This window comes from Peromyscus californicus, unplaced genomic scaffold (genome assembly GCF_007827085.1).
Source record: "Peromyscus californicus insignis strain IS unplaced genomic scaffold, ASM782708v3 Scaffold_9__1_contigs__length_137607984, whole genome shotgun sequence".
NCBI classification, from domain to species: Eukaryota; Metazoa; Chordata; class Mammalia; order Rodentia; family Cricetidae; genus Peromyscus; species Peromyscus californicus.
Window position 1 is genome coordinate 73591691 of NW_026294617.1, and position 69536 is coordinate 73661226.

Genomic DNA, 69536 nt, shown 5'->3' on the forward strand with positions numbered 1-69536 from the left:
AGGACAGCCGGGGCTTTGTAGAGAGACCCTGTCTCAAAATAAACACAAAACAAACAAACAAAGTCCCTCTCTTACCATGAGAGGCAGTAAGGACAGACCAAGGAAACTGCCTTAGATTGAGAAGTTACATGGAGATATAGATGTATACATCTTTTTCTTTCTTTTTGAGAGGATGTGTCACCGTACCCAGCAAGATTTTTGTTTTGTTTTGTTGTTGTTGAGATAGGATCTCACTCTGAAGCCCTGGCAAGCCTCAGACTCACAAAGATCCACCTGCCCTGTCTCCCAAGTACTAGGATTAAAGGTGCAAGCCACCATGCAGGGCTCCTGCAAGGTATGTTAATGAAGGTCTAAGCTTGAAGGTTAAGAGAGGAAGAAAGGCACCAGAAAAAAGTGAGGCACAAATGTAGGCTCCCCTGAGGAGCAAACACCAGTTTTCTGGCACGTCTTCCTCGACTCGGGGACCACGCACTTGCCCTAGCCTTATTTAGGTCCTTGGCCACACTTAAGCAATTCAAGCTGTGTAGTCATAGGAAGACAGGAAACAGATGGTTGCTATAGAAACTTGTCTAAATACACACTGAAACATGCACCAGGCTGAAGAGCAGTTTTGGTTTTTGCTTGGACTTAATTTTTTCCCCTCTTAATTTGCTATTTTTCTGTCTTGTCTCACTTTTTTTGTTGTTGTTTTGGGTTTTTTTGTTTTGTTTTGTTTTGTTTTTTGAGACAGTTTCTCTATTTAGCCCTGGCTGTCCTGGATCTTGCTCTGTAGCCCAGGCTGGCCTCTGCCGGGATTAGAGGTGTGCTTCGCCACCACCGCCCGGCTTTTATTCACATTTTAATGTTTTGCAGTCCTGCTTCCCAGTGCTGGTTCCCAACTTGCTAGCTCTGATCTGAAGCACCTCTTTTCCTTTGGGAATTCATAGTTTCAGCAGAATTACTGGGGGTCGGGGGAGCGAGATGAGGGACAGTGAAGCATAATGAAATACATCTGTGGAAACAACAAATCCATTACTTTGCATGCTAATTAAAAAACAACATTTGTCCCAGCACTCGGGAGGCAGAGCCAGGCGGATCTCTGTGAGTTCGAGGCCAGCCTGGGCTACCAAGTGAGTTCCAGGAAAAGGCGCAAAGCTACACAGAGAAACCCTGTCTCGAAAAACCAAAAAAAAAAAAAACAACATTTGGAAGCTGGGGTGGTGGCACACACCTTTCATCCTAGCACTTGAGAGGCAGAAGCAGGTGGATGGATCTCTGCGAGTTCTAGGACAATCAGAGCTATAGAGAGAGGCTCTGTCTCAAAAAACCTTGGGCTGGCTATGGCGGCACCTTTAATCCCAGCACCACAGAGGCAGGTCTGCATAGCAAGCCTCAGGGCAGCCAAGACTATACAGTGAACCCTGTTTTGTTTTGTCTTATTAAAAACAAAAACATTAATTAGCCAATAGTTGTGGTGCACACTTTTAATCTCAGCACTCCAGAGGCAGAGGCAGGAGGATCTCTGTGAGTTGGAGACCACAAAGGGAGTTCCAGTCCAGCCAGGGCTACACAGTGAGGCCCTGACTCACAAAGCAACCGTTAGGGAAGTAAGAAGCCTTCCCTGACAGTGGTTTTGACTTTGGAAGCCTCTGACGAATGTAATTCACAGCCATCTCTGGGAATCCAGATGGGACTGGCCAGTGTCCATCATCCTGGCCACTATTTACTAAAGTCTGCTTCAGCTTTGGCTAAAAAATAAAAACATCAGTTACCTGGACATGGTGGCTTATCCCCGCAGTCCCAACCCTCAGAGGTAGAGGCAAAGGATCATAAATTCAAGGTCCAGGCAGCGAGATCTCTCAGCACGCAGAGGCACTTGCTGCCAAGCCTGAGGATGTGAGTTCAATCCCCAGGACCCACAGGATGGAATGAGGACTCCCAGATGGCATCGTCTGAGCACACACACTCAGTGGTGCACTCACTCACTCCTGCACACACACATAAATAGAAGAGACTAATATGGGGACATCCTGAGCTACATAGTGAATTCAAGGCTAGTTCGGGCTAAATGATCTTGTCTGAAAATAGTCATAATATCATATCATACTTGCCTGCCTGTGGAAGAGGACGAAGGGAGCAGCATTCTGCTGGGTTCTGGCCTTTGCACTGCATAAACCCTATCAGGAGGCCGGCTGCGTGCACAGCATGCAGGATCTGTGTGACTTCTACGGAAGGGTTTAGAAAGTCAAACACTTTTGTAGTTTGTTTCTTTGCTGGGTGGGTTGAGCAGGGATGTTTGTCCATGTTTGACAGGGTCCCACGTAGGCCAAGCTGGTCACAAACTGGATGTACTGGAGCTTCTGAGTCTCGTGTCTCCATCTCACCAGTCCTGGGATTACAGGCATAAGCTTCCATACCTCACCTATGGAATACTACAGGTCAAACCCAGGGCTTCCTGGATGCTAAGTGAGCACGCCACCTGGTGAACTGCACCTCAGCCCAGCCCTTGTAGTTCATAATCCCAGGTGACAGTCTTTTTATTTATTTATTTTTATTTTATGTGCATTGATGTTTTTGCTTGCATGTGTGTCTGTGTGAGGGTGTTGGGATCCCCTGCAACTGGAGTTACAGACAGCTGTGTGAGCCATCATGTGGTTGCTGGGAATTGAACCCAGGTCCTCTGGAAGAGCAGCCAGTGCTCTTAACCGCTGAGCCAGCTCTCCAGCACAACCCCCACCCCCAGATGACAGTCTTAACCAACCCAGAAGTAGGTAAGATTTTCTCTTCTTCAATTTGATGCCCAGTGTATGACTTGGCCTGTAAAGCATATGGACACCAGACAGGGAACAGGGAAGGAACAGGGAAGGATGGGAGGTAGACTTGATAAGGGAGACTATGTTTTACATGTAAAGTGTTCACCAGGAGCCAGTGGGGTGGCTTAGCATGTACAAGCACTTGCTGCCAAGACTAACAACCTGGGTTTGAGCCCTGGGACCCACATGGCAGACATGGAGAACCAGGGTCCGCAAGTTCTCCTCTGCGCACAGCCCCCATACATTTATACATGGTGTAATAAGCTTTTAAAAGTTAAACTGGCTGTTTCAGCTGTGGTACCAAGACATGCAGATAGGCATTCCAGTGGGAAACACTAACAGCAATGAAGATTTTTTAAGACATTGTCAAGGACTAGTTTCATGAGGCTGGAGAGATGGCTCAGCGGTTAAGAGCACTGGCTGCTTTTCCAGAGGTCCTGCGTTCAATTCCCAGCACCTATATGGTGGCTCACAACCATCTCTAGTGGGATCTGATGCTCTTCTCTGGCATAAAGGCATACATACAGATAGAGCACTCATACACATAAAAGAAATAAATAAATCTTAAAAAAAAAAAAAAAAAGAACTAGTTCCATAACTCCTGAGCCCTTTCATCCATTTCAGGGGTAGAAAAAGTAACTTCCTTTTTGTTTTTTCTCTGAGACAACATCTCATTCTGCGTCCAGGCTGGCTTGGAACTCACAGTGTAGCCCAGGCTGGCCTTGAACGTTCGTTCCATGATCCTCTTGCTCCAGCCTGCTGAGTGCTGAGATTACAGACAAGCCACCAAGCTTGGGTCTTGTGCTATAAGCCTGTAACGCTGACTCTTGTGAGACCAAGGCAAAGGATTCAGGGCCAGCCTGAGCTACACAACAGCCAGACCCTAACTGAAAACAAAACAAAACAGAGCTTAGAGGTAGAGCTCTTGCCTAGCATGTTTAAATCTTTGGGCTCCACCTCCATCATACACACACACACACACACACACACACACACACACACACTCACACACAAGCTCCCTTCAGAGACAACAAGAACTGCGAGCATTCTGGGAGTCATATCTAATCCCTAGAAGCACAGAATAATGCCTGAGACTTTCTAGAAGTCTAATGGTATGAGAAATTCAAAAGGCTGAATAGCACCCGAGCTTTGGGTAACAAAAATGAGAGTCTGGGACTGCACCTCACTTGGTAGAGTGTTTGCCAAGTAAGCACGAGCCTAAGGGAATCTGGAAGTCAAAAGCCATCCTCGGCTGCAGAGGGAGTGCAGTGTCAACCCTACCACAAGGCCGGGTGAAAAGGTGGAGGGCCTGTGTCACAGCGTACACGTCTGAGGAGAGAGTCCTCTGCCACCAGGATGAAGTCCACAGAGCTGGGGGACAACGCTAGAGCTTGATTCCTAGGGTATCACTGCATCAGCCCTTAGAGCATTCCTAGTTAGTCAGAGCCTTGAAGGACATCTGCTCGGAGCCCCCTCCTCAGTCAGACTCTTTCCCCCGAGGAAGACAGCTTTATGAGGAGATTTCTAGCTGACCAGCATCCCCACAGTTTTTCCTGGACTGTCTGTCCTTTGTATTTGCTTCCCATGAAATTGAGATTATTCCTTTTACTTAACAGTATGCCAAGGGACCTATTGGTTAATACCTGCCCCCAAAATACAACAGCTCAAAAGACAGGCATTTTAGGGAGTTAGGACTTGTCAAACATGCCTAAAGCCTAGGGAACTGAAAACAGACTCCTACTGAATAGTGACATCATTTACCCGAGGCAGCTCACTTCGTCTGGAGGCTTCCACTGGCATGCCCAGGTCTGCACGATGTTCTGTGCGACATCCATGGAAGAAACAGTGAAGTAATGTGCCTTTCTTCAAGGATGTCAGCAAGCTTGCTGAAGAGCTCTTCAGGAACGTTCTGGAATGTTCTAGCTCTTTTAGAAAAAAATTCTATTTACTCAGTATGCTTAACAAGTCCTGCTTGAAAATAGCCTTATCAATGGCCCTGAGCTTTCCATTGCCAGGAGAGCTGGAGGACACAGTCCACGGCAGCCTGGAAGTCATGAATGCTGTGGATCTCAGTGAATCTTCCCACAGCATCCATGTCAGGTGACCATTTCCTCACACCACCACCAGCATCTTAACTACTCACTCCCCCTTCAGGGGTTGAAGGACCGCTTCTCTCAACTCCATAAAGCTCTCCCTGCAGCTACTCCAGACCAAGTGGAAACATGGCGTCACTTTCACTCACCTCTAGACACTCAAGCGTGTCGATGTGCCTGATGTGCCTGCCAAGTGTGGTCCAGCCGTGACCTGAGCAGGCCAAGTGACGCTGTCCATCACTGTCTTGTAAGGACATGTACCTCCACTCAGACCTTTTAGACCAGGCTGGCCTTGAACTTACTGGTAACCACCTGCCCCTGCCTCCTGAGTGGCTCATCTTTTTTTTTTTTTAAACAGGCTGACTTTAAATTTGCTATGTAGCTGAAGATGACCTTAGACTCCCAATCCCCCTGCCTCCACCTCCCAAGAACTGGGATTACAAGTGTGTTCTGCTGTGCCTGGTTACACACTTAAAGTTTTAACACATTAAAAACGCCCTAATGTGCTTTCTACCCCGGCCCATCTTGTTTGAATTCTGTGGGAGCCAGGCCTGGGTGCTACAGGCCTGTGAGCCCAACTACTATAGAGCTGAGACAAGATGATGGCAAGTTCAAGGTTTCCTTCATCTGTAATGTGGATTCAAGACCAGTCTAGGCATTTTATGAGACCTTGTCTCAAAAACCCAAACAAGAAAGCTGGACAGGACTATCTGGAGTCAGGTAAAGGGGACCAGCAAAAGTAGCACATTAGGAATGGGGGAGGGGTAAGTATAATAATGGGCTGTTGAGATGGCTTGGGTGGTTAAGAACACTGTCTGCTCTTCCAGAGGACCTGAGTTCCATTCCCAGTACCCACGTGGAAGCTCACACCAGTTCCAGGGGATCTGTTGTCCTCTTCTGGCCTCCATGGGCACCAGACATCGACATAGTACACATACACGCATATAGACAGAACATCCGTACACATAAAATAATAAAATGTTTTAAAAAGAAGAAATATAATACATATATGTGTGGAAGTGTCACAGTGGAGACCATTTCTTTGTATGTTGTCCAAAAAGTTAATCTTCCTTTCTCTTTCTTTCTTTCTTCCTTTCCTCCCTCCCTCCCCTCTTTTTCTTTTTTCTTCCTTCCTTCCTTCCTTCCTTCCTTCCTTCCTTCCTTCCTTCCTTCCTTCCTTCCTTCTTTCTTTCTTTCTTTCTTTCTTTCTTTCTTTCTTTCTTTCTCTCTCTCTCTCAAGACAGGGTTTCTCTATGTAATTCTAGCTGTCCTTGAACTCACTCTGTAGACCAGGCTGGTTTCAAACTAAGAGATCCACCTGGCTCTGCCTTCCAAGTGCTGCAATTAAAGGTGTGCACCACCACTACCTGCCTCAAAAAGTTAATTTTTAAAAAGTGAGAATCCATAAAAAATAAAATAAAGCCAGCTGTGGTGGCGCACACCTTTAATCCCAGCACTCAGGAGGCAGAGGTAGGTGGATCTTCGTGAATTTGAGGCCCGCCTGGTCTACAAAGCAAGTTCCGGGACAGCCAGGACTGTTACACAGAGAAACCCTGTCTTGAAAAACCAAAATAAAACATGCCAGGCACAGTAGTCCACATCTGTAATCCACAGTATTTCTTTCCTGTGGGAGCTATATGACATGGTACCCTGTGAAGGCCAGAGAACAGCCTGAGGGACTCAGTCCTCTCCTTGTCCCAGGCGTCCCTAGGGTCAAACTCACATCCTCAAGCCTGTTGGCAGCAAGCACTTTGACCCCAAACCATCTTTCAGTGTTTCTGAATGTATCTTTCCACATCTTCCTCTCATTAGAGGTTCCTGCCCTTTCTCTTTCTTTCTGATTTTGTTCGGTTTTTAACTTGTACAGTTATTTTGGTGTTTGAGACAGGATCTCATGTAGCCCAGGCTGGCCTCAGAGTCATTATGTAATAAGAAGATGACCTTTGACTCCTGATCTTCCTGTCTCGCCTGTTAAGTGCTGGGATTACAGGTATAAGTCACCCCTCCTAACACATGCATTTGTTTTTGTTTTGTTTTGGTTTCTGAGAGACAGCCTTTCTATGTATCTTAGGCTCGATTTAGATTCAGAATCCTGTCTTAAGAATGCTGGCTTACAGGTGTGTGCCACTACAGCCCTCCAGAACATTATTATTTGACTACTGTATTGCAGCGGAATCCTCATTTATTCCTTTGCCTCTGGTCCCTTCTGCCCATTCATCTCAACCCCACAATTAAGTAATGAAACTGAATTAGAGCATACACTAACTATGGTATCTAGTGTCATATTTCCCAGCTGCCTACAAGTCCTGTGGTGCAGCCTTAGAGGCAGAAGCAGGAGGATTAATTAGCTCAAGGTTATCCTCAGCTACAAGGCAAGTTTGAGGCCAGCCTAGGCTACATGTGACCCTGTCTCAAAAAACTTTAAAGGGGGGCTGTTGAGATGACTTAGGAGTTAAGCCAGCATACTGTTCTTCTAGGGGACCCAGGTTCAGTTCCCAGCACCCAAGTTTGATGGCTCACAAACCCCTGTAATAGCTCACTTCCAAATGCACCCGCACACATTAAAAATAATAAATATATATTAAGTTCAGGCTGAGTGTGGCAGCTCATATCATCCCAGAGTGTAGCAGACTGAGGCAGGGAGATGGCCTCCACTTGAAGGCCAACCTGGGCAAACTCTCTTCCATAAGGCTTTCCTTCAGGTCACCTAGCCCAAATGAATGTCTCTAACTCCATCACTGAAATTAAAGGTGTGCAGCCACTTTACAGAGTTTTGAACCCAGGGTTTAATGTTAGACAAGCACTCCACCAATTAAGTCATATTCCCAGCCTGCGATTTTTGGTTTTTGTTTATTTGTTTGAGACAGGGTCTCACAATGTAACTCTGGCTGGCTTGGAACTTGCTATGTAGATCAGGTGTCCTAGGGTTTCTATTGCTGTGACTGAAACACCATGATCAAAAAGCAGCTTGGGGAGGGAACGGTTTATTTGTCTACATCAGTGTTTATTGAACACACCAGGAGCCTGGAGGCAGAAGCTGATGCAGAGACCTTAGAGAGGCCCTGCTTTCTGGCTTGCTCCGCCTACTTTCTTATAGAACCCAGGACCACCAGCCTAGGGATGGCGCCACCCACAATGGGCTGAGCCCTCCCCCCATTAATCACTAATTAAGAAAATGCCTTACAGCTGGATCTTATGGCCGCATTTGCTCAATTGAGGTTCCCTCCTTCTAGATAACTCTAGCTGGTGTCAAGCTGACATTAAGCACACCAGGTTTGCCTCACACGGGGATCCCCACCTTTTTATGAGGTGCTGGGGATCAACCCAGGACTTCCACACGGGTAGGCAAGCTCTCTACCAACTGAGCTCTACCCTTGGCCATCATAAATGGCTGTCTTTAGACTGCAGGTTCATTATGTAGCCGAGGATGATCTTCTGGGTTTCCTGCCTCTACCTCCCCAGGGCCGGGCAAGCACTCTACCAACTGAGCTACAGGCCCAGCCACCATAAACGACATTTTTAGACTTTATCATTTGGGGGAGCGGGGAGTGAGGAGCTGGGCTCTTGTGGCAGCCATTGGACAACTGAGAAGCTGGCTCGGTCCTTCCACCCTTAGGTGGGTTCCAGGTACCGAACTCAGGTCTTCAGGTTTGGGTTTCAGTGGCAGAAGCCTTTCGCCAGTTGAACCTTTTCACAGGCTCCACAGAAATAACTAATAGTGGCCTATGAAGCGTCCTCATTTTAAAACATAGAAAAATGACCCGGGCCTCCAACAGTGTGCTCCGATTTACTCTTGTTTTGTAAACCCTCCCCCCCTTTCCTTAATTTCTAAGTGAATCAATGGTTACGAGTGGTGTACAGGGGCTGGAGAGACGCCTGGGCGGTTAAGAGCCCCGGCTGCTTTTCCAGAGGCCTCGGGTTCGACTCCCAGCACCCACATGGAGGAACACAACCCCCCCCCCCCACACACACACGGAGGACTCGGGTTCGACTCCCAGCACCCACATGGAGGAACACAACCCCCCCACACACACGGAGGACTCGGGTTCGACTCCCAGCACCCACATGGAGGAACACAACTACACACACACGGAGGACTCGGGTTCGACTCCCTGCACCCACATGGAGGAACACAACCCCACACACACACGGAGGACTCGGGTTCGACTCCCAGCACCCACATGGAGGAACACAACCCCCCCACACACACGGAGGACTCGGGTTCGACTCCCTGCACCCACATGGAGGAACACAACCCCACACACACACACACACACACACACACACACGGAGGACTCGGGTTCGACTCCCTGCACCCACATGGAGGAACACAACCCCACACACACACACACACACACACACACACGGAGGACTCGGGTTCGACTCCCTGCACCCACATGGAGGAACACAACCCCACACACACACACACACACACACACACACGGAGGACTCGGGTTCGACTCCCAGCACCCACATGGAGGAACACAACCCCACACACACACACACACACACACACGGAGGACTCGGGTTCGACTCCCTGCACCCACATGGAGGAACACAACCCCACACACACACACACACAGAGGACTCGGGTTCGACTCCCAGCACCCACATGGAGGAACACAACCCCCCCCACACACGGAGGACTCGGGTTCGACTCCCTGCACCCACATGGAGGAACACAACCCCACACACACACACACACACGGAGGACTCGGGTTCGACTCCCAGCACCCACATGGAGGAACACAACCCCCCCCACACACGGAGGACTCGGGTTCGACTCCCTGCACCCACATGGAGGAACACAACCCCACACACACACACGGAGGACTCGGGTTCGACTCCCAGCACCCACATGGAGGAACACAACCCCCCCCCCACACACACACACAAATTTTAAGTGGTATGGTATAACAACGAGGCGGGTAGGGCAAGCCTGTCGTGCCAGCACGAGAGAGGCTAAGGCAGGACTACCTAATGTTAGGGCCAGCCTGAGCTCCACAGGGAGTTCCGGGACAGCCCGGGCCTCGAGAATTGTCACAAAGCTGGCGCCCCCGAGCAGGGAGGCCAAGCGTTCGGCCGGGGGTGGGGTGGGGGGGGAGGTGTCCCGGCCGTAAAGGCCCGCGCGCCGCCCGCCCTGTCGTTATGTAACCGGCGGCGGAAGAGCCGCCGCGGCGTGCGGCGCCGCGCTCCGGAAGTCACGCCCCTTTCCCTTGTACGGGAAGTCCCTGCTTGCGTCAGAGCGGCCCTAAGGCGGCGGCCGGTTACCGCCTGTCCCACTCCTGACTTCCGCCTGCCTCGAGTCGGGAGTCGCGGCCTTCCAGGCGCTCGATCGCTCAGCCTGCGGCGTCCGACCATGTTTGGCCTGCGGAGAAACGCGGTGATCGGCCTGAACCTGTACTGCGGCGGCGCCAGCCTCGGCGCGGGCGGCGGCTCCCCGGCGGGGGCGCGCCTGACGGCCGAGGAGGCCAAGGCCCGGCGCGAGGGGGGAGGGGAGGCCGCCCTGCTGCCCGGCGCGCGGGGGGTGGCGCGGCCGCCGCCCGTGGGCGCCGAGGACCCCGACGTGCCCGCGCCGGCCGAGAGGCGGCTGCTGCGCTCGCCGGGCCTCCTGGCCGTGCCGCCCGACGAGATGGCCGCGCCGGCCGCCGCCGCCGCCGCCGCCATCATGTCTCCCGAGGAGGAGCTGGACGGCTGCGAGCCGGAGGCGCTCGGCAAGCGCCCGGCCGTGCTGCCCCTGCTGGAGCGCGTGAGCGAGGCGGCCAAGAGCTCGGGCGCCGACGGCTCGCTGCCCTCCACGCCGCCGCCGGCCGAGGAGGACGACGACGACGACGACGAGCTGTACCGCCAGTCGCTGGAGATCATCACGCGCTACCTGCGGGAGCAGGCGGCCGGCGCCAAGGACACGAAGCCGCTGGGCGAGGCGGGCGCGGCGGGCCGGAGGGCGCTGGAGACCCTGCGGCGCGTGGGCGACGGGGTGCAGCGCAACCACGAGACGGCCTTCCAGGGTAAGCGGCGCCCGGGGCGGGGCGGGCCGTGCGGGGAGAGCCAGCCAGCCAGCCAGCCTGGCTCGGCGACCAGAATGTTCTGGCCGTGAGTCATTGTTTCCGCCCATCTGGCAGTTGGGTTCAAAAGCCGGAAAGGGTGGGATGTCAAGTGGCGGCGTGGGGTCCGCCTGCATGCCCCGCAGCCGGGAGAAGCCAAGGCCCCTCGCCGTGGGTGGGCGAGGGGGTCGTGCCCCCCCCCACCCCCCGCTGCAGACAAAGGAAAAAAAAGGCCATGAGGTTGCATGCTTTTCTTCTTCTCAGGCATGCTTCGGAAACTGGACATTAAAAACGAAGACGATGTGAAATCTTTTTCTCGCGTGATGGTCCATGTTTTCAAAGATGGCGTAACAAACTGGGGCAGGATTGTGACTCTTATTTCTTTTGGTGCCTATGTGGCCAAACACTTGAAGAGCATAAACCAGGAGAGCTGCATCGAACCGTTAGCGGAAAGTATCACAGATGTTCTTGTAAGGACCAAACGGGACTGGCTTGTCAAACAAAGAGGCTGGGTAAGTGTGCCTTGTGGTTTAAAGGGGCCGTGGAGTGGAAGGGGGGTGCAGGATTTTGTGAAGGTGGACACAGCTAAAGGTTTTTACAAAGTGCCCCCCGGCTCCAGATCTAATTTATGTATCTCTGGTTGCTTGATGTTGGACGTTGTAAGTGATAGGTCCAGAGAAAAAGTGATATGACGGTCTTGAATTGTACCAAAAGGTCTTGTATTCTGTAGGTTGTTCTTCTAATTCAGTTGGATAATCTTCAGAGCAGTGGATTCAAACCGTGAAGAAGTAAGAGTCACCTGTGATGACTGAATTTCATTCCCAGTGGGCCCCTCATTTTAATCAAATGGACACGGGGTAGAGCCCGAATTTCAGAAGTTTAGTACCCAAAGAGCTCTGGGTGTGAGGTGTACTGGACCTCATTAAAAAACGCTGACCCACGGGAGAATGCTACAGAGGGATCTGAAGAGTGGTTAGGATTTCTTTCTGTCTTCTGCCATGTTATGGGGGCCCTCAAAATTCTTTTGTTCGGATTGGAGCGCAGTTGCTGTGAGTTAAACTATTGTGAGTGGTTACTCACCGAAAGATCTCCAGAAATGTCTCTTGCATCCCAGGAGTATATAATAATTGGTTCACCATTGTTTTGGGGGATATTTTAATTCACCCTTTCTCTATATTTAGTGTTACAACGGCAGAAACCCATACTTGAAAAATGTGTTTCTTTTTGTTTTCTAGGATGGGTTTGTGGAGTTCTTCCACGTACAGGACCTAGAAGGCGGCATCAGAAATGTGCTGCTGGCCTTTGCGGGTGTTGCTGGAGTAGGGGCTGGTCTGGCATACCTAATAAGATAGCCTTGTGAGTGCAGTAGGTGACTCTTAACTCCAGCCACCAGACTACACGCTTCTGTGAAAACAAGTGTATTTATGAAGTTGGACTTGAAGCTGCCCGCTTTAACAATCCAGGAGTTCCACTCTAGCAACATAGCCAGAAAGCAAGCAGGTGGCTGCAGGATTGTGACTGACAAGAATAAATACATGGGAAAGTGCTCCCTGTGGAAGAGTGCTGTCTGAAAGAAGCAGTTTCACTCAGCAGACTTTGGAGGCCATGGAGGAGGACTTGTAGATTGAACGAAAGTGGGTAGATGGACAGACTCTTGATCCCTTGTCTAGAAGAGTGGCCAGTCAGGCTAGTCATAGAGCTCAATAAATGTGCAGAATCCACCACTCCCCTGTAGTGTTGAAAGAGAAGCACTAACAATGGCGGTGACCTGTGTGAAACGGATTTAAGCTACAAGTGACCAGCTGTGACTAGAAGCCACAGTACTGTAGGAGGATGTGAAGGGAGCCGCTCAGGGGAGCTTCCCCAGGTGCACTCCTTGACGGCCCAAGTGCTCAGGACACGAGGCCTGTCTGCTCGGGCTTGGTTTGGATGACTAAGTTTATCAGCCTAGTTACGGCCAAAAGTACTTGACTCAAGGTTCGCTAATTAGTTACAAGACTGAGAAGCCTCAATTTTTAAGAAAAACAACTTATAAAAAATGTATTTGTCTGTAAAAATTGTATATATTTTTACAGAAAGTCTATTTCTTTGAATATAAAAAGAGGGAAGTCTTGGATTTAGTTTTTCCATACCCTTTTGAAATTTGCAACTTGTCTAGTTAGAAATCTATTTCTTACAGCTTTTTAAAACTTTGTCATGCTCAGTTCTAGAGTGTATCCAGAACCAGTTGTGTGTGGACTGGTTGTAGTGAAACAAATCAGATTCATAACTGTGCAGGCTTCGTTCTCCAGTCTGATTTTGTAGCACAGATAGAGGTAAGACATTTGACCCCCATTTGACGTGCTAAAATTGTAAAGTGGTTTGGGAACACAGGCTAGACTCATAACCATGGTGCTATTCACGGGGTTTACTTGTTTAACACAAGTTTAAGCCTGGTGGTGTCAATAAAACAAGTATGTATTTCTTTTCTACTAATGATTGCCAAGCCTTGTTTTGAATTTCTGTATTGGTCTGTCTGATGTCCCACCTGTTAATGAGTTAATCTGTACTTCCTTTCCTTTCTTCACATACGGGCTTGTTATGCTCTCCCTGGGCCCTTTACAGATATAATCGAAGTCTCCATTGCCTCCCTGAACCCCCACCCTCACCCCCCAACTAGGAACCTAAGTGATCTCCCTCCTGTCAGAGTCGGCAGAACTTTGTCTCCTTAGGGTAGTGACTTCCTGTGACAGCGGTGACCGCTATGGGGGTGAAACCTCCTTTTCTTGGATTGGCGTCTTCTCCGTTGTTGCTTCTGTTGTCGAGAAAAGCGTCCAAAGTCATAGCTTTAGCTGCAGTTTGCTCCTGGTGTGAATCTGCTCACTGAAATGTAGAGAAAGGTGGTTCTGTTAAGCCTCGGTTACCTAGAAGCCACTGGTAAGCTGAAGGTGTTTGTTTGAGCTAGGGTCATTTGGAAGCTTCAGTCCCAGAATGTGACCTTTAGTCAGGACTGCAGATAAAAATAGGCATGAATCAGATGACTAAGAATGTAATGGGGAAGAAGTAAGTGCCCTGCCGCCCATCTCAGCCATAGGTCATCTTGCTGGAGCTGTTTGTACCTGTGTATTTATCCTTGGTTATAAATTGCTTATTTATGTTTATGTCTTGGACTTATAAGCACTTTATGTAGTTTAATTAACCCTACAGGTTAAGGTGACTAAAAGACTAGCCCCCCATATTCAGTCGTGGAAGTTTGTGTTTATGCAGACAGGATCTTAGTAGGTATTTTAGCTCCAGGGCCCTGAAGACTTGGAGAGCTCAAGTGGTTGAGAAAAGGGATTTCTTGAGAGGGAGAAGAGAGGCACGAGGTCTGAGTGCTGACTAGCTGAAGAGTTGAGACACATCCTCCAAAGGGAAGAGGGAGGGGCTGCTTGGATAGATGGCTCTCAGCAAATTCTGTTTGTCTTACACTTCTCTCAGGGAAAAAAAACCGTAACAGTCTTCAAGCATCCATGTACAATCTACCTGGGGTGGTGAACACCTTCATTCTGGTAGAAGCAGCATTTCCAGCATCTGTTCCCGAAAGGGTTAGGACCAACTGCAAGTTAATGTGGCTTGTAAAAAATGTGTTTCCCTAAACTTCTGTTTCTTCTCCTGAGGAAAAAAAAAAAAATAAACCTTTTTTTTTTTCTTCTCCAAAGTAAGGTGTGGTATGGGTCTTTTCTTATCGCCTTCCTTCCCCCTTACGCAAGTCTCTTTAGGGAAGTCAGCTGAGCAAACACATGTAAGTGAACTAAAAGCAAAAGTTAATAGCGAAGGAATAGAGTACTTGGAATGTAAATTTGAAGACTTGTGTTTAATGTATTACTGCTTAAACTAGTTCTGCACTTCTTTGCGTGGTGGAGGAGAATGCTTTGTAATTTCCTTTGAGACAGTCTCAAAATAGCCCAGGCTGGACTGTCTTAAACTCTGATCTCTTAGCACCACACCTGGCTTTCTTGTTGACAGGTTTCTTGTTTTAAATTCACTAGCTGAGGTTGACCTTGAACTTCCAGGTTCCTGCTTCCACCTCTGATTGCCCTCTGCTTTAGCTGAGATGATGGGTGTATGCCTTCCTTGAGGTGTGTTATTCCAACCTGCCCCTGCAGGAAGTGTACTTGGACAAAGGAGCTTTCCTCTCCCCAACTCCCCAAGTTCTGGGAGTCAAACCCAGGACCTGTGTGTAGTAGGCTGGCGCTTCACTGAGCCACACACATACACAGGGGTCTTAGTTATGCAGCTCTGGGCCCAGTCTGAGTCTTGCTGGAAGAGTTGAGCAGTTGAGCCCAGGACCTGGTGCATGTTACACAGACCCTCTTCCAGCTGAGCTGCAGGCATTGCCCACTAGTCCTTGTTAATGCACAAATCAGAAACTCGCTTACCTTGTGAGTTACCACATATCGGTGTACATGAAAACAATTTTATCTGAGGTCAGTTCAACTTGGAAGTCAAGGTTGTTCTACTGGGAGCTGGGGATCAAACTGGGCTTGGCTAAGGGCAAGTGCCCTTAACACTGAGCTGTCTCACCAGCCCTGTTTGATCGGGTGTTGTGTTCATTTGTTTTTAATGTGAAAGGGTTCACAAAGGACTCTACCACACACACACCCTTTTGAGATGAACAAGATTAATCACCTGAGGTTTTAGTAGTTCTTCGCATCTGTCAGTGCCCCTCCTTCCAAGAAGGAGGTGAGAATCAGCCAGTTTGAAGAACTTATCCTACCTTTGTTATCAAATACCTTGAAAGGAGCCGAATCACCATGGAAATGTGCAAATTTGAGGTTTGCACAACTGGGTTCCAGCCACCAACACCAAGCGCTAATCATGCAAACAGCATCCTGCACCTTCCCCCCAGTGTTGTCTGTCTAAACATCTGCTCCATCTTCCATGGTTTCCTTACCAGATGACAGTAACCACTGCCTGGTCTGGTCTCCCGCACACCTGCCCACCACCACCGCTGCTGCCTGGCAGTAACTATTATAAAACTGCTTTGTGCCTGGCATAGTGGCTCATGCCTGTAGCCCAGCCTGTCACTTGGCAGTACTGCTGGAATTCAAGGCCAACATAGGCTGCATAGTAAAATACTCTCTAAAGGGGGCAGTGGCGGGGCTGCAGAGGTGGCTCTGAAATTTGGGAGCACTAACTGATCTTCGAGAGGGCCGAAGTTCAATTCCCAGCTTCCATGTAAGGCAACTCCAAAGTCACCTAAGTAACTTCAGCTCCTGGAAATCTGATACCCTCTCCTACCTTGAGTCCTGTTCACACACACTTCACAGATACAAAAGGGAGAGAAAAGTACCATTTGTTGGAAATGTGTTCGATTGCTGTCTGTACACACACAAGGTCCTGAGTTTGATTCCTAGCACCGAAAGCTGAGCTGTGTACAGAGGGGCATGTTGGTTCAATGGCACCCAAGAAAGGGTAAGACTAGCATGCTAAATCTTGCTTGACACTAGTGATCCCAGCAGGATTACATCAGGTCCAAGGCAAGCCTGTGCTATATACTCCCCCCCCCTTTTTTTTTTTTTTTTTTTTTGGTTTTTCGAGACAGGGTTTCTCTGTGTATCTTTGGTGCCTGTCCTGGATCTCACTCTGTAGACCAGGCTGGCCTCGAACTCACAGAGATCTGCCTAGCTCTGCCTCCCAAGTACTGGGATTAAAGGCATAGGCCACCACTGCCCGGCCAGACCCCCCAAATCTTGACGTGGGTTAAGTTTTGCTTAGTACTGTTCTTTTTGTTGGTTTTTAGTTATTTTTTAAACAAGACCTAGGCTTACGTTGAACTCTGGATACGTCTGCCTTGGCCTTCTCTGCCACCATGATGGGCCATTGATGCTTTATGACATGAAGCTATTCCTGTGCACTGTCCTTTTACCTTAAACTTGAATCAAGCCAGCTTGTGTAAGGCAATCTTGTAATCCCAGCCCAGGGGAGACTGAGGCAGTGCTGTGTGCTGGAGGTCAGTCAGGGTCATATCACTAGGTTCTATTTCCAAGAAAAAGATCTTAGCTGTAAGGCCGGGAGTGGTGGTACACACTTGGGACACCTGAGACTGAAGAGGCGGTCTGAGAACCCGGTACTAAAGGTCAGCTTTTGCTACTGGATTTTGAAGCCGGTTTAGGCTGCCTGAGAACTTGTTTGGGGTAAACAGTAAAAAGTGGGTGTGGTGGCACATATCTTAATTTCTCTGCCACTTGGGAGGAGTTTAAGGCCAACCAGGACTCTAATTCAAAGAGTAAGCTAGAGGACTCGGTAAGGAGACATACACCCCACCCCACCCCGGTTTTGACACAACTAACGCAAAGTTCTCTTTTTTTTCCCTGGCTGTGGAGACCCAAGTTCTGGCCCCCTGCCTCAGCCTCTCCTGTGCCAAACAGGTGTGTGCCCACAGCAGCTTCAGAACCCAGGGCTTCTGAGTCCTAGGCAAGCGTCAGCCAGCCGCCCAGCCCTTTCATTTTCTGTTCTTGTTTGTGATTTTCCGTTTTTTCTGAGTTGTGCTGGTAAAGGGTGCTGGAGTGGAGACCAAAGCCGCCTCCTATATCTTTGAGCTGCCGCTGAGCCGCACCAGCTGGCCCTGGTCAGTACTTGAGAACTGTCATTCTGTTGCTTGAGAATTTTCTTGCCAAGGTGGGGGTGCCACTCATTTCTTAGGGTGTATATTTAACCTTTGCAAGGTCCTGAGTCCAGTCCCCTGCATCCCCACTGCCACCCAGCTCTCCTCTTTTCTTGAAACTTGGTGGCACTCTAGCCCAGGCTGGGATCAAACTTGAGATAATAGTCTTGTCTTAGCCTCTCAAGTTCTGGCCTGAGGTGGCCCATAAGGCCACCCTAAAAACTTTTTCTGAAACCAGTTTTAGTAAATAGAGGATTTTACAAAAATTAGAGTGAAAACAGTACCATTAGCATATAGCATGGCTACAACCAGACACCCAAAGCACCAGCAGTTCCTGAGGCTGAAGACTGCAGCGTGTTCTCTCTCGTGCCTCCAGGCTTCTCTTGGTCAGTGATTTCAGAATTCTGCCTTCATGGAGCCGACTCTCCACCCCCCACTTAGTGACTTCTCTGGAGATTTGAAAACTTGGTTCTGTCTCAGTTCACAGTAGTTACAGTGTTAGTTTAGCTTATCTCAGTTATGTGAAGCATCTGGGAGGGGGAGGAGCATCCGCCAGGAGGCTGATGAGTCAAACAACTCTCGAGAATTGAGTGGGGTTTTTTCCTTGGGGGGAGTTTCAAGACAGTGTTTCTCTGTGTAACAGAGGCCTGGCTGCCCTGGAACTCGCTCTATAGACCAGGCTGGCCTCAAACTCCGAGATCAGCCTGCCTCTGCCTCCCGAGTTAGAGTGTTGGGACTAAAAGCTTGAGTCACCACACACCCAGCTTTTTTGTTCTGTTTTGAGACCAAGAGTCACTGTGTTGTCCAGGTGAAACCTGGACTCCAGTGCCTCTCTTACCTGGACAGGAGAAGGGACTGGCCAGGTCTGTCATTCTTTACTAATGATTTGAGATGGGCTCATGTACCCTAGGCTAGCCTTGAACTTCTGATCTTCCTGGCTTCACCTCTCGGGTGCTGAGATTATAGGCCTGTGTTACTACACACTAATAGTTCTAATGGAAGAGAACTAGTTGACTTTTTCTGAAGTCTTTCCAAAGCCCTGACGGGCTTGCAAATCTGTGTGTAGACTGGATTGGCCTCAAACTTGCCTTATCTTCCTACCTCTGCCTCCCACGTGTGGTAGCTTTGTGTTTCCTCAAAATCATAATAGTTCCTGACACCTGGAAATGTGTTGGAGCCCTTTCTGTGTCCCCTCGATCCTCACGTTACCACAACCAACTTTACAGTGCTTTGAAAACTGAAGTGTTTGGTTGGTTGGTTGGTTTGGTTTGGTTTGCTTCTAAGTTTGTTTGGGAGTGTTTTTTGTTTGTTTTGTTCTTAAGATTCTAATTTATTTCAGTTTTTGAGACAGGGCCTCACTATGTAGCTCTGGCTGGTCCGGAACTTGCTATATAGACCAGGCTAGCCTCAAACTCAGAGATCCCCCTGCACCTGCCTCCCAGGTGCTGGGATTTGTATGTGTCACCACACCCTGCTCTATTTTTGAAATGGGGCCTCACTATATAGCCTTAGCTGGCTTGGAACTTGCTATAGAGACCAGTAGACCATTGGCCTCAAACTCCCAGAGATCTGTCTCCCAAGAGTTGTGATTAAAGGTTCATAGCCCAGCCTGATTTTATTTCTTTTTAGCTACCTGTATATGGGAGGGGGTTATGTAGATGTGAGTGAGTTGGATCCATTAAATCTGGAATTACAGGCATTTGCAAACCACCTGTTACAAATTCTGGGCATGAAGCTCTGGATTTCTACAAGAACTCTTAACAGCTGAGTCCTCACCAGCCCAAAAGAGTAGTCTGCAATTTTACTTTTTCTTCTGGGGAAGTCATACAAAATGCTACATATCCTGGCGATTGGGGACATCAGCTTCTGCCTAGCTCCCAGTCATCTGCACTTCAGGAGGGGAAAACCTGATACGACCCCCACGGGCTACCCAGTGTACTGTGGGGGTGCAGTCTTACAGAGACCAGCTGTATTAAGTGCCTTGTCTTGCTTGAGACATTCTTTGTGATGGGCTCCGTCTTCCCAGCGTTGGCATTATTGCCATGTCCTTACCTAAACTTACTCAGGAATAACCTATTATGCTAGAGCTCACACCTTACAGCTACCTGGTCCTTCACCTTCCAGACTCTCACAACCAGGGAAAACAAATCTGGTTTTGCACACAGGACCAAGAGCTACACTCTGCAGAACAAAATTTAGTAGGAACAACCTTTGAAAGTTTAAATGCATGGTGTCTCCTAATCTTGTTCCCGTGGGAGACTCAATTACTGCTCTTCCCATCCTGATTCAGAAAACCAGTTTGTTCTGGCTGCCCAGACTTCCCCACAGACTGCATTTTTCTTGCCCATGAGCTCATTGTTTTGGCTTCTTTGCTGGTATAAATCCACCAAGCCTGTTGGAGATCTCAGCTTCTGGTCCCCTAACTGGCTGGGGCTGCATTCCATTCAGAATTTCACCACCCCCACTTGATGTGGTCACATGCGTGTGTTTGTTTATTCAAGTTAGCCTGGGACAAGGTGTGCTGGGAAAGAGACCAAGAAAATGGTCACGGAAAAAAGCTTAACTGTTAGTATTACCCTGGGTCGGAGAGGTTTGCAGCGTTTTTGAAGAGCATGGTTTGCCGTGTGTACTAGGTAGGACTCAAACTTGTAGCAGTCTCCTGCCATAGCCACCACTGCGTGCTAGAATTATAAGCATGGACCACCACCATGCCTGGCGTTCCTATGCACATGTTATTCCTGAATCTTCTCTACCTAGACCTGTCATGGATTCTTTGCTCAGCTCACATCTCCATTCCTTAGTGTGCCTGGAGCAATCTCTGCCTTGGAAATGGGGCCGGGGTGGGGGACAGCTGGGCTGCAGCAGAGAAGCAGCTGTTAGGTTTGTTGTTCACATTTCCTGAGGATGATAGTCTTGTTTATTTCCTTTTGACCCTGAGAACCCAGATCTGAGAAGTGCAGTGCAGCCTGCCTGCAGGTGAAGCTGTCGGGAGCAGCTTGCTTCTCCGGGTGGGTAACGGTGGGTAACGTAGTGCCCTGCCGGATTAATAGGAGAAGCCTGAGGCATGTCCTCTTGCCCTCCCTCTGCCATCTTTTCATTAAAAACAAAGCCGTAAGTGATGCCAATAATTCCAGTTCAGCACCTGAGAGACAGACACAGAAGGATGGCCTTGAGTTCAGGGCCACCCTGGGCTACAGAAAGACCCTCGACCAAGAAAAATAAGAAAACAAACCTGCAGACAGCGGCTGTGGGAAGTGAGGTTTTGTCATTTCTCAGAAATCCCTCATGAGGCAGGGAAACAGAAACCGGGAAACAGCTGTGTTGAAACAGTGAGGAGGTGTGTGTGTGTGTGTGTGTAGATGATAGGGCTTATTTTTAATTGTGTGTGTGTGTGTGTACTTGCTGGAGATCCACTTGGGCCCTTGGACATACTAAACACAAACTCTCACCAAGGTGCGCCCCAGCCCTGATCCATCATCGCTGCGGGAACAGCCGCTCTGCAGAGCACCTTGGGGATGCTGGGTGCAGGGAGCCCTTGTTGCCCCTCCCCCAGTCTCACTTTGGTGGTTAAAGTCTGGTCTGAGATAGAATGGATGTCTCCCTTTCTGTTTCGTCAACTATAAAGAACATAGCAGTGAAGTCAGGTATGTCGGTGAAAACCTGCATAAGAGAATTAATTAAGCCAGGAGTGGTGGCACACACATTTAATTCTCAGCACTGGGGAGGCAGAGGCAAGTGGAACTCTGGGAGGCCAGCCTGGTCTACATAGTGAGACCCTGTCTTTTTTTTTTTTTTTGGTTTTTCGAGACAGGGTTCCTCTGTGTAGCTTTGCGCCTCTCCTGGAACTCACTTGGTAGCCCAGGCTGGCCTCGAACTCACAGAGATCCGCCTGGCTCTGCCTCCCGAGTGCTGGGATTAAAGGCGTGCGCCACCACCGCCCGGCGAGACCCTGTCTTAAAAAAGACAAGGATTGGGGTTTGGGAGCTGGAGAGGTACCAGTTAAGAGTGTTAGCTGCTCAGTTCGCAGTGCGGAGCGGCTCACGATTGCCTGTAGGTCCAGCTTCAGGGGATGCAATGCTCTTCTGGCCTCTGCAATTGCCGTTGTACACACACACACACACACACACACGCACACGCACACGCACACGCACACGCACACGACAAACAAATTTGAAAAAAGAAAGAAACTGGCTAAGAGAATTAAAGGAAGAATTCATCAATACCGAGTGAAATAAAAACTTGTCGCATAAGAATTTGACAAACAGCCGGGTGGTGGTGGGCACGCCTTTAATCCCAGCACTCGGGAGGCAGAGGCAGGCGGATCTCTGTGAGTTCGAGGCCAGACTGGTCTACCAAGTGAGTCCCAGGAAAGGCGCAAAGCTACACAGAGAAACCCTGTCTCGAAAAACAAAAATAAATAAATAAATAAATAAATAAATAAATAAATAAATAAATAAATTAAAAAAAATAAGAATTTGACAAACAGTCCCAGATAAAGGTTATTTTCAGAAGAAATACCATTCTATTGCTTTTAAAAACAGCATACTGAAGTAACTCATAGCAGTGAATTTGTAGGAAAAAAAATTGGATTCCATATTTTTGTTTGTTTTTCAAGACAAGGTTCAGCTCTGGCTGTCCTGAACTCCCTTTGTAGACGAGGAGGCTGGCCTCTAACTTACAGAGGTCCACCTGCCTCTGCCTCCTGAGTGCTAGGATTAAAGGCATGTGCCACCACTACATGACTGGATTCCATAATTCTTACTGCTTACAATAATAATAACCTTGAATTCTGATCTTTAGCCTGCCCTTATCTCCCAAATCCTGAGACTACAAGCATGTACCACCATCACCTGGCTTGCATTTTTAAACCTCATTACATTAAACAGTTATTACGTTTATTTTGTGTGTATCATGGAAACACCTATGTGCCACCTTACACAGGTGGAAGTCGGAAGTCAGTTCTCTCCTACTCTGTGGGACCCAGGAATCAAACTCCAGGGTCATGCCTGGCAACAAGCACCTTCACTCACTGAAGAGGAGGTAGGAGAGAGGCGCAGGTGTGGAGGTCAAAAGATAACCTGTAGATGTTGGCCCCAGGAACCCATCTCGGCATCATCTTGGTGGCAAGTGCTGTGACTTACACAGCCAACTTGATAGCCTGGCGTGCGTTTTTAAATGGTTAATAAAAGTCTGAGAAGTATTTTGTGAGGTGTTGAAATATTACGAAATCGGAAGTTCCAGTGTCCTAAATTTAGTGGGTGCACAGCTTTGCTCGTTTGTTACTGTCCATCACCTTTGTACTGCAACATGCAGAGGTGCATGGTTGCAGCAGAGACGATGCAGCCTGCAAAACCCAACAGTGGCCATCCAGCTGGATAGAGAAAAGCTTGCTCACCCCTGGACTGCACTGCAAACAAGTCTCATTTTGTGAGACAGGCTAAGCATGGTGGTACATGTCTGTCATCCCAGCACTGGGGAGGTGGAGGCAGGAGCCGGAGATCTGCAGGTGAGTGCTGCCTCAGCTACAAGAAACCCTGTCTCAAAACAACTGGGGCACACCTTTAATCCCAGCACTCGGGAGGCAGAGGCAGGGGCATCTCTATGAGTTTAAGGACAGCCAGATCTATAAAGCAAGTTCCAGGACAGCCAGGGCTACACAGAGAAACCCTGTCTTGAAAAACCAAAAAAAATAAAAAATAAAAAACGGGCCGAGGGAAATGGCTCAGGGGTTAAGAGCACTAGCTGCTCTCCCAGAGTTCAATTCCCAGCACCCACATGGCAGCTCACAACTGTCTGTAACTCCTATTCCAGGGGATCCGACACCCTCACATAGATTTACATGCAGACAACACACCAATGCACATAAAATAAAAACAAAAAAGAGGTGAACAGCCAGTGGTCAGTCCTGGGGAGGGCAGGGCAGCCAGATGTAGGAGAAAAGGTGACTAATTCAGGGGCAGATGGACTCCGCACCAGCACCTCCCTTGATTGGGACCTCATGCACCTTTCCCTTAGCGTAAGGAAGGACTCAGACAAAGCCTGGAATAGCCTAACATGGAGCCAGCAATATGGCTCAGCTGCCAAGTGTGATGACTTGAGTTCGTATCCCTGGGTCCACGCGGCGGAAGAAACCTGACAGTTGTCCCCGACTTCAGCAGTGGCACTTGAATGCTCTGCATGCTCCTTCCACACACAAACTAAACGGGTGGGGGGGGGGGGCGGTACTGGGTGGATCCTCCACAGCTGAACCAACAGGTTTTGGTTCTCACACAGGGAATGAATGCCATGGTCTGTTTCACTTTTGTGGGAGTGGAGTGAAGGGGAGGGTCTCACTGTAGCCCAGGGTGGCCTCGAACTGATAATCCTCAGCTTCAAGTGTTGGGGCAGCAGCGTTGTGCAGAATGCCCAGCTCTCTGCTCCTACACCACGTTAAGCAGACAGAGTGGATGTTCTCTGCCATCATGCTGTATCTCCAATCCTATCCACCTTCCAGCCTCAGCCCTGAAACACCTGCCTTTGAAGTTTCCCCCAAGCTCCAGGTGTAAGAGCCCAAACTCAGACTGGTGATGGGTGCTAATGACGCTGAGGTTAGCCCAAACTGTTTCTCTCTTGTCAGACTTAGGTCCTTTCCTAAGACTTTCCACTTCCTGTACAGAGAAGGTGCTTTGCACCTCTCCACCTGCCTGCAACAAGTAACCCTCTACCAAGACCCCCCACTCAGCCCAGAGATGGTGCGTTTGAAGGGTGTTGGGTGGAAAGGAGACTCCTGTTTCCACTCAGATCTCCACAGACCACAGGTCACTCTCGCAGGGGGCTCTTTGGCTTCAAGAGAAGCACCCGTGATTCAGTTCACTGGTAAGAGAGGGGAAAGCAAAGTCTGTAAAACGTTGAGTTTGGTGTGGTGGCACATGCCCAGCACTTCAGAGCCACGGGCAAGGAAGATCGCCACAAACTTGAGGCCAGCCAGAGCTGCAGAGGGGGCAGACAAGAAAAAGAAGAGGACCAGCTGGAGAAAATCCAGAAGGCTGATCGTTAATGACCACTGGGTCCTCAGCTCTAGCCCGAGGAGCGGTTTCTTCACTCGGGCACTGGGCAGCAGCCTAGTATTTTATTTTGTGCTCTGCTTCCCTCCTGACCAGAGAGTGGAGTCTCCAGGAGTGGACGTGGAGGGAGCGTTGGAACTCATCAGGGCCACCTTTGCAGCTGTGCACACCTGCTCACAGGGTGGCCTAGCAGGGTGGGGGAGGGAGTCTGGACGCTAAATTTAGTAGAAGGGTTGCTGCTTCAATGGAGTGGGTATTTACCCCAGGAAGTTGAAGTCAGGGGGAGGGGAATCCCTACCTACTGGAGCTTTTAAAAAATAATGCATGACCTAGGGCTTCATGCATGCAGAGTAAACTCTCACCCAGCTACCCCAGCACAGCTGAGCTGAGACGGGAGTTCTCTGGAGACTAGAACCAGCTCCTCCCCCCAGCAGACACGCAGAGGAGCCTGTGGTCTTGTGCTGGCTTCTGCATGCTTGAGCTCTCTGTGCATGTCATTTGCTCCTGTCACCACCACCCCCAGCTCAAGTCTCAGGTCCAGTTCCTCTTAGGTCCTTCCCTAAATTCCCCCTCCTGCATCAAAACCAGGGGCTTCACCACGCCGAGCTGCCCTTTGGGTCTTAACTTCCTTACTCAGACCCTCCAAGAGCCCCAGAGGTCAGCAAAGCAGTGTCTGGCCACACTGCTCCTTCTAGGGCGCCAGGGGAATGGTTGCTATAAGTCAGGTTTCCTTCCCTAGGGATGTCTACTGCTCTCAGTGACAGAGGACAAGCCTTAGTTTATAATGAGGAAGGACCTCCCCTCCCCAGAGTAACAGGCTGAAGGCTGGAAGCTCAGGGGCTATCAGAAAAAGAAAGGAGGTGTTCATGATGTGGGGGGAACCCTAGAGGGCTGTGGCTTCATTCTCCACCTGTGATTGGCTCTCAGGCCTAGACCAAACTCTGAACCTGCCCAGCAACAGCCCTAAGAGGCTTGAAAAGGGAGGGGGAAGTCAGCTGAGCTGTGGCCTCCACCCCAGCCTGGCTTCCAGGAACTGATGGGAGGGCCTGAGACCGAAGCCACCCCTCCCTTGCCCTGGGACTCTGCCCTCTCTGCCTGTCTCTGTTTCTCTGAGCCCTGCATCTTGGACTTGCCTTCCAGGCTCACCAGAGAAAGAAACACATCAGACATCTATCTCTTCAGAGGCAGGGCATTCTTTTTTCTTTTTTCTCTCTTTTTTTGGGGTGGTGGTGGTGGTAGTTTCGAGACAGGGTTTCCTTGTGTAGCCCTGGCTGTCCTGGAACTCGCTCTATAGACCAGGCTGACTTTGAACTCACAGAGATCCACCTGCCTCTGCCTCCCAAGTGTTGGAATTAAAGCTGTGCGCCACCACTGCCTGGCAGAGGCAGTGCATTCTTGTAGCCTCCTTGCCTAAGCCCTGCCATGAACCAAAGTCATTTTTTTTTCCTGGTGTTTTTTGAGACAGAGTCTCACAGTATAGCCCAGGCTGGCCTTGTGGTCCTCCTGCCTCAGCCTCTTGAGTGCAGGGGGTGGGGTGGGGGGGTGTCGCCCTATGGCTTCATGTCCTTCCCCACCCACTTCTCTCCCACTCTGCTGCCTTCTTTCTGCTCAGCCACATCCAACCCAAGGACAGCCTGAGCTCCAAGGCAGCTAAAGGGCTCTGCTACAGAAGAAGGTCCCATTTCTAGGGAGCCTAGACATGCTCAGAAAACAGTGGTCAGCGGGGGAAACTGTGTCTGCAGGCCTTTGCTAGTGGCCAAACTCAGCTTGTTGGAGAGGCAGGGACAGGTTAGAGCTTCCTCCAGAAGCAAGACCACAGACCTCAGGACTGTAGGGGGTCGGGGAACAGTTTGTACTGTTGAAAAAGCTGCCCCTTCACATCACCTTTAGCAAGTTATTTACTTTGAAAGAAACACAGGGGGCGGGAGGAGGGAGGAGGCCTGCTGAGACATCTCTGAGGAATGTGTCTCTGGCAGGACATCCGTTACCGCCTCGGCCCCTCCTCCCTCCTCCTGCAGTCCCAGAGAACCAGGCCCGGCTCCTCTGATTCTGCTGAGCAAGGGGAGGGGGCCAAGTCACCGCCACGTGCGCCCACGGGAAGCAGTAAGGCAAGCCTTTAACAGGGAAGTGGGTAAAAGAACAGCTGGGGCCATGGCGAGAGGACCTGGTTGAAAAGTCCTGCCGGATTCCTAGAGACCACAGAAGAGCCTGCCCCAAAGTCCACCACAGGCGCTCTGCGAGGATCCAAGCACCCACCACGGCTCCTAAACCGGGAGAGGGAGTGGCCTCTAGTGGCCAGAGAGCCACCTGCAGTTCTGGGGCCGAACAGGGTCCCCAGCCTCTGAGCCCTTGGGGACTGCCCTGCCTCCCATCCCTGAGGGCTGTGCCCTCCCCACACCGTATCTGGCCCCACCCTGCTCAGATGGCGGGGTCCTCATGAGGATAATGAAGAGCGCTATTTGTCACAATCAACTTTAATAAAAAATAAATTAGTTCTGGGATGGCCATCACTTTCGGTGTGACGTGGGGGCTGGGGCCAGGGTGTCTCATGCTGGCGGCTCACTCTTTTATCATCTTCACAACTGGTCCCTGCTCTGGAGAGGTGTGGTCCTGCCTGGGCCAGGTAAGGTAGCAGGGGTCCCCTAGCTAATGGGGAGGTAGGGATGCAGAGGCTAGATAAGGGAAGGGAGGGAACACAGGGCAGCGCAGGGGTGAGGCCTGACCTGGAATCGAGGATTGGGACACAAAATTGGAACTTATGGGGGCACATTCTAAGTAGCTCAGACTAATCTGGAAATGGAGCCTTGTTCCTCCTCAGCCCAGAAAGCATCCGGGAAACAAGTGTTGTCCACTTCCCACTCTCCCTCCGTCTGCTTCTGAGGAAGTGACACATACACAGGACATACACCCAGGGAGGCCAGGCACACACCTCGGGGCGTCACGCTGTAGTACAAACCCAACAGCAGGTCAGCAGTCACCTTATCCTCCCACACCGGAGGACATCTCCGGCGACACAGACCAGGTGAGAAGTCAGAGGATACAGAGTGGGCTAGTCAGTGGCTGACCAGTGGTGGCTGAAGAAAGCCATGAAGAAAGGATCTCTTGGACCCATTTCAAGCAGGCTCCAGCTGGGACCGCTCCAGGACGTGGGCACAAGAGCGGCAGCAGGTGGCTGTGTAGTAGGGGTAGACGCAGAGCCGGGCCTGTACCACCAGGGGGCAATGTGGAGAGCTGTCCTTGCATTGGTCATCTGAAGACAGAGGTCAGTGGCACAGGACAGGGGTGACATCACCCCTCAGGAGGGTGTTCCCATTCCCCCCAGCCCTTCCCACATCTGCCCGGATTCTACTGGGAGTGGGCAGGGGAGCGCTTTACCAGGGCGCTGGTTGCAGGGTTGGCTGTTACAGGACCGCTTCCTGGAAGGTCGCAGGTGAGGAGGGCATCGGCTGCTGAGAGTCTGGTTGGCACTCAGGCACTGGACTTCCCTTGTCTGCATGCCTCCTTGGCAGGAGCGAGAACACTGGGGGACCATAGCCACCAGATCAGCTCTCTAAAGTTCCCAGGGCTGCTCCTCAGGCCGCCCCTCCCTCTCTGAAAGATGGTGGTCGGGGGCTGGAGAGATGGCCCAGTGGTTAAGAGCACTGGCTGTTCTTCCAGAGGACTCGGGTTCAATTCCCAGCAACAACATAATGGCTCACAATCATCTCTAATGAGATCTGGCCTGCATGCAAGTAGAACACTGAATACATAGTAAATACATAAATCTTTATAAAAAAAAAAAAAGCTAATGAGGGACTGTTATCCAGGGACATTATAAAATCCCAAATGGAGAGGGTCCACCAGGCTTCCAAGTCTACAGGAGTGGGGCAACTTGAGAGCTCAGCTGGGCTGTCCTGGCCTGAGAGGGGCTTGCCTGGGTGCAGTGGGAAAAGCTCTCTTTGCTAGAGGCCCAGGGCAAGGGCGCCAAGCACTCACCGCACTCCAGAGAGTAGAAAACCATCGGTCTTCACAGGCCTGCCCCTGACAGGGCTGCAGGGCCGGGGGCCTGGGGAGGTGGGAGCAATTACTGGGAAAAGTCACACTGAACTCAGCTCCTAGTTTGGACACACAGATGATGTCTCTGTGCTGTGTGCCAGACCCACACTCTGAGGAACACTGTAAGGGAGGGGCAGAGAGATCGCCCTTCAGTTCCCGACCTGGGACTCACCAGGACAGGCTTCCCTCCTGTGCCCTCAGCTGACCTCACTCCAGGGCCCCGTGTACCAGCGCCATGTCCTCTCGCAGGGCCCTAAGCTGCAGGCACGCATGTCGGGTGGACGGCTTCTGAGAGGGCAGCCCTGCTCCAGGCTTCCTGCTTCTGCTTCCTGGTCCCCCTGGAGGGTCTCCCCACTCCTAAGGCAGACCACAGAGCGTCTCTGGATTCCTGTCCCGCACTCGGCTGAGCACTGTTGAGAGGAGAGTGGCCTGTGTGAAGGGAGGCTGCTGGTGCCCGGAACTGAGATGTGGAGGACCCACATCCAGGGCATTCAGGGATGCCCTGGGGTACCAGCCTGTAAGAGGAGACAGACAGCTGGGGTTCCAGACTGGCCTCGAACTTGGTATGAAGCTGAGAGAACCTTGAATTTCTGATCCTCCTGGGTGCTGGGATTACAGGTGTGTGCCATTACACCTGGTTTATGTGATACCGGGGATCAAAAGTAGGCCTCGTACAGGCTAGACAAGCACACTACCCACCTCAGTTTTCTGTAAAACTGTATTATGTAATCATTGCTTTTTTTAAGATTTATTTGTTATGTGTACAATGAGTGTTCTGCCTGCAGGTCAGAAGAGGGCACCAGATCTCATTGTAGAGGGTTGTGTTAGCTCATGTGGTTGCTGGGAATTGAACTCAGGACCTCTGGAAGAGCAGCCAGTGCTCTTAACCTCTGAGCCATCTCTCCAGCCCGCTGTAATTATTGTTTTTATTATTACTATTATTTTAATAATCAGGGTCTCTTATGTAGCCCTGGCTGTCCTGGAGCTCTCTGTGCAGGCCAGGCTGTCCTCAAACTCACAAAGATCCTCTTGCCTTTGCCTTCTGAGTGGTGGAATTCAAGGCGTGGGCACCCAGCCAGTGTGTAATGTGTGAGTGCAGGGGCACACGAGTCGCCCTCTCCTCCACTGTAGGATCCGGGGACCTTGCTCAGGTAATCAGGCTTGCCCAGCCAGTCCTCTTCACCTACTGAGCCATCCGGCCAGTCCCTCTGACGTCTGTTACTTTGTTATTTAATGTGTGTGTTTGTGTACGTCACACATGCTCACAGAGGCCAGAAGAGGGTGCCAGATCTGGCGCTGGAGTTACTGGTGGTTATGAGCTGCTTGACGTGGGTGCTGAAAACTGAACCCAGGTCCTCCAGAACTACTGAGCTCCCTCTCTACCCCATTTTTCTCTTTTCTTCCTTTCTGATTTCTTTCTCTCTTTCTTTCTCTCTTTCTTTCTTTCTTTCTTTCTTTCTCTTTCTTTCTGTTTAGTTTTTTTGTTGGTGGTTTTTTTTGAGGTAGGATCTCACTCTGTAGACCAGACTTGGCCTCAGACTCACAGAGATCCACTGCCTTAGCTGGGATTAAAGGTGTGCACTGCCTTACCCAGCCTGCTTTTGTGTTTTAAAGAAGGTTCTGCTATAGCTCACGTGGCCTGAAACTTACTATGTAGTCCAGGCTGGCCTTGGACTCAGCCAGTCCTCTCAAATCGGCCTCCCAAGTACTAAAATGGCAGGTGTGAATGTAAGTTTTTCCCACTTATCTCTGAGGTCCTAGGTCAAGAAAAATAAAAGTTTATCAAGCTGTGGTGAACAGGCTGTGACAGGGAAGCCTGGGACATGGTCACCAGGGAAGCCTGACTTGTCCAAAGAAGTGCGGGGACCCACCTTGGAACTCCAGTCGCTGTAGAACCAGGCTGTGGTACAGGGCCCCATGTCACAGGCCTCTCTGCTGGGGGGTGGGGGGGGCCCTGAAGCACACTCCTGCCTGCTCACTTCATCACCATTGTCCCCAACACACCGAACTTGCCGGCTCCTCTGACCACGGCCACAACGCACAGAGCACTGAAGGGTGAGAAAGCCAAGGCCGGGTATCAGCCACCATCCTCCAGCCCTCCCACAGAACCAGGGCTTTACAGACTGAGAGAGCTGAGCACAGGGCTCCAGGCGGCCCGGCCCAGTGCATCTAGCTGACTAATATTGGGGTTCCATATAGGTCCTGTTTGTAAAGTTTCTGATGACAAAGAAAATGGGGAAAAAAACAAAAACCACTGCCCTAGCTCTTTGGAGCCCACTTCTCAAGGGTCCTCCGCCTCCCCACCCACTCACCTGGCTCCAGGCGGAGCTAATCTCCCAGTGGCCACAGAGGTGCAGTTGACAAGGCTGAGTGGTGTTGGGCCGGGGGAGATGTCCACAACGCTCTGGGGGCACAGAGGAGCCACCGCCTCCAAATTCTTGTCTGCAGAGCAGCTGACGGTGCTGGGTGCCAGGGCCGCAGGATCGGCTGCAAGACGTCCACTCACCAGCCTCCCAGCTGTGGGCGTGGGTGGGGCAGAGGGGGAAATGGGTGGGAAGGTGTGGGGATGCCAGGCTGGGACCCTCAGAGGAGAAGAGGCATATTTCACACTTGGAGTCTGCGTTTCTGGCTGGGAACGAGGCTGCCAGTGTTTCCTTGCAGTCTAAGGGGTGCCAACCTTTCTAATCTACTGGCTCCTGTAGCCAGGAGCTATGAAGTTGCTACAGAATCCAGGTGAGAACCTGAGGGCAGGGAGCAAGTCCAGGGCCATTGTGTTTTAAGTATCCTAACCTTCCCTGTGGACCATACTCACTATGGGGGACACGGGGGCCCATGGCAGGGTTCAGGGGAAGCTGGGGGTCTGGCACCCAGGGCACAGCTCTGTTCATCCAGCTCCTCTCCTGACTCACGGGAAATGCAGAGGAAAAGGGGGCGCCAGACACCTGAAGGAGAACAAGAGGGCAGCCAGGGGAGGCAGGAGCTCAGAGCCCAGTTCCAGGGACGTTCCAGACCCACGATCCAGGACACACAGAACGGGGGATTTGGGCTGAGGGGCCTGAAGACAGCCCTGGAGTCCCACCTTTGCCGCAGGATGCTGAACATTCCGAGTGCCCCACTTGCTTCCAGTATCCGGCTGCAGACCCCAGGGATGTCCTGGCATGAGTCAGAGCAGGCACTTGGGGAATTCGAACCTGACGCTGGAGGGTGCCCGGTGCCCGAACTGGGCGGGGAGCTGAAGCAAGTAGGGGCTCCCCCCTCAGCATCTCTGCAGGGGAGTCCAGGAGCCAGATCAGATGCCTCCCTGCAACCCCGGAGCCCCGTCACAGCCTCGCCCTCCTCTTCTGGGTCTGGGGATCCTTGTTTTACCCGGCTGAAGTTGAAGGGCTGGAGGCTTCGTGGAGGGACTCTCTAGGACCGCAGGAGGGGAAGCGATGATGTACTGGTAAAAAACACCGGGGTTGTCCTCTTGAAAGATCATCTGAGGAGAGAAGATACAAATAAACGTTTGGGGTGAGGAGAGGGGCGTAGGCGACGCCACATCTCTCCCCGACGTGACCCCCGCTGCTCTACCCTCAGGGGCCTCCCCCCTACAGTCCAGTGCCCCACCGCCCGCCTGAGGCTCACATAGACATCCACAGGCTCGGTGGTGGGGCCCTCGGCTGACATGCTCTCCCCCTTGCCTTCCTCCCGAGGAGGACGGCTATACTGGAAGACAGTCCCGATGGCCGAATAGGACCCTGGGGGATCCACTGCCCAGTTTCCGTTGATAATGGAGCGGCCCCCAGGCCCTCGAAGTGCTGCAAGACAGAAACCTGAGCTCAGTGACCGTGGTATAGTTTCCTAGGCCTTTGTGCATGCCACCTGCCCAGAACCGAGGGACCTCGGCCATCCACCTTCTCCCCTCCCCAGCAGCCTCTTCCTGTTTGGCCTCGGGCTGTCGAAGGCAGACCAAAGAAACAGGATGGACTGGGACTTAGAACTGCGGTCCAGTTTCTCACCCAGGTAATTGGAACTGGGTCGGAGCTGGGAAATCTGAAGACGGGAGGCTCCCGCAGGGATCCACAGTATCTTCTGATAGCCCAAGGGGCCCCCTCGCTCCGTGAGGTTTCCCGAAACGAGCCTACAGGTGGAGCCGTCACCGCCACAGACCCCACAGCCATCCGGACGCCTGCCAGAGCCAAGGATCCCATCACAGCCGGGGCTCTGGGGAAAGTGAGGTGAGGCAGGGGCCACACAAAAGCCAGGCACACCTCATACCTGGCCCTACCCCGCTCCTCGGGGCCCCCAGCTCACCCCCTGCCCCGCTCTGTGTGCTCCTCCATCCCCAGCCAGGTCTGGTGGGATCCTGTCCACCACACACCCCTTGCTGGCCACCTCAGTCTGGTGTTTTCACTGTTATATAATAACGAATTAAAGGAGGGGGTGTGTGCATGTGTGTGTGTGCGTGCATATGTGCGCATGCACTCATATGTAAACAACACCCTGCCCTCCCCCGCCCACGCCTGCCCTCCCTTACCAGGCAGCGTCCTGCCACACAAATGTCTAGGGATCCAGGCTGACACAGGGTCCCATCCTGGACCTTTTCGGTGTGACGGACATAGAACCGGAAGCCACGGGGGCGGCAGTTCAGCTCACAGCGCTGGGAACCCTGAACTAAGGGATGAGATATAAGATAGCCGGGGTCCCTAAAGGAGGAGGCCCCTCAGAGCCCTGGCAGCCATCTGCCTTATTACATGGGGGGGGGGGGGGGGCGCATCTGAAGCTGCTGTGGAAGAAGGAGGGGCAATTTCCCAGGCTGAGGGTTTTTATGTTTCTTGTTTTTGTTATGCTATCTGGCCTCAAGGTTATGAATTTTGCTGATTCTCCTACCTCATTCTCCTAAAAAGGGGGAAGTTCTGCACCTGACCATCAAAAAGGATTTTTTGTTGTTTGGTTTTAAGTGTGTATGGGAGTGGGATGCTCATGTGGGAGTCAGGACAATCTGTAGGAGTGGGTTCTCTGCTTCCATCATGGGTCTGGAGACCAAACTCAGGTCATCAGGCTTGAGGCAAGCTCCTTTACCCACTGAGCCATCCTACCTTTCCTCAAAAGGGTTTTTGACACCTGTGATTATGAGTTCATAGCCCATGAAGGTTTGTCTTGGTGTCAAGCTGACATAGGCCCACATCCGAGTGGACAGTAACTTGGGAGCAACTGATATGATACCATGAATACCCTGCTGGAACCAGTAAACTGATCACATTCGCATCCCCTCCCGGATCACAGCCAACAGGCATCTCTACAACTCCCCCTCCCAGCCCGCCTCCTGTCCTGACCACCCACCCATGACTATCTAAAAGCTCCTCCCTTCTCTAGGCTATTGCTGAGTCTCTGATGTGACCTGAGAATTAAGACACAGGAGGAAGAGGGGGGCCACCCCAACCTGAGTCAGCCCAGCCAGGGGGACTAGAAACTGCACCTTCAGTGAAGGGTTCCCACTGGTACAGCTGGCCCATGAATTCCTGGGAGTCAAAGGCGGCACACTGCAGGGCCCTGGGGTCTGGCTGCTCAGGGGGGCAAGGCTGAGGAGGCAGAGACACAGGCATCAGGCAGGGCTGGAGAGGAAACCTGGGGTGCGGGCCAGGACTGGACTAGGGGTTGGGAACTGGTGGGTCAGCTCCACAGAACACCACCCTTATGTCCCAGTCCACAAGCTGAGGACTCGGGTCAGGGGACATCCTTGGAAGCCCAGGGCAGGAGACCCAGAGAAGAACTCACCTCTTGGCTGCAGGCTCTCATCTGTTCACTTTCCCCAGAACACTTTGGAACAGGGCTACTAGGAGCAAAAAGGCTCCAGAGGGGGCTGGAGTCTCTTGTCAGGGGCAGCCAGCCATCTGGGGACCTGTGAGAACTCCCTCGGGGTCTCCAGTGCCCCCTGCTCTGCTGGCCTCCACTCCGAGGGACAGACGGTAAAGGATGAGGATGTCGCCCTGCTCCCTGGGGACTGTTCCAACTGCGGGAGGTTGGCATTCGTGGCCCAGGAGATCCCTGGTAAGACCTACTGTCTCCAAAGGAGGATGTGGCTGAGGGGATCTCTGTGTCAGAGGGAGCAGGACTGCTTCTGGGGGACACCTCAGTCTGAGCACTTCCAGGCCTTGGGGTTTCAGCGGGGGGAGAGTGGGAGTCGGTATGCAGTTCAGGAAGCTGCGTGTGAGGGCTGTGGTTTGCAGAGGCCGGCTCTGTGCTTGGAGGCCGGGATGGAAGGGTCTCATCCCCTGTAGAAGAGTTCTTGGGTTGCTCGGGTCTATGGGGGTGCCTACGGCTCCGGTGCAGTGGCAAGGCAAAAGGCACTCTCCCATAACCAAACATCCCTGGCTTGATCGGGTCTCGAACCCGGGACCTGAGAGGATGATGCAGACTTAGAGTCATCTCTTAGCCTGTCTCCCCAATCCCTGTCCTGAAAGATCAGCCTGCCGAGGTGAAGCCCCCTTGCCCCTTTCTGTTAACCCCACCCCTCCCTGTTCTGCTCTGCCCTCCTCGGGGCCTTACCTCTGGGCCCCTTGAGTCCCTTGGGGCTTCTCTCTCCCCAGCTGGGAAGCAGGACCTTGAAGAGGGCCACCCCTTCCCCGAGGCTGTGGCCTGTACAGGGACTGGGCGTCCTGGGGAGTCTGGGGTCTGGGCCGGAGGGCTTCTGGATGTCTTGGGGGTCGGGGAGGGAGGGATAGGCTTGGGTGCAGTTCACAAGTTCGGCTCCTTTGCTGCACCCCCACCCCACAAGGCTGGGAGCAGGGGGCCCACCGGCCCCAATGTCCCCAGAGGCCCTCAGGGGCCTGGCCCTCCTCTGATGGTGTCTGAAGAGAAGGTCCAAACAGCTACATAGGGGGAAAGGTCAGAATTAGTGTCAAGGTTCAAAGGTTGTTAGTTGTCCAAGGTCACATGTACTGGTAGGGTCGGACTCCAGCCTTTTCTGTGTTATTTAACTAAAAGAGGGCATTGGCAGGGAGACTGGGTGGGCCAAGCCACGGGGCTCAAGTCTCCCAGTGGGGATAGGGGAGGCCAGGGCAGAGCAGAGGGACCCTGCGCAGGGTGGCAGTGGCTTCCTTGGTGAGGGCTCACCTCCTGATGCTGGCCGAGCTGAAGAAGAGGCAGCAGCGGCATCACACACAGCCAGAGCCTGCACAGCAAGGGGTGGAGACATCAGACGGAGCCAGAAAAGTTACGCCATTACCCACCCCCACCCAGGCTCCCCACGGCCTGGGTCGCCAACTTCTCAGGAAGCACCAGTTCCTTGTCACTTTCCAGGCCCCTTCCAACAACCCCTTGCCCTCTCTTTTTCTCTTCTTTTGGTTTTTCAAGACAGGGTTTCTCCGTGTAGCTCTGGCTGTCCTGGAACTCTCTCTGTAGGCCAGGCTAGCCTCACACTCAAAGAGGTCCACCTGCCTCTGCCCCTGGAGTTTAAGGCATGTGCCACCACTGCCCAGCCCGTTGTTCCCTGCTTACTGTTAGAGACAGAGCTGTCCCTCTGCACCGTGGCCCTTGCTCTTACCTGCCCAGCCAGGTCTCCATTGCTCTTCCCTTGACTGTCCCCGGGCTAGGGGGCAGGAGACAGGATAGCTACTCTGGCATCTGGGCATGGAGGGTACTCTGAGGAGGAAGAAGCATTGTGGTTACCCCTCCAGATAGCCGGGAGACTGAAGGGCTGTCTCAGCACAGCGCCAGCAGAGTGGAGGAGAAGACTGGTCCACCCCTTTAGGACCTAAGGGTGGGAGCAATAAGGAACGCTGTCTTTGCCATCTGCTGAGGCGAGGGGTGGGGGTGGGGGTGGGGGTCTGACCTCAGCCTTCGAGTTCAATTTAGTCCCTCCCTGCGGCCCAAGACAGGCTTAGCTCCTCTGGAGGCCTGAGGAGGGGCAGTGCACAGCCAGCTTGAACCAGGAGGGTCTTTCTCCCAGAGCTACTGGACCTAGAGGAGGCAGGCTATGCCAGGCGCCCCCGTGAGCGGCCAGCCAGAGGACCCTTGGCACCAGGTGTGGGGGCAAAAGCCTTAATCCCACCCTTTGGGATGGGGAGCAAGAGGATCAGGAGTTCAAGGCCAGCCTGGCTGACAGGAGATCCCTACCTCAAAAAACAAAACAAAACCAACCTCCCCCTCCCCTGCGCCCCCCAAAATAATAAAACAAAACAAAAAACCCGAGGATTTGTTTCCTACCTCTCCCAGGCCTTCCTTCCCCTCTTAGCTAAAGCTCCTTATGAAGGAACAGTCAGGCGCATCTGGTCTACCACAGGCACTTTTTTGTCCAAGGGATAAACTAAGTGGGCTAATGGCTTCATCTCTAGAGAAAAGCCTCCCTGTGGGTGCCAGCATCCACCAGGCATTGGCTCATGGCGACTTAGTTCATGTACAGCTAGTTTTCTTCTCTTTATTTTTTCTTCCGATGCTCAGCCAAAATGGCTGGGCCCCTCGGAAGGAGAGACGCAGCCATAGCTGCTCAGACTTCCCAGCCACCAGCTTCTCCTTCTGGTCTACCCGGGAAGTCCACCCCGAAGTCTAACCTTGAACACTGGGTAGAGAGGGGCTTCCATACCCTGTCCTCAAAGTCTGTCTCTCCCCACGCCCTGCCCTCCAGCCCCTTCTGCTCTCTGAGGCCCTTCCCACCCACACCCATCATCCCATCTCAGTTCTGCTTTCCAGGAAAAACACTGTTTCTGTTGGATCTGAATGGCAGGCACCACCGGAGGAATCCAAGGATCGCTGGCCAAGGTAGGCCAGCTCAGGGCAGGCAAAGGACGAGGGAACTAAAGCTAGGTCCTGCTCCCTCCCACTCCCCAGGACCCCAGGACCTGGGAATTTGAAGAAGGAAACAAAGTGACTGAGCCCTCCCCTTCCCCTTGCTGGGCCAGCCACTGAGGTCCACAACAGCCCTGATGGAACAGGCGCCATGTTCAAGCCACCCATCAGCCGTCTACCTGCCTGCCTTAGGCTGGAAGGGGTGATGGGCACAACCTGTCTCTTCTCCGATGCTGGTCCTCTTTGCACCTCCCTCTGCGTCTCTCTGCTCCCCCAGGTCTGTCCCTGCTGCCTCTCCGTGGTCTACCCAGTACACATAATCCTGTCCTGAGCTGGCTTTGGCAGCTCTCTGGAGAAGTGAGGGGTGGGGGGTGACGAGAGCTCCTGGGGCCAGGGCCAGGCCTGGCTCCCTCTCTGGAAAAGTCCACCCCACCCTCCCCTGCATAGGGGAGCAGGCGCCATGTATGCTTGTTGTCCCTTTTCACACCCAGGGTGAGGAAGACAGAAGTTGGAGGTGGGCACCCCCGAAGTCAAGGTGGACCCTGGTAAGGACCAGCCTGGGCTGCTTCTGGTCACACCCCACACTGGGCCCTTTGACATCAAGGAAAGTGACCTGCACAGAGCTGACCCCTTCACCCTCGGGCTCACCTCGGGCAAATGAGCCCTTGCTGGCTGGGGGAAATGAACACTAGTAAGGGCTGGGCTGGCAGAGGAGAGTCGCTGTCCTGTCAGAACTCCGTCCCAACAGGTGTCTTTTCTTTTCCCTCAGCCTCTCCCAACAGGCTGAGCTGTGCGAGGAGCACTCACCCGCATCCCTCCCAGACACCCTGTCCCCGCGGTCCCGGAGTGCAGGCGTCGGGGCGCATCCTCCCGAAGCCCCGCGGGCGGGGAGAAGCGGGCGGCGCTGGCGTGCAGGGAGGTCCCGTATGTTTTCCAACTTCACTATGTGACTTAACAGGAATCTTGGCTCAAGCCCTCGCCGGGGGGATGGGACCAGACCCCCTCCCCAGGAATTCGCCCCAGGGCCCGCTGTTCCGTGACCGTCAGAGCCCAGGCGGGGGTCGGGGAGGCTCTACCTTCTCTGCGCCCGCTCTCTCCAGCTGCCCTCCGCGGCGGCCCCCGCGGCGGCCGGGAGCCCGGGGACAGCACCGCCCGCTGCAGGCTCCGCCCCGCGCCGCCCGCGCCCCGCCCGCCACGCGCCCGCCCGCCCGCCGCAGCCACCCACCCCGGGCGCCCCCGACGGCCAGAGGCCAGGCCGCCACGCCGCGGGCACCGGTCCTGCGCCCACCCCGGGGCTTGGGACCCCACCGACCCCGGCAGAGCGGCCTGTGGGTGGAACATGTACCCCCCCCCCCCCGAACACCGGCTAGCCGCGGACCAGGACGGGGATTTGCACACTGGACCCCGGTGGCCCTGCGCCAGCTCAGATCCACCCAAGCCGAGGCCCTCTCCTCCACGCAACCCATGCCATCCCCTCCGCTTTTCCCATGCTGGGCAGTGAACCGTGTGGCTCGGATGGCCCAGGACGTCTGTGAGCCTCGGTTTCTTCATCCATAAAATTTTACACCCCGGAGCTTAGCGGAAGGAATGCACGTTGAATTATGAGTCAGACGAATTTGGATTTGAATTTCAGCTCGAGCACTTGCCAGCTCCATGGTCTTTCACCAGCCCTTCAGCTTCAGTGCGGCAGTGTCGTCTGTAGAATGGGAGAATCTGGTGTGTGTGTTAGGCTAGAAGCGTTTGCCCATCTCCACGTGGAAGAATGACTCAGAGAAGGGTGCCGGGTGAAGAAGGCTTTTACTTTTTGTGCTTTTTATTCTATTTGTATTCTGTTTGTATGCCTTTTTTAGATATTTATTTGGTTGCTTATTTTTGAGGCAGGGTAGTACTATGAAGTCCTGGCCGGCCTGGACCTCATTGTGTAGACCAGGCTAGCCCCCAATTCACAGAGATCCACCTGTTTCTGTTTCTGGAAGTGTTGGGATTAAACTCATGCACTGTCACACCTGTGCAACCTTGTAAAATTTTTGAAAAACAGAAACACATAGGGCATGGTAATGCGTGCATCTAATCTCAGCACTTGGGGGACTGAGGTAGGGGGACCGATGCACATTCAAGACCAGCGTGGGAAACCCAGTAAGTTCTAGGGCAGACTGGGCCACAGAATGAGACCATCCCAGTCTCAAGAACAATAAAAACACCCAAACAAGGTTACAGAGATGGTTCAGGGGGCTGGAGAGATGGCTCCGAGGTTAGGAGCACGGGCTGTTCTTCCAGAGGACCTGGGTTCAATTCCCAGCACCCACATGATAGTTCACAACTGTCTGTAACTCCAGTTCCAGGGGATCTGGCATCCTCACATAGACATATATGTAAGCTAAGCATCAGGGCATATAAAATAAATAAATTTTAAGAGATGACTCAGGCCGGGCGGTGGTGGCGCACGCCTTTCATCCCAGCACTCAGGAGGCAGAGCCAAGCAGATCTCTGTGAGTTCGAGGCCATCCTGGGCTACAGAGCGAGCCCCCTGTCTTGAAAAAAACAAAACAAACAAACGAGACAGAGAGAGACAGAGACAGAGAGAGAGGGCTCAGCCATTAAAGACCAGGCTCAGAACCAAAATGTCAAAACACTCAAATATAGAAGTACTAGCAACATTGTCTACAGAGACCCTTGGGTGCCCCACCTAACATTTCTTGGATAGCTTTTTTTTTTTTTTTCTTTTTGAGACAGGGTTTCTCTGTGTAGCTTTGAAGCCTGTCCTGGAACTCCCTCTGTAGACCAGCTGACCTTGAACTCACAGAGATCCGCCTGCCTCTGCCTCCCGAGTGCTGGGATTAAAGGCGTGCGCCGCCACCAACCGGCTTCTTGGGTAGCTCTTGCTGAGGGCACGGAAGTTAGTCTCTGTCCTCAAGGTGCTCAGTCTAGTGAGAACAGCCCCTGCGAGTGATCACTGACCACTGGAGTCAGCATGGGCTCTGTAGAAGGAAGCAGGAGCTGTCTCAAAGATGGTGGTTGTGTATCTGAAACAGTCCTAGGGCTGGGGGTGTAACTCAGTGAGCTTTGCACACAGGAAACCCGGTTTCCATCCCAGCCCTGAAAAGGGCTGAACGCTATTGTTTGTTATTGAGACAGGGCCCAGACTTGAATACCTCTGGCTTCAGCCACCTGAGTCTGGGATTCCAGTCCTGGGATAAACCAGAATTTTAACCTTATTTGAAATTTAACATGCATATTTTGTTTTCTCAGCAAATCCCCACATTCTTTCAAGACAAGCACTGCTTACACACTTTGATTTTTCATGTTCTGTATTCGTGGTTTGGAGAGTTACAAGAAATATGTGAATCGGTGGTAATAAGTGTGACCCTAGCATTAAGGAGGCTGGGGCCTGCAGGAGGATTGTGAGTTCAAAGCCACCCCAGAGGGAGAGGCTCAAGAGATGACTCAGAATTTGGAGTACTTGCAAGGACCTTGGGTTCCATTCCCAGCATCCACGTGGTGGCTTACAACTGAACTCCAGTTCCAGGAGATCGAGTGCCCTCTTCTGACCTCCTCGGGGCAACCAGGCATGCACGTGGTACATGCACATATGTACAGGCAAAGCACTGATACACATAAAAACATTTTTGAAAAGGAGATGGAAAAAAGAAAGCTTGGCTTTAAAAGGGTGGGTGAGGAAGAAGAGGAGCACTAAGGGAAGAAATAGGGCCATTTGAACTGGTCAGGGAGCCCGAGGCATGGCTCACGGTTAAAAGACATGTTGCTCCTGCAGAGAACCCAAGTTCCAGTCCTAGAACTCAAGTCTAGGGCTTTGTAACCCAGCTCCACAGGATCTGACCACTCCTCCTGTGGGCATTGGATTGAAGTGCAAATACCTCCCCCACACACCTGTAAACATAATTTAAAAATTGCTGGTTATTGTGGCACACACCTGTTTCACTTTATGTTTTAAAGACTTGTTTTTATTAGCTGGCATGGTGGCGCATGCCTTTAATCCCAGCACTCTAGATGTAAAAGCAGGTGGATCTCTGTAAGTTCCAGGCTAGCCTGGTCTACATAGTAAGTTCTAGGACAACCAGAACTTCATAGAGAGACCCTGTCTCAACACCCCCCAATGTATTTATTTTATGTGTATGAGTATTTTGCTTGAATGCATGGGTACTCTGTGCATGCCCGGTGCCTGCAGAGGCCAGAAGAGGCCTTTGGGTCCCCTAGAATTAATGTTCCAGGTGGTCACTGGGAAATAAACCTGGGTCCTCTGCAAGAGCAGAAAAGCACTCTTAACCTCTGAGCCACCTCTCCAGCTCTATTTTTTTTAAAGATAGATAAATAAATTGAAATTAGCATATTTTTAAATTTAATTAAAAAAAATTTTTTTTCATTGGCCGGGTGGTGGTGGTGGTGGTGGTGGTGGTGGTGGCGGCGGTGGCGGCGGCGCATGCCTTTAAATCTCAGCACTTGGGAGACAGAGGCAGGTGGATCTCTGTGAGTTCGAGGCCAGCCTGGTCTACAGAAAGAGATCCAGGACAGGCATCAAAGCTAAACAGAGAAACCCTGTCTCAGCAAAGCAAAGCAAAACAAAACAAAATTTCATTGGTGTTTTGTCATGGATGTGGTGTCCCCTGGAACTGGAGTTACAAACAGTTGTGAGCTGCCATGTGGGTGCTGGGAATTGTAGAGCAGCCTGTGCTCTTAACCTCTGAGTCATCTCTCCGGTCCCCAAATTAGTATATTTTTAAAGAATCAACTCGAGCTAATTTAAAACATTTTTATTTTAGATTTTTTTTAGTTTAGTTTAGTGGGTGCGCACACATGTATGAAGGCCAGAAGAGGGTGTCAGATCTCTTGGAATTGGAATTACAGGTAGTTGTGAGTTGCCTGACCTGAGAGGTGGGAACTGAACTCAGGTCCTCTGCAAGAGCACCAAGCACTCTTACCCGCTAGCTGTCCTTCCAGCCACGCCCCACCCTAATTCTTTTGTCTGAGTAATAAAGTACTCTAATTTAGAATTTTTGACAAGTCACTAAAAATACCCAAAACAAATTTTAAAATCACAAAGTGTGTTGGACGGTGGTGGTGCATGTCTTTAATCCCAGAAGTTGGAAGGCGAAGGCAGTGGCAGGCAGATCTCTGTGAATTGGAGGCCAGCCTGGTCTACAGAGCTAGTTCCAGAATAACCAGGGCTACACAGAGAAATCCTGTCTCAAAAAAAAAAAAAAAAAAAAAAAAAAAAACAAGGCAAAACAATACCCGAAACCAAAAACCAAAAAACAACAACAAAAAACCCCACCCAAAAAAAACAAAACAAAAAAACCACGAAGGTATCACAAAACATGACAGCAACTTCCTCTGGGGCCTCTCCTTACCTCTGCTCAGATCCTGGGTTCCTTCCTGAAGAGCTCTGGAAGGTAATGGGTTAATGCCCCTCTCTGGAGGTGTGGCTTCTCTAAGGACTGCTGTGGACACACAGTCCTAACCTAGAGGTGTATTTATAGAGCTGTTTGCTCAGGGAAAGCCCCTTTGCCCAAGCCAGGGAGTGCCAGGGCAGAGGATCAAAGGCAGTCTGCTTCACGGGGGTGGGAAAAGGCTTTTAGGCCAGGCAGCTTTCGGTGCTGACCCTGGCTGTCCGAACACACACACACACACACACACACACACATACACACACACACACACACACACACACACACACACACACACACACACATACACACACACACACACACACACACACACACACACACACACACCTATGAGGACACACACACACACCTATGAGGACACCAACGGCAGGACTGGCAGGCAGGCTTACTGCCTGAAGGGGAGCAGCTGGAGGGAAGGTCTGCCTTTGACATTTGGAACTGCTGGGAGCTGATGGTCACAAACAGTCCTTTCCATTAAGAGACGGCTGTGCACCAAAGCACTCCAGAGCTGTCACCTCCCTGGACTTGGTGGTCTAGGGAACTTTCTGACAACTCAGAAACTTATGAAGGCTAAGATTAAATCTGTGGATCCTGTCTTGAACATTACAATTTTTTTCTTTGTTTGATTTTTTTAAAGATTATATAAGGGCTGGACCTAAACCAGACATGGTAGTGCATGCCTTTAATCCCAGCACTCAGGAGGCAGAGGCAGGTGGATGGATCTCTGTAAGTTTGAGGCCAGCCTGGTCTACAAAGCGAGTTCCAGGACAGCTAGGGTTACACAAAGAAACCCTGTGTTGAAAAACCAAAAAAGAAAAGAAAAGAGCTGGGCCTAGTGTTCATGCCTGCTATCCCAGTATTTGGGAGGCTGAGAGAAGAGGACTGCTCCGAGGCCAGCCTAGACTACAGAGGAGTTCCAGGCCAGCCTGGGTTAGAGTTGAGACCCTGTCTTTAAAGAACAAGCTAAGAAAACTATTCAAGAGGGCTGGAGAGATGGCTCAGTGGTTAAGAGCACTGCTTGTTCTTCAAGAGGTCCTGAGTTCAATTCCCAGCAACCACAGGGTGGCTCACAACCATCTGTAATGAGATCTGGCGCCCTCCTCTGGTCTGCAGGTGTACATGCAGACAGAACACTGAACATTAATAAGTAAATAAATAATTAAAAAGTAGGTGTTCACTCTGGGGAAGGGGCAAACAGAGACAGAGACAAAGAGTGGACCAAGCTGGACGTGGTACTGCGTGCCTGTAATCTCAGCACTTGGACATTGGAGTCAGGAGGATCCGAATATGGAATATAGCCAGGGTAGCCAAGGCTATCTTATACCATAAGGTCCAAACAGACAACAAAAGCATGCTGGTCAGTCTTTGTGTTCTAAACAGAACATCCCCTCTCTCTCTCTCTCTCTCCCTCTCTCCCTCTCTCTCTCTTTTTATTCTTCAAAAATACGGAACATTTCATGAATTTACCTGTCACCCGTGCACAGGGGCCATGATGATCCTCTCTGTATTGTTCCAGTTTTAGTATGTGGCCACCTAAGCGAGCACAGAACGTCCTCTCTCTGCTGGCTAGCTTTCAGAAAGTGCCTGCAGGCTTCTGGGACAGAGACAACATCAGTGGGCCTGGTGCTGCATGCGTGCCCTGCATGCTACAATCCCAACATGCCAGGCAAGCCCTGCCTACAGGTGCACAAGCAGGGTAAACAGCAGCTTCCTGTGGAAAGCCCATGCGGCCAGGAGGCCACAGGCCCCGGAGTGGAGCCTGCTCTTGTTATTCTGCTAAGTGGTCACGCTGTCAAGTTGCCCTCTGGAGGTGTATGTTGATGCCCAGACCTGGGCTGATCTCAGCCTTGGTCAGAGAGCCTCGCTTCTGCCGTGGGCAGTCAGTGCAGAGATAAGAACTAGTGGAAGTACCGGAATAGGAGACTGAGTGAGTGCTCAGCACCACATGGGGTCATCTTTCTTAAGCCATCCCTCCAACCTGGGCTCAGGAGGATGAGGAGCAGTGTGGTGAAATGCTGTCTCCTAGGTGTGACAAGGCTAAAGGTCATGACGTCAAAGCATGGCAGCCTACACAAGAGCATGCCACCACCCAAAACGCTGGTGTAGATGATGTGGGGTGTGGTGTGTGTGTGTGTGTGTGTGTGTGTGTGTGTGTGTGTGTGTACACACGTGTGCATGCTTGCTTTCCAGACCCCATTCCTTACAGAGGCATTATATGCAGGGTTATATATTAAAAAAAAAAAAAAAAAAAAAAAGCCAAGTGTGGTGGCGTACGCTTCTAGTCCCTACACTTGGGAGGCAAAGGCAGGCAGATCTCTTGAGTCTGAGACCAGCCTGATCAGTGGAGTGAGTTCCAGGACAGCCAGGGCTACACAAGGAAATCCTATCTCAAACCCCATCCCACCCACACCTGCAAAAAAAAAAGTACATACTGCTCTTGCAGAGGACTTGAATTCAATTGCCAGCACCACATCAGGCAGCTCCCAATCTCCTGTAATTTTAAGGAATCCAACACCCTGTTCTGGATTCTGTGGGCACCTGTTCTCACACATGCCCAACCCCACATGCACACACAGACACACTATACACATAATTAAAAAGAAAATAAATCTGAAGGAGAAGAAATGAAGTTGGAGGGAGGGAACATGTCTCAGGGACGTCGAGGGAGGGAGTGGAAGGTGAATAGGACCCTGTTTCATTGTACATATGGATGAAATTCTCAAGAACAGAGAAATTGGTTTTGTTTTTGTTTTTTGAGACACGGTTTCTTTGTGTGTAGCCTTGACTGTTCTGGATCTCGCTCTGTAGACCAGGCTGGCCTCGAACTTGTAAAGATCCACCTGCCTCTGCCTCTTGAATGCTGGGATTAAAAGCATGTGCCACCACCCTGGCTAAGAAAAATAATTTTTTTTTAGATTATACAAAGAAATTCATTTGTTTGTTTTTCTTTCTTTTTTTATTTTTTAAAGAAATCTCTTTTTTTAAGATTTATTTATTTATTATGTATATTATGTATACAGCATATATGACTACAGGCCAGAAGAAGGCGCCAGATCTCATTACCGATGGTTGTGAGCCATCATGTGGTTGCTGGGAATTGAACGCAGGACCTCTGGAAGAGCAGTCAGTGCTCTTAACCTCTGAGCCATCTCTACATCCCTTTTTTTTTTTTGTTTTTCAAGACAGGGTTTCTCCGTATAGTTTTGGTGCCTGTCCAGGCTGGCCTTGAACTCACAGAGATCCGCCTGGCTCTGCTTCCCAAGAGTGCTGGGATTAAAGGCGTGCACCACCACTGCCTGACAAAGAAATTTATTAACAGAAAACAATTTGATAAGTCCTGTTCACAGACGGCGACCACGAGGACCCCCCTTCCTTCGGGTGCTGTCAGAGGGGATGGGGGCGACATCGGAGTTTGATACCCAGGGCAGTGATGCCCGGCTCCTTGCACCTCTGGGCCATGTCCTGGGCAGCCAACATGGCTGCCTGTGGAGAGGACTCAGCTCTGTCAGCCCTCACCTTCACTCCACCAGTCACCTGGCGATGGTTTCCTTCCCAGAAAGATCGGTACCATGGACAAAGGCGTCACTGAAGGATGCGAGGATGTGGCAGACACCTAATACATTCTCTCCTTCAGCCACTTGAGGCCCAAGCCTGGTGGCCTGTTCTTCCTTCTTTTCCTTCCCCTGCGAGCTGCCATTTCTGAACCATCATCTCCAGACTCGTCTACCGGAAAGAGAAAAATAATTTTTAAAAATCCAGAGCATAGGCCGGGCGGCGGTGGCGCACGCCTCTGATCCCAGCACTCGGGAGGCAGAGGCAGGAGGATCTCTGGGAGTTCGAGGCCAGCCTGGGCTACAGAGTGAGTTCCAGGACAGGCACCAAAACTACACGGAGAAACCCTGTCTCGAAACACAAAACAAAACAAACCCCAGAGCATGCTGGCTTAATAATAAGGAGTTTCAGAGATGGCCGGACAGTGAAGAGCACTGGCTACCTCCTGCTGTGGGATGTTCTGTATGGCAAATGTGTTGCTGATTAGTCAATAAATAAAACACTGATTGGCCATTGGCTAGGCAGGAAGTGTAGGCGGGACAAGGAGGAGAATAAAGCTGGGAAGTGGAAGGCTGAGTCAGAGAGACACTGCCAGCCGCCACGATGAGAAACAGCATGTGAAGATGCCGGTAAGCCACGAGCCATGTGGCAAGGTATAGATTAATGGAAATGGATTAATTTAAGTTGTAAGAACAGTTAGCAAGAAGCCTGCCACGGCCATACAGTTTGTAAGCAATATAAGTCTCTGTGTTTACTTGGTCGGGTCTGAGAGGCTGTGGGACTGGCAGGTGAGAGAGATTTGTCCTGACTGTGGGCCAGGCAGGAAAACTCAAGCTACACAGGGTCAGTCCCAATGGTGAGTCACAACTGTCTGCAACTCCAGTTGTAGGAGATCCCACATCTGCTTCTGGCCTTTTTGGGCACGGGCACCAGGCACACAAATGATGAACCTACATCCATACAGGGAAACACTCACTAAAATAAAAATAAATAAATCTTAATAACAAAACAGCATCCTCTCAGGGTTTAGCTCAGTGGCCAAGCTGAGTGGTAGAGCTTAGCATGAACCATCAAAGCCCTGGGTTTGACCCCAGCATCAAAACAATAATTTAGTGACAGACGTGGATGTAGCCTTTACTCTGCCCGGGGCCGCTGTGAGGGTTTTGTACACATTATGTCATTCTGTCCTTGCTGGAGTCCAGTCTGATGGGGACTGTTAGTCTATTTATAGACAGGCAAACAGGGTCCTAACGCCAGCTGTGGTGGCCTGCGTGTGCCCACACCTCGGAGGCTCTTCATGGCTTCATCACTTGAGCTCAGAAGTTTCAGAACACCCTGAAAAACTTGAGACTCTGCTTTAGGAAAAAGAAAATGGAAGAAAAGACAAATAAACCCAGTAGATTTCCCTCAAATCTTACAACTACAAAGGGAACCAGTGTGCCCCCCAGGCCGCCTTGGTTTTCTTTCTCTTAAGATTTGCTTCCTTTTGTTTTATGTGAGTGGGTGTTTGGTCTGCATGTACGATGTCTATGCCTGGTGCCCGTGGAAGCCAGAGGAGGAGGACAGAACCCCTGGGACTGAAGTAACAAGAGAGCTGCCATGTGGATGTGGGAATCAAACCCGGGTCCTCTGGAAGAGCAGCCGGTTCTCTTAAGATGGAACCATCTCCTCAGACCCTCTCCTGGCATTTCTAATCCGGCACTGTTACCTGTGTTTGTCTCCGGCCTCAGATTTGCTGTGTAGAGAAGAATCACCCCAAACTCCTGAGGCCCTTGCCTTTACCTGCTCAGCACCGGGCTTCCAGGTGTGGGCCATCTGTCAGCATGTTGCCCATGTATCTTGTGTACAAGGAAACCTTTTGAGAAATTCTGATAAATTTACTCAGAAGCTTCTTTCTTGCCCAGAGTATCTGTAATCCCAGCACTGACTGGGGCAGGAGGATTGAGAGTCCCAACCTGCCTGGGCTACGCAGTGAGGTTAATCTGGCTGGGTATTGAATTAAAGAACATGTTAAACTGAGTTATCCTGTGAGATGTTATCCTTAAAGGAAGTGCAGAACCCAGGAAGGAATCTGAAACTCTGTCTCTGGTGTGTGGCCATGACAACCGTTTCCGGAAAGTCTGGCCCCTCTCAGATTCATGGTTTACTCATCCCTACCCTTCCACAGGCAGTGTTCCATTCACAACTGTTACATGCCTGGCTGGTCTTCAGCCATGGCTTCCTGGTCTCGTCACACTGTCCCACACTGTCCTCTCTCATTGATGATGCCCTTCTGACCTTTAACCTTTGGCTGGGCTCAGCTCCCTCCCACACTGTTCCTGAGGGAGCTGCCACCTCCTGTTCTCATCCCAGGTGCCCGGAAGGTGGACCCTCTACCACGTGTCCTGTGTCTACCCACCTTCCCTTGCACACAGTAGGTGTTTATTACATGCTGTGGGGTGAGCCCATAAGCAAGACGTGGTCAGCACCACCTAAGCAGCTCTGGCTACATTCCAGCACTTTCTGGCTGCTGTTGTCTCATGCCATCGTGGGTGAGCTGGCTCTTGGGTATTGAGACAATGAAGAAACAGGACATGACCCGTTGGGTAAGATGAGGACTGAGGTGTGGCTGGGCACTCTGGACTCCCAGACAACTGTGCTGTGACTCCAAACCTAGTCAGAATCTCCAAAACCAGAATCCTTCCTGATCTGATGTCTATGTTTTCATCTACTAGTGACTCCCAGCCAGGCCCAGGGGTCCCCAGCTGAGTGTGTCTGCTTGCTGTTCCGGGTTCTCAGAACAGGAAATACATACCTATGGGATTGGAATGATCAGACATGACCTTGACAGGCATTAGGGTTACACAGTCATCAATACTATGACAATTATGTTAATTGTGTTTGAATGTCTATAAATCTCCCTACATCTCTGCTTGGGAAACAAGGCCACTAACTAGAGCTTCTGGATCAGGTTTCTAGAATGTTCTCTGCTGATTAGAAAGGTTTCTCAGATGATAGTCTTTGGTATTGTCTTGACATAACCATTTTACAGATTTTTGAAAATGTTTGTATTTATTGTATGTATGAGTGTTTTGCCTGCATGGGTGTGTACCCGGGCAGTTCGGAGGAGGAACCCTCTGGAATTGGAGTTGGCCACCACATAGGTGTTGGGAACTGAACTCAGGTCCTCTGTAAGAGGAATAAGTGCTCTCAGGTGCTGAACCATCTCTCCAGCCCCCATTTTACACATTTGATCAAATAGTAGCTGTTATGAGGGAGGAAAATGAGTAGTTAGGGACCCCCCGGGACCCCCCCACCCTCTGACACAATGGGCTCCCTCCCTCCATCATGGAGCCCTGTCCCTAGGGTCTTAAGGAACAGAGTAGCCACACAAGTGCTTATCTGGCTGGGAAGCCCAGAGTAGTTAGTACCCAAGACTGCTGCTGCTGTTGCCGGCTGGACGGTGGGTCTGGAGATACAGGGAAAGGGCAGGAGAGGCAGCTTGCCCTCTGAGAGGCATGTGACCTGGAGCACAGTGAGCTTCGGCTCTCCCCTGTGAAGTCTGAACTAATAACAGAACCCAGATTATCTATTCATAGGTCGTCTTAAAAACTGAACAAGAAAGCACGTGTGTCAAAACTGTAGTCACACACCAAAATAGCACAGTGTTATTGTTAATGATGCTATAAGGGAGAAGTTATTTTTAGCTGGTGTGCCACTCAGAGTTATCTGTATTGACGCCTGTGGTTTTCGGCTGGGGATGCTTTGACTCCAGCACCCCGTAGGACCCTGTTAGCCTTCACTCCTGACAGTAGAGTCACGTTTTCAGGCTGGGTGACCAGCATCATCAGTAATAGCCAAGGGACTCTAGGAAATTGTGTGTGGCTATCTGGGTGAAACCCCTCTTCTGTTTTTTTTTTTTTTTTTCTTGTTGTTGTTTTGTTTTGTTTGTTTGTTTGTTTTGGTTTTGGTTTTGGTTTTGTTGTTGGTGTTGTTTTCTGAGACAGAGTGTCACTGTACAGACTAGTTTGACCTTAAACCCTTCCAGCCTCTGCCTCCTGAGGGCCAGGATGAGGGGCATCGAGCTAGGACCTCAACCAATGTGGCACCAGGGCTGAGCTCTGTGACTTCTTCTCAACTTAGCAGGTTTCTTGTGCCATGAGGCTCCTGGCCTGGAAGCTGAGGTGGCCCTGGACTGAGGAGTCTCCTTGGTTTTTGAGGGCAGATGCTCTGAGACAGAGGCGGGACCACAGAGGAAGGTGGGTTCTTGCCTAAAGGTGGGGAGTCGGGTTGTGGCCTCGGAGCGTGTTGAGAATACAGAGCAACCCACTGTTTCGTTCTTCAGTCTGGAACAGAAGTTAACTACTGACCACAGCTGAACTGTGACCAATTCCCAGATCAACGGCAGATGCTGGAGTAAGGGCAGGAAATACTGCATTCTGTCTGGAATAAGGAACGTTACATAAACCCACCTTCCTCCACAAAGCGTGTCCTAGAAGAGCAGGATGGTCCTGCGATAATGGGGCCTGACGCTGGGCCTGCCCATTTGTCCAAGAAATTCAACCAAGAATGTTCCATGCAGAGTCCAGGCACACAGAGAGGTCAGCTCTGGAGGTGACAAGGCCCTGTCAGTCATTAGAGGGGTGCCTCTTTAAGAACTAGGGAGAAAAGTGAGGGGGTCAGGGGGCAATGAGCAGAAAAAAATCATTCCCATCCTAGAGCCCCCAACAAGGCGTCTCTTCTTCCTGGGCTGTGGCGGGCCGAGCCGAGCCTCTGGCCACAGGTCAGCCTTATCACGGGAATCTGCCCCACACAAGCCTTGTTCGGATGCCCAGACATTTCCTCGTCTTTCCAGAGAGAGCCAGCTCAGTGTCCAATTAATCTTGACAAATTGCTCTGAAGGCTTATTAAGAACGGCAGGCACCAAAGGGTAGGAAGAAGGCCCGACACTCTACCGTGGCCAGATGAGGGCCGGGCAGCCACAGGAGAGGCAAGAATTTCGAACATACCAAGGGCTTGAAGTCAGAAGTAGGAGAGTCTCCGCCTGCTGTGAGAGAAACAAGCTGAGGCAGGAGGGAACTTGTTTGGCCTCTGACCACAGGCCCCTGCCCATCCTCATGGACAAAGAGAGGACCACAAAGGGGCCGAGTCTGCTCCAGTCCTGGACTGGTCTCATTTGCTTACAGCCTTCCTTATCCTCCCCAGCTGTCGGATCTTGTCCTGGCTCTCTGCTCTGTAGCTCATCACAAAGCTTCTTCCTGCCAGACTCTGCCCCCTTTCCAGTTTTGCCATCCCAAACAGACTGAGCACCCCAGCCAGGTCCCGGATCCCTCCTTAGAGCTCTCTGTGAGGACAAAGATCAGTCATCAAAGAACACTGTCGCCTTCTTGGTACCAGCCATTCTGCCCAATCCCATGGCCACTTGTCCACCCCAGGGCATATCTCATTGTGTGCCTGGCTGTTCCCCTTGGAGAATGCCCTGTCACACCCAGGAGAGAGATGCCTGGCTCTGATTCCTGAGGGGGCGTTCGCTGGGAACCAGATACTGTTCAGCACTCATGGACACAGATCTCTGAGACAAGTCCACTTTGTTTCCCTGTGACAACCAATTTCCAGTCCTGGAGCTCATTGTCCATTGTCCTGGGTAGGTTTTTTTTTTTGTTAGTTTGTTTTTTGTCAACTTGACACAAGTTGGAGTCATCTGGGAAGAGGAGCTCAGCTGAGAACATGCCTCCATCGGATTCTCCTGCAGGCCGGTCTGTGGGGCCCTCTCTTGGTTAACGACTGGCGTTGGAGGGCCCAGCCCACTACTTGTGCATGGTGCCATCCCTGAGCAGGTGGTCCAGGTTCTGTAAGGAAGCAGGCTGAGAAAGTCAGCGGAGGGAAGCCCGCAAACAGCTCCTCCGTGGCCTCGGCTTCACGTTCTGCCTCCAGGTCCCGCCCTGACTCTATTAATGGACCTGTAACCCCGAAGTCAAATAAACCCTCTCCTCACCAGGTTACTTACGGTCACGGTGTTTACCACAGCAATAGAAAAACAAACGCAAACAGAAATTGGTACTAGGTTCCTGGGAAACTGCTGTGAGAGACCTGCCGCGTTTTGAGGAGGACTCTGGAAGGACTTTAGAGCAGGAAAGGCACCGAGTCTTCAGAACGTGGTAGGCTGCTGTACAAACTAAGAAGGTAATGCTTTGAGCAGGGTGGACGACGGAGACCTGGCTTGTGAAGTTTCAGAGGGAAATAAATAAAGACTTTGTCAGGGCCACTCATGTGCTATTTTGTTTGTTTGTTTGGTTGGTTTGGGTTTCTCTGTGTAGCTTTGCGCCTTTCCTGGATCTCACTCTGTAGCCCAGGCTGGCCTCGAACTCAGGGAGATCCTCCTGCCTCTGCCTCCCGAGTGCTGGGATTAAAGGTGTGCGCCACCACCTCCTCGCTCTTGTGCTATTTTGTGTTAAGAATCTGTGGTTCTGGTCATCTGGGGCCGGAGAGTCAGTGGTAATTGATGAGAGACCAACACCACTGAAATGAAGCCTTTTCTGGGATAACTTACGCTGGTTAGCCAAGTCTGCGATTAAATTAGCTGTGATTAAGAAGAGACCAACATCGCTGAGGTAAAATCTTCTGGGAATATTTCCTCAGGGTCAGGACATGGAAGCTGTGGTCCAGAGGGAGCCATGGCCGCATCTCGTGCTAACAGCTGAACGTTGTCATGTGTAAGAGTCACTCAGGTGATACTGATTTTGAAGATCTGAAGAGGTCGTGGAGAACAGCTGAGGCCTGGCGGTGTGTAGCAGGGCTGGAGGCTCTGAAGACAGGCCCCGAGAGGCCGTTGGCGAAGGTGTCTCCTCAGGTATAGTGGAGACCCTAACAAGTTGGAGATGCCGGGGCCTTGGAATGACCCCAAGGACAGCAGCAGCTGTGGATTGGAGCTGCCTGAGCCTAGAGGCTGCAGAGAAGGTAGGCAGAGGAGTGGAACTGTCCAAGTCCTTTGGAGCCCAGGAGATCTCGAGTGAGTCCCACACTGTCCCCTCTTAGCTCAACAGTCTCCTGCAAGTTATTTAGCCCGTCCCTTTCCCTTTGACCCCTGGGAGGGACTGGAACCCCAGTACAGACTACCCGGACAGAGACAGGTAACCGTTTTTTTTGGAAGCATGACGTCACTTATGTCCGGTGACACCTGGGCAACATTCAGAGGTAGAGGCTCAGAGAGACCCACAGTTAATACGCTGCCCAGCATGGCACCTCACCCATGTCCCTGCCTGCCCTTCCTCTAGCCTCCCCCCAGCTCTGGGAATGGAGCTCTGAGTCTTGAACATGCTCAGGAATTGCTCCACCACTCGGCCACACACCCAAGCTCTGCAACGGCGTTCTGGCTTCACCATGTCATTTGTTATCCTCAAGACATTATGAAGTGGGGTCACAGACGAGTGGGGTGAGGGGTAAACCAGAGATGCTTGACTTGGGGCAGAACTGGAGTCAGAACTCTGGGCTGCCCACGCCCAGCCCAGCTCTGCCACCACTTGCTGAGAGCCTGGGATCCCAGCAGCCGGGAGCTAATGCTTTTATTTCATGTTTATTTAAGCGTGTGTGTTTGTGTGAGGGTATATCACATGTGTGCTGGTGCCCTCGGGAGCCAGAAGAGAGGGCCTGGAACTCAGGTCAGGTAGTTCTAAGCCTCGGGAGTGGACACTGGGAAGCAAGCCCAGGTCCCCTGGAAGAGCAGCAAGTACTCTGAACTGCTCAGCCAGCTCTCCAGCCCCTATATTATTTTAATTATTTATTTATTCATGTATTTATTTTAGTTTTTCGAGACAGAGTTTCACTGCATAGCCCTGGCTGTCCTGGAACTCTGATGTTTTTCCCAGAGTAGCCTACAGCATTTCAGAGCAGGGAGGCACAGGCCTGAGTCCAGGTCGTCCCCTTCTGACACAAAGGAAAAGCTCTGAGATTGCACGATGCTCTGGGCCACGAGGTCAGTGAGGACCACCAGCACACAGAGGAGTGTGGCCCCGGATTAGCTTCCAGTTAGCTTCCTTGGCATGTGCACGGTGCCGCCTGTCAGCATGTAGGCTTGATCTCCAGCTGCTGCATGCAGATTGGATCTGGGCATGAGTTCACGAGCTCTGAGAGTCCTTTTAGTTTTTGTTGTTGATTTTTCCAGACAGGGTTTCTCTGTGTAACCCTGGCTGTCCTGGAACTCACTCTGTAGACCAGGCTGGCCTCGAACTCAGAGACCTGGCTGCTTCTGCCTCCTGAGTGCTGGGATTAAAGGTGTGCGCCACCACCAACCACCTTGAGTGGCTTTGTTTTTGTTTTATTTCATGTGCATTGGAGTTTTGTCTGCATGTATGTCTGTGAGAGGGTGTCGGGTCCTCTGGAACTGGAGGTACAGACAGTTGGGAGCTGCCATGTGGGTGCTGGGAATTGAACCTGGGTCCTCTGGAAGAACAGCCAATACTCTTAACCACTGAGCCATCTCTCCAGCCCCATCACTTTGTTTTTTTATTTGTGGACAATCATGGGTCTCATTTACAGATTGCTCGGCTCCCTGGCCATCATGTAAAGAGAGTTGACCCATGCCTCTGTGCTGGTGTTTGTGAGACTTAAACAGAATGGCACACTAAGGACCCAAACAGTAGCAGCTTCGCACACTAAATGCCCAACCAATAATGGCTGTTAGGTTTTATTTTTTATAAATGTACATACGTGTGGTAGTGTGTATGTGTGTATATGTCTGCACACATGTGCAGGTGGAGGTCAGAGGTCCATGTCTGGTGTCTTTCTCTCTTTCTCTCTATTTTGTTTTTTTTCACAGTCTCTCCCTGAATGTGACGCTCACTGACTGGTTAGATTGGCTGGCCAGTGAACCCTCTAGGTCTAGGGTTCCAGGTCCATGCCAACACACCCAGCTTTTACAAGGCTGTCTGAGATCTGAACTCAGGTCCCCGCGCTCGCACAGGAAGCACTTTCCTGAGCCAGCTCCCAGGCTCCTGTTAATTTGTTTTGTGACAGACTCTTGCTGTATAACTGGGCTCAGACTCATGACAATCCTGCCTCGGTTTTCATGAGTGTTAGGAGTGTAGGAATGAGCCACCCTCAGGCTAGTTATTAATTTAGATGCAAAGATTTAATCACTTTGAATTTTTATATTTATTTATTTATTTTGGTTTTTCGAGACAGGGTTTCTCTGTGTAGTTTTGGTGTCTGTCCTGGAACTCTGTAGACCAGGCTGGCCTCGAACTCACAAACATCCTCCTGGCTCTGCCTCCCACGTGCTGGGATTAAAGGCGTGCGCCACCGCCGCCCGGCTCCACTGAAGTTTTAAAACTTCCATCTTATTTATTTATTGTGCACGTATATGTGGGAGGGCACACCCGTGCCACAGTGCTAGCCCCTGTGGAGGTGAGAGGATAACATTCAGAAATGGTTCTCTCCTTCCTACATGTGGGGCCTGGGGATGAAATTCAGGTCTTCAGGCCTTAAGCCATCTTGCCCCCCTTGACGTTAAAACACTTTGTCTATACAGTTTGAGGGGTGTGTTCTCACCCCCTTCCTCAAAGAGGATGCCCTGAAGGTCTCAGGTAGAAGCTGGGGAAAGCTGTTCTTTGGTTTAATTGACCATTAAACAATTTTTATATGTTTTGTGGAGACAGAGTGTGGGGCCAGGAGGCCTGCTCTGCTCTGCACCTAGGGACCTGTGGTCAGTGACTACACCTCAGTCGTGGCTTCAGGTTTCTGGAGGTTTGAAAACCAGGGGAGGCTGGTGGCTGCTTCTGGCTGATGCCTGAGAACAGGTGGGTCCTCAGGACTGGCCGGAGCCAAGCAATCCAAGCCAAGATTCTAGAGAGGTCGAAGAGAGCATTCCCTTCCCTGCCTCCACCTGTGGGGAGGCTGGGTGACCTTAGGCAGAGTCTTTAAAGAAAGCGAAAAGGACTGCCAAGCTGGGCACAGGCCGCCGATGCTCTGAACTCAGCAAAGTGTCCATGAGGTCTGTCAGCATGCTAGGCCAGGTGGCCCTGGCTTCTCTCCGAGAAGATGAGGGCTCAGCAGAGCCCAGGGTGTGGGCAGAGGAGGACAGTGGCTTTGGCGACCTGAGCAAAGGGCATCATTATGTAGGGATCTCTCCAAGAGCTGTGCAACAGGCATTTGGGAGATCGGCCAGGGCCTTGGTGAGGCACCAACCTCCATAACAAGTTCCTGATGTTGAAGTGAGAAAGCATAGGTCAGGCGAGCTTGGGCCCCCCAAGGATACACCTGGAGGGAGGTGTACCACTGTCCCACCTGGAAGAAGAAAGCAATATTAAGGATGCAGCGGCGGTCCCTGCAGGCCCAGCACTGCCCCCACCCCTCTGTTCTTTCCAGGGTCCTTTACTGTAGGGTGGGGTTTATTATTCACGTGCTTTTGTGTGTTTAGAGATAGGGTCCCAACTATGTAACCCAGGCTAGCTTGGAACTCACTTGGTGGGCTAGGCTGGCCTTAAACTCATGTCAATCCCTCTGCCTCATCCTCCCAGTGTTGGGATTATGGGTGTGAGCAGCCATGCCCAGCTTGTTCTTTCTCCCCTCATTTTTGCTGGCTTGCTTTTCGAATGCTGAGCTTCTAAACCAGGCCCTGGCTCATCCTAGGCAACGTTTCCTGGTGAACTATGTCCCCAGGGCTGGCGTTGGCTTCAGGCTTTTGTTTGAGACAATGATTCCCAGACTGGTCTTGAACCCCCAGGGGGTGAGGGGCCCTTCTGCCTCATCTTTCCCAGCAGCTGGGACTTGAGGTCTGGGCTACCAGTTTTTCCTTTGTTCTTTTCTGAACACATCAAAGTCAGTCCCACCCCAGGGCCTTCCCTCAAGCTGTGTTCTTCAGCAGTTGCGCTGGGAGTCAGTGCAAAGGTCAGTGTCTTGAGGGAGACACCGCCCCCCCCCCCTCGCCCCCCCCCCCCCCCCCCCCCCCCCGTGTCCGTTCCTTTGTTGGGCACCAACCTGTCTCAGCATCTGTCCTAGCTCATTATCTCATTTCTTTTTAAGGATTTATCTACTGATGCCTGGTGTGGTGGCCCACATCTTTGTCTTTTTTTTTTTTCTTTTTCTTTTTGGTTGGTCGAGACAGGGTTCCTCTTTGGAGCCTGTCCTGGAACTCGATCTGTAGACCAGGCTGGCCTCGAACTCACAGAGATCCACCTGCCTCTGCCTCCTGAGTGCTGGGATTAAAGGCGTGTGCCACCACCGCCACCCAGTACTTCTTTGTCTTTAAACCTAGCACACAGGAGAGGTGGAGGCAGGGGAATCTATGCATTTGAGACAAGCCTGGTCTGTATGGGTGTTTTCCCAGCTTGTATACCTATGCCCCATAGTATGCAGGGCCACAAGAGGCCAGAAGAGGATGCCAGATCCTCTAGAACTGGAGTTGCAGACTTCAGAACTGCCACGTGGGTGCTGGGACTCAAACCCTGGACCTCTGGCAGAGCAATGTTAGGTCCCAAGCCCCCAATACGGCGGCACCACCGGCGGTGACGCCAAATGACAGTCTGGGCTCAGCTCAAGCTGGACTCTGAGAGGGTAAAACCGAACGTTTGCCTTGGGATAGACAAAAACTTACACTCAGCATTCTCCAGACACCTACGAGTGGATTCTGTCTGCCAGAAGAGCCACTTTCTTGCTCTTCCCCTACCAAATGGAGTGAATGGGGCAGCTAGTTCCCTATTAGCACACAGCTGTGGCATGTATCCCACGACCTCTCCTGCCGTCACCAGAACTCCTAGGCTGTCCTGGCTTGCACACCTTCCTCCCGGAAGCTGCCCCCTCTCTATGACTGGCAAGGCGTTTTTGCTCTCCCCTCCGACCCCGAGAGATAGCCTTGGTGGTTTGAATAAACACTTCCTTTCCACCCATGGGAGCAGTCTAGTTCCCGCTTCACAGTGCTGAGCAGTAAGTGCTCTTAACCGCTGAGCCAGCCCTCCAGCCTCCCTCCATTTCCATTTTCTTTTCTTCTCCATCAGGGCATTTGATTCGTCACCTTTTTTCCCCCCCCTTTGGACAAAGTTTTATTGTGTATTCCTGGATGGCCTGGAACTCACTGATAAGAGCAGGCTGGTCCTCTGCTCTGCCCAGACTGACGGCATGCATCAGTACTACGGACAAGTTACCTCGCCTTTTAAAGTCATTTACTGTTTATGCTCATTATTGGGGCTTGTTCCCCAGACTTTGTCCTTGCCTGACACATTTCTCAAACCTTTGAACAGGCTTGGCTTACACTACACTCAGCGACTACCTGGAGCACCAGCACAGGACCCTTGGGGCGGCTCCCACCAAGCCCTGCTGCTCCCAGAGGCGGCTCCGGGCGGCTCCGGGGGGCTCCTGGCTCAGTCTGCAGAGGTCTGGCCTTTCCTCCGCTTCTCTAAGGAGCCTGGCCTCCCTTTCCTCCTTCGCTTAGCCACTCCCTCGGCAATCAGCATCTAACAAAAACTCTTTTGTGATTTTATGCCTGGGGGATTCATCTGAGTCAACCGCCACAGCGATTCCGGGGGAGCTGAGTCCAAAGGTCTGCTCAGCGTTTCCCTCGGTGAGGCCAGAGCCCCGCCCTGGAGCCCCGCCCCAAGCCCTGGAGCTGGCACACCACGGGTACTTTGGGGGCTGGAGAAGCCGGGGGTCACATGAGACAATGAGCGAACTTAAGGCGGGGTGCTGTGAGCTCTCGGGGGAGCGGGAAGGCTGGATCGTGAAACCGGAAGGAGGCTGCCGGCACTGGGAAATGGCTTGCAGCCTGTGCCATTCATCTGGGCTTTCTCGTCCCCAAGTGCGTCAGGTATTTTCAAGCACTGGCCATTTCAAGCTGATGGCAGAGGTTCCTTAGTTTCCTGAACTGCCCCTGATACAGTGCCTCGCCCGTAAAACAGGATTCCTGCAAGATTATGGATAACCTTGCTCGGCCTTTTGGGTGTCTCAGAAAGGATACTCTGTCATGGCAAATAACTTCCTCATTGCCAAGCCTCTCACCCCATCCCTATAAGCAGTCTCGGCTAGCTCCCCCTACTCCCTGCAGACCCCCCAATTTCCCGTGGGAGAGAGGCTGACTCTTGCCGAGTGTGGTAATAAACACAGCCCCAGCTGCGTCAGGCTCCTGTCTTTTCTGCCTCCTGGCTCTTTAAGCTGCCTCAGAAATCATACAGTTCCAAGAGATGGTCTTTTGGCCTCCCACAAAGTCTGACTCAAGGTTTTTGTTTATTAGCATATGTTAATTACCTGTGACAACAGGCTTCATTATGATACTTTCAAATGCAAAGATAATGCATTTAATCATATTCACCCATATTCACTCCCTTCTCCTAGTTTACTTTCTGTTGCTGTGGTAAAGGCTATGACCAAAGCAACTTGGAGAGGGAAGTGTTTATTACGTCTTACAGGTTACAGTCCATCACTGATGGACATCAGAGCAAGATCAAGGCAGGAACCTGGAAGCAGGACATGGCAGAATGCAGAGGAAAACTTGCTAAGTTGTAGCGAGTCTTTCTCTGTCCTACCTGCCAGCTCCCAAATCACGACATGGAGACTTATTATTACTTATGAAAGCTCAGCTGATAGCTTAGGCTTGTTTCTAACTAGCTCTTATAACTTGAATTAACCCATTTCTATTAACTTACGTGCTTCCACATGGCTCATGGCTTGTTACCTCATCTCCTACATGTCATGCTTCCTCTGTGTCTCCTCAAGACTCCACCCTTCTTCCCAGCATCCTCTGTGCCTGGAAATCCTGCCTAGCTATTTTTTTATTAAACTAATCTGAGTAACATATCTTCACAGTGTATAAAAAGATTATTCCACAACATTTCCCCCTTCTTGTCTAAATAAAAAGGAAAGGTTTTAACCCTAACACAGTAAAACTATATACAATAAGAATTATCAGGTAAGAATTACATTCACAACATCCAGTCCATTAGCATTTGGCAAATTCAGAGAAAATATTCCATTATCTAATCTTACCTTGATGAGTCCAGAGTTTTGTACCTAATTCACTTTCTATCATGACTAAGGAAAACTCTATCTAGTCTTCAACCCCATCAGAGACCCGAGAAGGATATAATATTACCTGAGTAAACAGGAAGTACAGAGCAAACAACTTCCAAAACTGAAATGACAGAGACATCAGGCTGCCTGGACAGTTACCCCATGTTCCTCTGCAATGTTGGGACATCCACCTTCAGCCTACAGGCCTAGAATATCTGACAGACTTTTCTGCGAAGCATGAATTTTTGAAGGACTGTCCTACCCTGTCTTGGCAAAATTCAGCAGTCACTTTCTTTTGTGTCCTGCTTGTCCAGTTTGGACAGCATAAAGTCAGCAGTAGAGGCAAGGGCAGTTTCTTGCCCAGTGGCTAACTTATGCCACAAAGAAAGTAAACTCCATATGGAGTTTCTTCAATGCCCATTATCTTCTCTGAAGTAGATTGGTGCAGACATGTCTCATTGTCATGAAAAGCCTTATGTTATTAAAACATCTTAAATGCCATATTCTGTAGAGCTCTGAAGGGCTTGAAGACCTCCTGTCTATCTAAAATCTATCTCTGTTTGACCTTGAAAACATACCTAACATGACTACAAGCTTGATTGTAATAGGTGGCTAACTAATAAACTGAATTTCTTTATTATCCTAAGTAGTTTATAATAATAACTTTCAAGGACTAGAAATTTTACATTGCCTGGGTACAACACCTTAAACAACAGTAGAAATGTATGTATAGTATGTTCTAACAAAAATAACATTGAATTGGTATCAATATACAAAAATCCATACCAAGGTAAAATATTTGAGACTAGTAGTTGCTTTTTTAGTTTAAAGTAGATTCAATAGACTATCCTTTTATCCTATCATTTCTATGTCCCCTTTTTCTTTTCAGAATGAGATCCCTGAATCTGATCTCCTTTGCTTTGTTTCCTCCCTGATTGTGACCAATAACAACTTGTAACCAACCCCCCAAATGATGATAAACATCCATAATCCACCAAACAACCAAAACCATCACCCCACCTCTTGGGAATGTGGGCATCATGTTTTCTAAACTGCCTCCTGTTGTCTGAGGGCAATGACATCTTTAGGAGACACTAAGAAAATTAAGATATCCAGGTGGTGGTGGTGCACACCTTTAATCCCAGCACTCGGGAGGCAGAGCCAGGTGGATCTTTGTGAGTTCGAGGCCAGCCTGGTCTACAGAGTGAGTTCCAGGAAAGGCACAAAGCTACACAGAGAAACCCTGTCTTGAAAATAAACAAAAAAAAAAAAAAAAAAGAAAAGAAAAAAAAAAAAGAAAAAGAAAAGAAAAAGAAAATTAAGATAATGGTCAAGTCCTGGGAGAGCTAGCTGCTGTCTGGTCTCGATGTGATGGGAAAATGTAGGGCTTATCTTAAGTCTGGCTAGAGTAGTCTGTGAGGCTGAATTATCTCAGTCAGTGGTCTTGAAGCTGTTTAGGATGTAGAACTCTGAGGAAATTACAACAGAGGCACTGTGAGAAGCTGAATCACCTGGGCCACCCATTTTCATTGGAGTCTGGTTCCCTTGCTCTGAAAACACACAAACTTTTAAAGGTAACATACATACATATATGCATTAACACAAGTATGGAATGTGCTTTGTGCACAAGTCAGTTAAAGATGATTTTTTTTGTTCTGCTTGAGCAGGTAAAAGCCATCTGTCAACTTTATGTCTGTTTGGATTGCATAACCAAACTGTAATATAAATCTCTATCCATGTCATATGAAAGGATGACATGTAATAATAAGTCATGAGGACTCTGTAGCCAACAAGATTTGTCATGTCTCATCTCGTCACCGAGCTGTTCCCATGCAGAGGGATCAGCTTACACGTCACCTGTCCTGTAGTCTTTCTTGGCTTCCTCTGCCATGTCTGTAGCCAAGATACTTAGGATACTCCCCTGGTCAAATCTGATCTCTGTTAACCTGGAAGGAATCCACAACCTTTTGTTTCCTGTGGAAATAAAAGCATAACCTCTTCTCCAACATAATACTTTTTTAAAACTTCCATTTTAGCTGGGCGGTGGTGGCACACGCCTTTAATCCCAGCACTCGGGAGGCAGAGCCAGGCGGATCTCTGTGAGTTAGAGGCCAGCCTGGACTCTACCAAGTGAGTTCCAGGAAAGGCGCAAAGCTACACAGAGAAACCCTGTCTCGAAAAACCAAAAAAGAAAAGAAAAAAAAAAAACTTCCATTTTAAAATTAAGGCCTTTCTACAGTATGTAGGTTGGTTTAATTCAGCAGTCCCTTGCACAATCAATCCAATGGCTCTCAGCAGCTGTTGTCTGTTCATTAACATTCAAAAAAAATTAACAAAGCACCATTTAAGGTACAAGCTCCCCTTGTTCGATTTCCCATCCTTACATGGCTTATTATTTTTTTTATTACTTTACTTCTCTCTTTAAAGGTTTTATTATTTTTAAACTATTTTTTTTTTATGACTGTCTACACCCTTTCTCTTAAGCCTACGCACATTGTTAAACACACTGTAACCTGTTTAGAGGTTTTTTTTCCTGACTGAAAATGTTTTACTGTGTATCTGTAACCTTTTCTGTCTGCATGAGCAAAACTTAAACCACCAGCAACTTGGCTCATGGTGTGCTGGCAGCTCAAGCCTGCGGGCAGTGGCTGGGAGATGGGTCTCTGTATAGTGACCCACATGAGAGACTGCCAGACTAGGAAGCTAAGTTTGCCTGCATTTTTATGTGGAACTTTTTTTTTTTTAAGGTTTCTCAGGTCTTACATGGAAATACGTGCCCAGATGTTGGATGCCATATGTAGCTAGTCTTTCTCTGTCCCGCCTGCTAGCTCCCAAACCATGCCGTGGAGGCTTATTAAGCTCAGCCAATAGCTTAGGCTTATTTCTAACTAGCTCTTGTAACTTAAATTAACCCATTAATTTATTAACTTACGTGCTGCCACGTGGCTCATGACCTGTTACCTCATCTACATGTCATGCTGCTTCTTCTTCCCAGCATCCTCTGTGCCTGGAAATCTTGCCTAGCTATTGGCCGTTCAGCTTTTTATTAAACCAGTCAGAGTGACATTATCTTCACAGTGTACAAAAAGATTATCTTGCAACATTAGATGACCTTGAATTCCTGCTCTTCCTGCCTGCATCTCCTAAATGCAGGGATTGCAGATGCTGTGGTGGGGATGTGACAGCCGGCCCTAACCTGATGGCACCGTGTTATCGCCTGCCGAAAATGAACTGCTCTGTCCCAGTCATCAGAGTGCTCAGACCTGAGTAATAAAGAGCCTTAATATTGACCTTTTTGCTCTGGAGTGCCTGGGAGACCCTATGGCCTGCAGGTGAGATAAGGGTAGGCTAACGGGCTGTGAGGCATTAACAGCTTGCTTCTATAAAATTTGTTTATTGCTATGAGAAAGGAATGAAATGGTCTTTTTATTACTATAGAGTGGGAAATAAACAATTGAGTGAAGTAAAACAACGTTTCTGCCCAGCTATGGATTCCATGGATAGTTGTAATACACACCTTTCTGGTGTCTGCCTTTAAAATTCCACCTTACCCGCCTTCTGAGTAGCATGCTGTTTGGCTCTGAGGCTGCTGTCCTTCCGCTAGCTGTAAGAGTAAATTCAATTGGCTGGTCAGTGGTGGCGCACGCCTTTAATCCCAGCACTCCAGAGGCAGAGGCCATCTATGAGTTCAAGGCCAGCCTGGTCTACAGTGTGAGTTCCAAGACAGGCTCCAGAGCTATGCAGAGAGACCCTGTCTGGAGTGGGTGAGGGGAGTAAATTCATCTAATCTAAGTTTGAATTGAGTCTGTCTTTGGTCTTTCCCAAGTGGATTTGAACAAACACCACACCACACCACACCTAATTCATCTCCCTATCTTTCATGGAGGAGTGGGGGGATTTAATTGAGGACCTCAATCTCCATAGTTCTACCTCCAAACTGTTCCCCGTCTCTCTGGGTGACCAGCCTTCCCTTCCTGTGAAGGTGTGAGTGCCAGGGAACAGCTGACTCACCCAGTCCTTCCTTCCTTCACTCAGCAGCTTTCTGTCTACCAAGGCCTTCTCTGCCTGCCTACTTCCAAAGCCTGTTGTGACTAAAAAAGCTCCCTTTTATGCTAGGCATCCATCTTGGTACCCACCAGGCGTTTGTCTATAACTCTAGTCCCTGTTAGTTCCCAGTAACCCTAACTAACTCAGTGACCCCCACCCACTTGTTATATAACTAACTGCTTTTGTTTCTGTTGTTGGTGTTTTGGTTTTGTAACTTGCTTACACAGATACCCAAAGACGGCATTGAGTAGTTTTAACTGCTTAGCTTGGCAGAACAGAACAGTTTTTGCTGGCTTGCATAGATATTGAAGGTCTTCACGTTGTTTCCCCTTTAAAAACCCTTCCCCTACCCCTCCTACATGGCAACCTCAATTTTGGTCCTGAGATTGTTCCTCCTGCTGACAGCTAATCAATAAATCTTTCAATTAATTGGATTGAGTCCATGATCTTTTCCCAGGGGTCACAAACTTCATAACAAGCCCATGTACTAAAATCACAATCAAGATGGGCAGGGGTGGCACTCGGGAGGCAGAGGCAGTTGGATCTTTGTGAGTTCGAGTCCAGCCTGGTCTACAAAGTGAGTTCCAGGACAGCCAGGGCTACATAGTGAAATCCTGACTCGAAAAAACAACAAAAACGAACAAAAAAATAATCATCAGTCCCCAAAAGGGATGTCCGTTAGCATTCAGCCCCGCCCCTCGGGGAACTGGCCGATACACGGGCAATCCCTTGGCCTGCTCAGGGTCCTGACAACCCCATGGCTCACTGCTACGCGGTCTCTCTGCGCATGTGCAACGTCCCTCATAAAAGGAGGGGCACCCACTTTCTCTCTCTTCTCTTCCCACGAGGTTGAGGTCCCGTCTGCATCTCCCCTTCTTCCCATTTCCTGTCTCTTCTCCTCTCCTCAGCCACCCACTCCATCTCCCCCCTTCTCCCCCCTCCTTCTCCCCCCTCTCCCCAAGAGTCCGCTCTGCACCCCCTTTCCCTGTCCCTTCCCCCACTAATAAAACTCCACTTGAGTGTTATCTGCATGGTGTATCTCTCTCCACAGCTCCCACCTGCCGTGACCAGGCCGTTTTTAAAATACAACAATGTCTTCATCAAGCCCTTCTGCTTAGTGTTCAGGGAACTATGGAGAAGAGGAAGCAGAATTTTTTTGTTTTTGTTTTTCAAGACAGGGTTTCTGTGTGTAACAGCCTTGGCTGTCCTGGAACTCACACTGTAGACCAGGCTGGCCTCGAACTCGCAGAGATCCACCTGCCTCTGCCTCCCAAGTGCTGGGATTAAAAGTGTGTGTCACCAATGCCTGGCGTAAAAGATTATTAAAAACAAAAGTTCACGGTTATCCTCAGGCCTGGCAGTAGTTTCATAGGCCTTTAATCCCAGTACTCAGGAGGCAGAGGCAGGCAGATCTCTGTGAGTTCAAGGCCAGCCTGGTCTACAGAGTGAGATCCAGGACAGCCAGAGCTACACAGAGAAACCCTGTCTGGAAAAAATGTAAAAAAAAAAAAAAAAAAAAAGTTATCCTCAGCTACATAGCAAGTTTAAGGTTAGCCTGAGCTACATGGGACCCTGCCTCAGAAAACAAAAACAAGAAGCTTGGAGAGTTGGCTCAAAGGTCAAGAGCCACGCCTGCCTTTCTAGAGGATCCATGTTCAATTCCCAGCACCCATGTGGCTTCTCATTCTAGTTCTAGAGGATCAGACACTGTCTTCCTCAGGCACGGGGCACACACGTGGTGCACGATCATACATGCTGGCAAAAAATCCATACATGTAAGTTAAAATAGTTTTCAAATACAGTAAGTACATCAGTAATGAAGAGCATGACTGTTGGGAGGTTTTAAGGTGTCTGTATGACAGCAGCCGTGGTCAGTACTAGGAATCCTGCAGGATCCTGGGGGCTTCCTCACGCCACAGTGGAGTTTCTGTAGAAAAGGAAAGCCAGGGAGTTCTTGTCAGGGACTGCTAAGAGGAAGGGAACAGGGGAGAGCCCTGGGTTTAGTCACTTCCGCTCTCTGTGGCTCAGCTCTTCAGCCTGTGGGCTGCGGTGAGAGACACGTCTGTGAGAAGATGCTTTGTAAGCTGAGAAGGTTCCAGAAGACCGTGGGAACCTGGTGGAAAGGGCCTGACTCCTTAAGGGAAGTTTAGCCCCAGGGGCAGGAATAGTGACAGGAAGACTGCTCTCTGAGCGTGAGTCACCCACCAGAGCCCTCGAGAGACCGGACAGCCACCATGGAGTAGTTGCTCTTAGGACCCTTCCGTTTTGTTTTGTGGAGATGGGAGCCTGGCTGTTAGCCAGGCCTGGGACTTAGAGCGGTGCCTCTGCCCCAGCCTCCCGAGTGTCAAGATACAACCATGGACCACTGTGCCTGGCTATCATCTCCCACTTTAAAGATGAAGCAAACGAGACTCGGAGGGATAAGAAATTGTCCAGGATCACACAGTAAATATATGAGGGTAGAGAATGGTTGGATCTTGTGACTTACACAAAATGAGCGATATAGATTCTGATTCAAAGTCCTGGGCTGTAGGTCACTGCTTGTAGGTCAATGCTTGCCTAGCAAGAACCTTAAAAAGGAACGAAAAGTGAACTAAATCTAAAAGCCCTTCACTGGTCATGGTGCCAGGCCTGTAGTCCCAGCTATCGGAAAGGGGATCTCAAGTTGAGGCCAGGCTAGGCTACTTGAGACCCTGGGTCAAAAGAAAACAGGGTGCTGTACGATAACACACACATCCTCAATCCCATTACTCAGGAGGCAGAGGCTGACAGATCTCTAAAAAGTAAAGACCCTCCATTTTGTTTTGTTTATTGAGGCAGGACCTCCCTAGGTATCCCTGGCTGGCCTTGAATTTATAGCAATCCCTCTGCCTCAGCCTCCCAAGTGTCAAGATTATAAGCATGTGCCACCATGCCTGGCTATTAACTCTCTCTCTCTCTCTCTCTCTCTCTCTCTCTCTCTCTCTCTCTCTCTCTCTCTTTCCTTTTTTTTTTTTTTTTTTTTTGAGACAAGGTTTCTCTCTGTGTATCCCTGGCTGTCCTGGAACTTGCTTTGTAGACCAGGCTGGCCTCGAACTCACAGAGATCTGCCTGCCTCTGCCTTCCCAGTGCTGGGATTAAAGATGTGCGCCACCACTGTCTGGCTTATGTCTCTCATTTTAGAAGATGAGGAAATGAGGCTCAGAGTGATCAAAACCCAGCAATAGTAATTTTTTAAATGTTTATGTATTTTATGTATATGGGTGTTTTGTCCGCATGCCAGAAGAATATGTCAGATTCCATGGGACTACAGGTATAGATTGTTATGAGTTACCATGTGGATTCAGGGAATTGAACTCACGATCCTTGGAACAACAGCCAGTGCTCTTAACCACTGAGCCATCCCTCCAGTCCCTATAATAATTATTAATTCACTAAAAATAAATGATAGCTGAGTGTGGTTGTAAATCAAGACCCTGTTTGGTTTTCTTTTCCTCCTGTCTCAAGGGGAGAAAAAGCTCTTTGTGTGTGAGTGCTGATCCTGATGCCTTGATGTTCGTCACATACCCTGCACAGCCTCTGTGTTACATGTTATCAGCTGTTAGAACCCTCCCGAGAAGAAAAAAACCCAAGGAGCCTAGTAATTTCCTCAGGGTGGCCCAGTGCAGGCTTCTGGGCCTGGAGTCTCCCCTCTGCCTGTGCCTGCCCATCAGTCAAGCCCTGACCCAGGGAGTCTAACCTCAAGTTAGCGGACTCAAGTTCCCGGATCACAGACCCCCCAGAAAAGAGTGCGTACACATTATTTTACATTCTAGGGGAGTCCCTTTAAACTGTTGTCTAATCTGAAGTCCTGGGCAACTAAGCGGTGAGGGAACTCTTCTCAGAGGGAGGCTGAAGCCCGGGAACAGTCTTTAGTCTGGAGGGAAAAGCCGTGGAGCTCTGAAACGGTTCATTCACTGGAAAGAAAACTCCATGCCTGCTTCCACGTGCTCCGTCTGAGAACTCGAAGCAGCCGGCTCATAAGCCCTCGCTGTTGGGTTGATCTAAGTTGGGTTGATCTAATCGCTCAGCTTCTCTCCCACACCCAGGGTTCTGTGGGGACAGTCTCATAATTCTGCCGATTCTGCCAATGCACATTTATGGTTTCCAGGCCCAGGGGAGTCTAACGCTGCCTGGCAGTTCTGCCTTGAGCCAGAACACACACACCCAGTTCCCACAGCAGCCATCTCAAAGCCCTTCAGAGCGATCAGTTAAGCTTTAAAGGTTTTCCTGTCATTGAAGAGGCTCACTTCCACACACTTTAACTCATCCTCAGTATTTTTATCCTGTCCACTTTCTTGTTGTTGAGAGAGGGTCTCATGTAGCCCAGGCTAATTTCAAAGTTGCTATGTAGATGAGGCTGGCCTTGAGTTTCCCATTCTTTTTGCCTTTATTTATTTAGTGCTGGGATTACTTACTACCTTGTGCCAACATACTTGCTTGATTTTATTTTTTAACTATTTTTTTCAAAGGAGCTGGGCGGTGGTGGCACATGCCTTTAATCCCAGCACTCAAGAGGCAGAGGCAGGTGGATCTACAGGTTCGAGGCCAGCCTGGGCCACATAGTGAATTCCAGGACAGCCAGGGCTACATAGAGAAACCCTGTCTTGGATAAAGAAACAAACAAACAAACAAACGAATGAATAAATAAATAAAACGAAAAAATGTTTTGAAAGGGTTTTCAACTTGTGGTGCAGACTAGCCTCAAACCGATAAGCCTCCTGCTTCTGCTGCTCAGACGCTGGGATTGCAGATGAGTACTACCACGACCACTTCATTTTTTGATTCATGGAGTCTCATGTCTGACACTGGGAGAGATGCTGGGATATCACACTAGTGTTGATGAGGAGACATTTGAAGTCGTAAAATTGATGCTCTAAAGGATTTGCTAATACACATGCTTAGGAAATATTGGGTTATCTGAGGTAGAATTTAGCTAAAGGAAGGCTGCTTCCAGTGACTGGAGACTTAGGCAGGGCTCTAAGCAGCCTGATTGGAAAACGTATTAAAAGAAAATTTGTACCATGACTGAAGTTTGGAGCTGTTGAGAAAGTTTCTGCTAATGTTGATTCACCAAGATTGACCTCCAATGAGGCTCCATTTCCACGAGACTACTCTGAC

At 50.5% G+C, this 69536-nt stretch overlaps 2 protein-coding genes, 1 non-coding gene and 1 pseudogene across 8 annotated transcripts; 1 reads left to right on the forward strand and 3 right to left on the reverse strand.

The window, feature by feature from the left end:
* Nucleotides 1-10041: 10041 nt before the first annotated feature.
* Nucleotides 10042-13404, forward strand: Mcl1 (MCL1 apoptosis regulator, BCL2 family member). 2 transcript variants are annotated; one of them, XM_052730943.1, is made up of 3 exons: nucleotides 10129-10893; nucleotides 11194-11441; nucleotides 12165-13404. In XM_052730943.1, exons 1-3 carry the CDS (start codon nucleotides 10245-10247, stop codon nucleotides 12279-12281), a joined length of 1014 nt encoding a protein of 337 aa, XP_052586903.1. In that variant the 5' UTR covers nucleotides 10129-10244; the 3' UTR covers nucleotides 12282-13404. The 2 variants fall into 2 exon arrangements, with proteins under 2 accessions (XP_052586904.1, XP_052586903.1); XM_052730944.1 differs by lacking the exon at nucleotides 11194-11441 and having other exon boundaries at nucleotides 10042-10893; nucleotides 12165-12289.
* A 13654-nt stretch (nucleotides 13405-27058) lies between these two features.
* On the reverse strand, nucleotides 27059-38569 carry Adamtsl4 (ADAMTS like 4). 5 transcript variants are annotated; one of them, XM_052730948.1, is made up of 18 exons: nucleotides 38478-38569; nucleotides 36161-36258; nucleotides 35731-35788; nucleotides 35164-35486; nucleotides 34393-35014; nucleotides 34094-34196; nucleotides 33152-33288; nucleotides 32634-32838; nucleotides 32260-32432; nucleotides 32002-32113; nucleotides 31715-31900; nucleotides 31448-31577; nucleotides 30948-31152; nucleotides 30507-30683; nucleotides 28842-29045; nucleotides 28576-28755; nucleotides 27976-28120; nucleotides 27059-27850 (listed from the first exon to the last, which is right to left on the reverse strand). In XM_052730948.1, exons 2-18 carry the CDS (start codon nucleotides 36178-36180, stop codon nucleotides 27714-27716), a joined length of 3117 nt encoding a protein of 1038 aa, XP_052586908.1. In that variant the 5' UTR covers nucleotides 36181-36258; nucleotides 38478-38569; the 3' UTR covers nucleotides 27059-27713. The 5 variants fall into 5 exon arrangements, with proteins under 5 accessions (XP_052586908.1, XP_052586907.1, XP_052586910.1 ...); XM_052730947.1 differs by lacking the exon at nucleotides 38478-38569 and adding an exon at nucleotides 38209-38471; XM_052730950.1 differs by lacking the exon at nucleotides 38478-38569 and adding an exon at nucleotides 38050-38191.
* Nucleotides 38570-44263: 5694 nt separating this feature from the next.
* LOC128106763 (U6 spliceosomal RNA) lies at nucleotides 44264-44367 on the reverse strand. Its single transcript, XR_008216822.1, has one exon. It is a non-coding gene; the product is annotated as a U6 spliceosomal RNA (small nuclear RNA).
* A 1798-nt stretch (nucleotides 44368-46165) lies between these two features.
* On the reverse strand, nucleotides 46166-46531 carry LOC128106641 (40S ribosomal protein S14-like; annotated as a pseudogene).
* Between the last annotated feature and the right edge of the window lie 23005 nt (nucleotides 46532-69536).

Bases quoted from the DNA above. Each gene is read 5' to 3' on its own strand.
- Adamtsl4 (XM_052730948.1), bottom strand. From the start codon at position 36,180: ATGGAGACCTGGCTGGGCAG. The intron at 32,433-32,633 runs GTGAGAAACTGG...TCTGTCTTGCAG, and splicing joins ACCCAGTTCCAATTACCTGG to CACTTCGAGGGCCTGGGGGC. The intron at 31,578-31,714 runs GTGGGACTCCAG...GTTCTCCTTCAG, and splicing joins TTCAGCATCCTGCGGCAAAG to GTGTCTGGCGCCCCCTTTTC.
- Mcl1 (XM_052730943.1), top strand. From the start codon at position 10,245: ATGTTTGGCCTGCGGAGAAACGCGGTGATCGGCCTGAACCTGTACTGC. The intron at 10,894-11,193 runs GTAAGCGGCGCC...TCTTCTTCTCAG, and splicing joins CCACGAGACGGCCTTCCAGG to GCATGCTTCGGAAACTGGAC. The intron at 11,442-12,164 runs GTAAGTGTGCCT...TTTGTTTTCTAG, and splicing joins TTGTCAAACAAAGAGGCTGG to GATGGGTTTGTGGAGTTCTT.